The 72,089-nt window shown below is 46.3% G+C and overlaps 1 protein-coding gene across 1 annotated transcript; it reads left to right on the plus strand.

Annotated features, from left to right (window-relative positions):
• Positions 1-1,016: 1,016 nt before the first annotated feature.
• Positions 1,017-29,375, plus strand: LOC142898746 (chemokine-like protein TAFA-2). Its single transcript, XM_076041918.1, has 4 exons — positions 1,017-1,116; positions 22,202-22,351; positions 24,353-24,477; positions 28,486-29,375. Exons 1-4 carry the CDS (start codon positions 1,017-1,019, stop codon positions 28,495-28,497), a joined length of 387 nt encoding a protein of 128 aa, XP_075898033.1. The 3' UTR covers positions 28,498-29,375.
• Positions 29,376-72,089: the final 42,714 nt, after the last annotated feature.

Below are 72,089 nucleotides of genomic sequence, written 5' to 3' on the forward strand. Positions count from 1 at the left end.
CCACCGAGCAAATAGCAGATGTAATTTTATCCTGCTCGACAGAAACACAGAGGAATTCTGGAAGCTTGTCGTTGTGGCTTTCAAGCCCAGATGTTACATTTGTGACGACTTTGTCATACAAAGTCAGATTTTGTCATCTGTGTGTGTGTGTGTGTGTGTGTGTGTGTGTGTGTGTGTTTGTGTTTGCCCTTTTCCACATGCTTTGCACACTCAGGATGCACCAATGCTTCAAGTCTGTGTGGGAAATTGAAAGGTTATAACTGCAGCTGCTGAGCCGACTGATATTTCCATCACCTGTGACTCTCGTCTATCGCTGCCCTCCCTCATGCTTCAGGGAAAGCAGCTGTGTATGTGAACAGCCAGTCCTGAGAGGAGAGAGTGGTCTGACTGTCGCAGTGGATTCATCTATTAAAAGTGGCCTGGTACACACTGCAGACGCACACTGGGAGGGGATATTACGCGGTGAATCAAGAGATTTCTCTGGAGGGAATAATGAGGCTTGAGAAAAGTGAAGTCAAAAAGAAGCCAGAGTGCTTTCAACTTTCATCAGCGTGTCAGATGAAAAGTGGCGCAGGGCGGCGCCACCTACTGCCAGTGCAATCTGGTCGCCATCATCCTGGAAACCATTCCCCTCACGCTTTTCACTTTGTCCCCCCCCCCCCCCCCCATGTTGTTGCATCAACGTGACTTTGCAGCGCTGCTTAAGCAAAGTCTGCCATTTTTAAGGCCTGCATGCGTCAACAGAGTCAATGTGAGCGACAGTAGACGTGTGCAAGCTCGGCAGGGTGTCGGATGCATCATTTATCATGAAGTTGTGTAATGGCTGAAGAAAAAGACAGAGAGAGAAAAAAGTGGAGATGCACTGCGCTGCATCTGTGAGCGAGTGGGAGTGCAGCTCTGCTCTCACTTAATACATTTAGTTTTATGTTTGCTTTTATATAAGCTTTTAAGAATGTATTTGCCTTAAACATGACGTTTGTTTTTTGTTTTTTGTTTTTACTTTCCTTTTTCACAGAATGCGAGATCGGGGTCCTTGCATTTGTGGAGTAGGTGTGTGGAGTCTACTGCTGTCCCTCTGTCTGGCCTCCCTCACACACGCACACAGGAGCCACACAGGTAGGTGGATGTGTATTTGTGTTTGTGTGTGTGTGTGTGTGTGTGTGTGTGTGTGTGTGTGTGTGTGTGTGTGTGTGTGTGTGTGTGTGAGAGAGAGACAGAGTTGTAAGCTGCGGGCGGCGTGTGCAGCCAATTTCTTTTCAAACGCTGGAGAGTCGGAGCAAGCAGGACGCTGCCGCCGCGCCACCTGAGGGAATGCGGAGGCTGAATGAGCGGCGAGTTGCATGAAGACCACCTGCCAAGAACACGCACACACACGCACACACGCACACACGCATTAAACAAAGCCTTTAATAAACACGAGAGAAGCACCGGTAATCCAGGCAGAGAGGTCTCCTCAGTTCAGGGAGCTTTTCAACAATGTGTCGGTGTGTGGGCAGGACCGACTGACCGACTGACCGACACATTGTCCAGACGGTCGCGAGCAGAGAGGCCTCTTGGGTCAGAACCGCTGGCACCTCCTGGGCCAAGTGGCTTAGTTATCAGCACGATTTAGGCTCCTCAAGTGAAGGTGCGTCAGTGTCAGCACAACAAGAGCCTCATGTGGGGGGTAATTAAGCACCACTACTACTACTAATAATAATACTACTACTACTAATAATAATAATAATCTTTTAATATTGATTTCCTTCCTGTTCTGGTGTTAACAGTTCTTCAACAACTCGTCTAAGTGTCTGAACTGCTGAGCTGCTGTCGTGTGATTGGCCGATCGGCTTTCTGTTTTACATTTTGCCTGATAAAGTGGCCCCCCGGTGAGCGTGTATTTGTGATACTTGTACAGCTCCATGATGAGAGGTGTAAATAAATATATGTGAGAGTCGAATAGGGCTGATTGAAGAGCTCGGTGGCGTCTCGCAGCAGCTTTCGAAATCTCAGTCCGGTGTTTATCGTTGTTGTTGCTGCCACAGTCTGATATCACTGACACCAAAGAGATGCTACAGGCCTCGGTGTGCTCCATGTCTAGACATTCATCTCCTGCTGATGTTCCATTAGTAGATTAGTGTGAGGGAAACAATGATTGATTAGTCTTTGGTGGAATTGTCTACTATCTGCAGTCATTTAAAAAAAACAAAAAACAACTGGGTGCTGTGGGTGGGTGCGTGCGTGCGTGTGTGCATCCGTGTGTGCGCGCACGTGTTTGTGTGTGCATGTATGAGAGAGAGAGGAAGAGACGATATTTGCATTTTTTGGTATTTTTTTGGTATTTTTTCCCCTCTTTGTGCGTTGGGCTGACATTGCCCTGCTTTGGCTGCCAGCCATTCTTCCAAAGGCAAGGACAAACATTTTCATAAACACAGGAATGATGAAAAGCAATGGACAAAGGGCCAGATGCTCTCCAGCATCACTCCGCTGCCTTTGAATGCTCAAGCGTGCCAAAACAATAAATATTAAAACGACCCTTTTGAACAAATGAATAGAAAATTTTACGACATTCATTCTCATTTTTTTTTTTTAAATGTGACGTTTCTAATGATAATTTCATTATAGTGCCACGAAAGAAAGAAAGAAAGAAAAAAGAACAGTTTGGGTGGTAAGTGTTTGCATTTTAGCAAGGCAGGGTGGTATGAAGGTGTGTGTGTGCGTGTGTGTGTGTGTGAGAGAGAGAGAGAGAGAGAGAGAGAGAGAGAGAGAGAGAGAGAGAGAGAGTGGACGTGTGCTCCGGCTAATGGGTGATTGATTGTGGACTAAGTTGTAATCAGGGAATTAAAGCGTTATCCAGTTGCGGGCTGTCTGAGTGTGGAAGAACAGCCCAGAAACAGATAATTAGTGAATACAATCACCAGGGTCACTGCAAGGTTGTCACCCTGGAGCTGCTGTTACTGCCGGCGCTGCACACACACGTGCACTCACAGGCGAGCAAAAATAAATAAAAATCAAATCTGATTTTATGCATGCATGACAGAAGCTGCACAAACGTGCCTCCTCTTTGGCCAGTATATTATGACACAGTATTATACTGTAAAGAAATCCACCCATTTGTCTCCTCTGCAGCAGCATCAGGCCAGAAGAGAGCTTCTGGAAATGAGCCGCAAACTGGGAGATGATGATAAAAGCAACAAAGGTTGCACCTCCTGCCCTCACTCTTCAACAGAAAGGACATTGATCGTAACTCTGTTTGCGATTGTTCCCCGGGTGTTATCTTACATTGCAGGAGGTTCAGCAGTTGAGGTTCACAACGGAGCCCTCAGACTCCACCTCAGGAGGAGTCATCCTCCCGGCATCCAGCAGGAAAGAAAATAGCCAACCAACAGTGTGCAATGGTCCGGCTGGCTAACATTGAGAACATATTGCAGCGGTGTAAAATGTTTTTCTCAAGAGTCAAATGAAAAGCAAAAGGTGCACTTGTATTGGAACTTTAGAATAAATTGCCAAAGGTGTGTATCAGTTCTCATCCGGCAGTGTCGGTTTTTGTTTTTCCTCCTTTTCATCTTTTCCTGACACGATGAAACCGAGACGCTTCCACGCGTCACATTTAAAAGCCGCTGGAGCGTCTGCAATTCCACACGCTTTGTCACTCGGTTCTCCCAGAGCCGGCGTGTTCGCTCCTCTAGATCTGCCGAGGAGCAAAGGATCGTGGGCAGACACAGGCTGATGGGGAACACGCGCTAGTTCCTTTTGACAGTCAACACTTGGAGGCTGGAGGAGAGCTTCCGCTTGGAGAAGCCTGGTGTGTGTGAAGACACTCAGGTCGGCCCGCTGGACTTGATACGACTGGACCGGTCGCAATATCCAGCGGCTCCCAGTTTTCCCTCATGCTCCTGTTGTCAGGCCAACCAACACTGAACCTGAGGAACATAAGGAACCTCCAGTTGATGCAGGGCAGTTTGCTATACTTCTCATGTTTTTCTGCTTAATAGCTTTAATCGTTACTCAGTTTAGAGTTACTGAGTATCCATTTGTCTATTTACTATTTATTGATTTTTGGTATCGGACTAGATCATCAGTACACCTGTGTCTAGTCAGAGAGACTATTTTATGATGTCACATCCTGTATGGTCATACACACTGAGGAATACTTTCTCATTTGTTTTTTATCCTGATGGCGTTCTAGTGAGATTCATTCGTATATATTTATTTTTTTTTTATTTTTAAATGATAAATAAATGATGATTGAAAATAAGTGACCTATTCAAAAAGGAGGGAGAAGAAGCATAGCAGTGAATTTGTGGACATTTAAGTGGTTTTTTTTTTGCAAATGTAGACCCTCCCCAATGAACAAGGCCTCCTGAGCAAACAAACCAAGCAGGCCTGCTGTGAATGCACCCTGCCTGAGACACTTTTGGAACCACATTACCACCAAATTGGCAAAACTATCACTTTAATTTAACCCTATTCATTAAAAAAAAGAGATCCACGTATGCCTCTCTTTTCTTCCACACAATAGAGACACTCCCGTTAACAGGAAGCTGCAGGGTTTATGCTGATAACCGCAGGCCTCAGCGCCTTTAGCGGCCCATGGATTTCCTTTTGCTGAAGAGATCTTACATGCGAGACAACGTCGACGCCTGCGTGGCTTTCGCAAACATTCCCGTCTGAGCGGGCCAGCTGGGAGGTGAAGGCGGAGCGCTGACTTCGCCCATCACTTGGCCACAAGCTGTCGAGTCATTGATCCCCATTCCAGTCGCCGCAATCACCATGCATCCTGGCCCATTAGGGGGCGCTAAGAATTTAAGTGGCTTTGAAAGGCCTTAGCCACACGTGCTAAGTCTCTCTCTCTCTCTCTCTCTCTCTCTCTCTCTCTCTCTCTCTCTCTCTCTCTCTCTCTAACAGTCATTCAGTCGGGCATGCAAAACAAGCCTCCAGTAAATGCAGGAAGATGCGCACAAACATCTGCGACACACACACACACACACACACACACACACCTACATGCATGCACACTCAAAAAGGCTGTGCACGGTTATGTGCGGAGACAGGCTGTCTGCCCTCTTTAGAGGCCGCTGCTCTCCGCCACTGGTCCTCAGCTTGGCTCCATATGGCTTGTGAAAAATTCAAGCCAAGATATAAAAAAAAAAAAAAAAATACAAGACAAAACATGAAATGCGTAATATTTAATGCAGACAAACATCCAAACATTCTCGCGAGCGTGATTCACCTTCAGTGCACTTATGTTTGGGACGAAGAGGCTAATTGCACCACAGGCAGGAGGATCTATTTGTTTTTGTGGGTTTTTTGCTTGTGCCTTCATGGAGGACAGTCACCAAGCTGTGTGATATGGGAGCGGAATTTAGGTCTTTCTTTGTAGACATGCAGAAATGTGCAGTGCAATCCAATTTAAAACAGTATGATGCTAAGGGGGGGGGGGGAAGTTTTCCAAAAAAATACACGAAAATAAAAATCAAACAAATTTCACTTTGTATTAAAACAAATCTTCTCATCTTCCTCACCATCATAACGTTAACGTAACGTAACTGTCATCCATCCATAGGTGCACAGGCAAAAACAAAAACAACTGGGATGCAGTTAGAACAGTAACAGAAACTATCACATTTGCCCAGTGGGAGGACTCCACTACCAAACGTGTTTGGAGTCACTGGGTCAAAAAAGGATTGGGAGCCACTTAGAGAAGAACAACAACAACAACAACAAGGGCCTCGATCCTTGAATAAAAAGGCTTTACTGCTTCGCCTCAGTCATATGTGCTGCGCTGGGTTTGAATGTCACAAGACCTGGAAGCCAGACTGACATCAAATACAAAATAGTTTATTCATCCTGTGCAGATGAACGCATTGAATGTGGATTTGGAATGGACGGATCACGTCACATCGAGTCAGTCGGTGGAAAAGGTTTAAATTTACACATAAACAGAAGCAGCGCTGAAGTCTAGTCAAAGGAAGTGTGTGACAGGCCGTGGTCGACGCCGCTGCAAGAAACACACACAGCGCCGTGTTAATTATGGGCTGTCCATTTGTTCATCTTGCGCGGCTGCAGCTGCCTGCGACTCTGCTTGCTTTCCCTCTTCGGCTTGATTCAGTCTCGACAAATTCCCAAAGAACAGTGTAAATTAGCATATTGTGACCTTCGTCCATCAGCGTGTCCTTGGCAACGCATGTGTTGTGTTGTTTGATCCGTGGTGTTGCGGTTATTAAGGCGCCGGGAGTGGATTTGATAAAAGTCCCCACAGTCGCTGACCTTTTGTCCACATACGCAGCAGGAAAACTTTCCTTCCATTTAGAAGGGAATCCCTTGGCTGGTGTAAAGAGGAAGAAATTGTTCTTATTTTCCCCCATGTGGCACTGGGCAGGCTGCACATACTTTGAACATTTGAAGCCCAGGCAGTTTGCTTCTTTTTCTAAGAAAAAAAAAAAAAAAGATATTTCCCACCAAGTGCAGGAAATAAATATCTATAAAAGGGAAGGTGACGGCGGACAGCGAGGTGCTGAGAGGCAGAGTGATTCATGACCCGAGCCCCAAGAGCTGGCTCAGAACAAAGATGGAACAATGGAAGCAGTGAGGACGTGAGGCTGCTCGCCACCAGGCATGTGCGAGAAAAATGTGCAGCAAACATTCATTTATTTGCAAATTTATCACAATTTTATTTTTGTTTTATGTTTTTTGCCGCAGCCTGTGCTCTTCCGCCACGGCTGCACCCTGATTGCGCCCCATTTACATGGTGCGAGTTTCGCATCAGAGGATTTATTTATTTATTTATTTTTGGCTTTCTGGCCCTTTTGATTACGTGACAACTGCTGGCGCCCCCGAAACCACTAACTGGCAGAGCGCACCGCCTGAGGACGTCATGGCCCACTTTGCCCGTGTATGTTGCCTTTTTTTTTTTCTTATTTCTCTCATCTTTTTTTTTCTTCCCCCCCATCAATCTGTACATATTTTGCGGCCTCGCTGTGATCAGCGGAAGCTCTCGTCTTGTTTGTTTGCACTCACGCCGACCGCGGCGAGATGTCGTATGTTTGCCTTCCCATCCCCATCCTGCCATGTGTCATCAACGCTTGCTGCGTTTCCATTGCATTCCCAAGCGATAGTTCTAAAAATTTCGATTACAATTGCGATTTGCAGGTGTTTCCATTGAATGGTGTGAAGCGCGTACGTCGCAATTCTCGCAAAATCTCGTCACGCGGGAATTAAGTTTGTTTTTTGTTTTTTTGTTTGCAGTCAGCTGGGAGAGGCTCCAGCAGACCCCCGTGACCCTGAATAGGAATAAGCGGGTATAGAAGATGAATGAATGAATGATCAATGTCAAGAATGGTTTTTATATTTTTCTCTTTGATTACTTGTAAAAAAATAAAAAATATTCTGTCTCCTCCTCCGTCCAAACACATCGCGGCATTTTCACTCGAAGTGAACTGGTCATGTGACCCCCACATGTCTCGTCCGGTGATGCATACATGCGGGAAAAAAAAGTGTTTCCATTCCATACTTCTGCCATATACCTCTATATCGATAGAGTTAGGTGAGAAAGCCAACGCACGTGTCGCAATAAAAAGAAAGTATTCCGTTGGGAATGAAACGTCCTCAACGTTCGCAACGACGTTACGATATCCGACCGTCTAGCTCGCAAACTGCGGCAGGGTTGCCAGATTTGTGCTCCTGACTCGTCAGGTGCCTTCCTGAGCGTTGGTGTGCCTGCGTATCGTTAGCGCCAAAAACCCTTGTGGAAGCGACGCAAAGACGGCGTTCTTAGCTGTGGAGCTGCTACTTCTGTAACTATACCGCGCTCCAGATGGTTCTCTTCTTCCGCCTTCAGGGAGTGAACCCACAGCGCCACATAAGGCCTGGCGTAGGTACTGTCCAGCGTTTCCGTGTGCGCATGCAGAGACTTTTGGAGGCTTTGTAGAATCTCTTTTTTTCCAAACGCTTTTCTTAACATGCTCGGTTAAAAAAAAAAATTAAAAAAAAATTTAAAAAGGCCATAAAAATGTCTAAAATGTATTTCCATGTTATTACGGTTGTAGTTTATATTTTTTCTAAAGCTAGAGGGAGCAACTGCAGAGCCGCAGGTTGCCGACCCCTGTTTTAAGAGGTCCCATCTAAACGTGCGAGGCTGATATTCGAATTAACCCAAACTACCAGTTTAACTTAATGTTGACAATGTAATATCAACAAAACTGTCTGGAACTACTGCCATGGAAGCATTTTCCCTGGCAATTTTACGTTATAGATGTTGACTTACGGGCTAATAATAATAATAATAATAATAATAATAATGAAACGTGTCTCTGAAGGTTCAGTTCACGGATAAACTTCATCTTGCAAAAAGGCAACACAGATGAGTCCGAGACTGGCCAGAGGTGGAGATATCAGCAGCCCAGGCTCAAGTGGTGGAATGAGCATTAGAAGAGCATCGACCACGGGCGCTGTCACTTCAGTTGAAAATGTCTTGTTCTCAAATGAAGAGCTGCCCCGCCTTTAGAGAGACGAACAAATAAACAAACACACTAAAAATCCTCACCCACCCAAACACCTCAAGCGAGACCGCCAGTTAATGGCAGAGTGTCGATGTCCGACTGTGTTTCGCCCTAATTGCCGTGAATGGAAAGTGTCCTGCAGCAGCACGCTGAGATGGTCGCTGGCTCTTTTTCTATCGAATTCATTAGCGCCTATCGTTAGCCGTTAGCTGGGCAGCCGACCCCACTGTGACCCAGCCGGGTCGGTCCCTGCAGGACTACACACTGCCGACTCCTCCGGCTCAGCTGCTGTTTGGAACCGAGGCCTTTAACAGATGTGCAAATTAACTTTGGTGCGAGAGGCCTCATGGGAGACGAGTGTAAGAAAAAAAATAGAAATGGTAATGCCCAATTAGCTTTGATTGCAGTTATTACATGTAATTCTCTCCCCGATAAAATCCAACGTCCAGCAGACTCTTTGCCGACACTCTGCAGCTTCTTCCCTCCTCAGTTCTTCCCTCCGATTCTTATTCCCTCCCTGCTCCGCCGCCCAACTTTTACTTTATTTCACAGCTATTAAAGCAGGAAATTTCAATCAGGTAGCACAGCGTGAATTTCTGCAGGGCCAGAAGAGGAGTGAACTTTTATTTAATGCAGCCGTTTCTTTTTTTCCCCCTCCTTTTCTTTCCTTCCCTCTTCTCTTTTCTCGCCGCTGAACTCAACCTTGGCTCTTTATAGTTTATGATTCAATTTCCAATTTGTCCTCCAGGAATGTTTTCTTGGTGGGCAGTGCACTGCTTTTGTTCCCATTTGTTTGCGCAACAGTCGCCCTGGGTATTCATGTCCGTCCCTGTGACTCTCGCATTTCCATTTCCAATTCTGCGTCGGCTCGAATCCGCGTCTGAAAAAGTGACATTGACTCGACAGTCGCTCTCGCATGTCTGGATCACAGCAAGTTGAGGAGAGACGTGTTGAAATATGTATCATCAACACATACTTTTCTTTGTGAGAGCGCAGGACGACCAGGGCGGCCGTCTTTGACAATTGAAAGTTACTGACTAATGGAAGCCCTACGCGGCAAACTGTCGAGGAATACAGACCAGTAGTAAAGAAATATAAGAATATAGAACAATTACATTACAAATAAGTCAACAAGTGGGACACATTGTATTTTGCAATTAAGATAATTAATTGTAATTAAGACAGACAGACAGATAGACAGATAGACAGATAGACAGATAGATAGAAAGATAGATGCTTTTAGCAGAGGCGAGTGATGGAGTCAAAGCTTTAGTTTTCATGGCCGTGTGGATTAGATTCTTCACACTCTTTATAATAATCCAACAATGACATTTCTCTTTAGCAGTTCTTCCTTTCTTTTCTTTGTGTTTGTGGTTCCGGGGGTGATGCGAGGTAGTTAAGTATTCTCTTCTTTTTTTTTTCTCTCAAACATTTTCCCTGTAGAGCTGTCGGGCTTAAAGCTATGTGAATAATGAAGGGAACATATTTATTCTATGCAGGAACTGTGTACATGCGAGCAGGAAGAATTTTGAGCCGAGTCTTGTTGTTTCGCTCTTGCAGGAATGATGGATGAGCGGCGGTGTGGCAGGCAGGCAGGCACAGACACGGACAATATCAGCGTGCAGGAGGTGTCTGGCTGTTTTTTGCGGATAATCAAACAAAGCCGTGAAAATTAGATAATTTAACAATCCAATAACAACCACAGCTGGATGTGGCCCCCGAGCAGGATTGGCTTGAGTTCAGGAAACGAGCACAGGTTCCTCAGGTATGTAACATCCAAATGTTCTGCCAAGTAAGTCCACAGCAGATTCTCTCTGGTGGTGTCGCAGAAACGTGAGTCTCTCTCTCTCGAACCTGAGAGAATGCTGCGGGTGATCATGTGAATTCCAACTTTCCTGGATCAAAACACCCCCCCCACACACACACACACACACACACACTTTAAGGCAGGAACTCCTACAGTAAATCACTGCTTGTTGTGCTGCACTTCTTATCTTATCTGAGCAATCCTACACATGCTGATGCAGATTCCATTTTATTCATTTTTTTTTTTTTATAACTCTTATCAAAAGGCCACGCTTGTGTTTGTAGATTAAATGAGATCGGTATCTTTGAGAATAAGAGGTGTCACAATGAGCAACAGTCACCTCACAGCAAGAAGGTCACGGCTTTGTTTTAGAATCTCCCGCTTTTCCGTGTGGAGTTTTGCTGGTTTTCCTGCAAAACCTGCACAGGTTTTTTTCTTCTGTCTTTCTTTCAACACTTTGAATGAATTGGTGACTCCAAGTCGTCCTTGAGAGTGAGAGTGATCGTCTCAATGCAACGGCTGTCTGGCCAACTGTCCTGTATCGGCCGAAAACGGCCTCCAGTTTGGGAAGAGTGGCTGAAGACACGCAGCTTGGAACGCTCCAAGTCGGCAGAGCAGTTCCGGGTCCTCCAGCCGACTCTCGGCGTGCGAGCGCCCTGAGTTGTGAGCGTGAGGAAGTGCGTCAGTGAATGAATGACTGACTTACTGCAGCTTAAGTATTCTTTCCAGCAGCAGCTGCGGGCCTTCGCAGCTGATTGATGGGCTGCTCTTTACTTCACTGATGTACTGTGATCAATGCTGATGCAAGGGGGGAGGAGGGGAGGGGGGAGGGGAGGTGGCAGGGATGGGCGGGGGGCGGTTAGAGAGAGGGAGAGGGAGAGGGAGAGGGAGCGATATGCTGCTGCCGCTGCAAATCTGGCATCCTCGCAGTGGCAGCGCTCCTCTCGCCCGTCTCCTGCATTAATCCTCTCCTCTCTCTGCGAATTTCCTGCTCTGTTGATCCTGCCCGTATCTGCATATGCTGCACTCTCACCGACATCATCGCCTTAACAGATATGACACAGTCTCTCCTCGCGCTGCATATGCTGCGCCGGACAACTTTCAGCAGATTACTAGATTATAGATTAACTACAATAAATTGAAAGTGCGAGAGCGTGTTTATTCATAGTGAGTGTGTGTGTGTGTGTGTGTGTGTGTGTGTGTGTGTACACGCCGAGCTCCTCCAATGCAAGGTTTGTAAAGAGGAAACAAACATGTTTTCTCTCAACGTCCGTGCTGGCCTCTCATGTTGACTAAATGTGGTTAAGAGGCTTTTATTTTTAGTCTTTGGCTGTTGTTAGTTAAATAAAACAGCAGTAATGCAGCATCACTAATCCTCTCACACAACTAATCCTTGCAGAACACCACTGTAAATACTCTGCGGGCTGCATTAAAGCCCAAATCACTCAATCCCCCGCTGAGTGTTTATGCTTATTTTGGTTTAGATTAATAGAATTTTTGGCTAGTGTTCCATCTATCAAGGATGTCCAGGACACAAATAGACTTCCTCTCGGAGTTTTTAGATTTCCAGTCTGTTTGTTTTTGGAGATATTTCTGTCTGCGAGGGGCACAAACAGTCCCTGCTCTGACAACCAATAAAACCTTGTGCATACCTGAGACACAGTCAAAGAAAGATTTATTTTTATTTTAACACACTTTTCTGTAGAACTGCTACTTTACACTCAATTTAGGGCCCTGCAAGTTTTTCCAAAGTTGTGTGGGTTAATTTAACGGGCTGCGTGGTCTGAGCTAAACGATCTTATCGTTTCTTGTGTTTCTTAACTCGATCAAATAACCCCAATGTCATTTTACCTCCTTCGAATGTTTCTCAATGTCTCCTCTCCCTACCGTCAAGTTTCCCCTTTGTCGTCCTCGTCACAACACAAATAAACAACAAGCTTTTACTTAATTGGCTTTTTGCAATCTGTTTACAAGAATGTGTCCGTTAAATCTAGTTAATTAAGAAAAAAACTCAGAAAAAAAAAAAATCCTGCTCCAAAACAATTCAATCAAAAACGACAAAGAAAAGAGAGATGTGAGAAAAAAAAAAAAAATCTTTAGCTTTGTTGCTTTTTGCTTCAGCAGCTTTATCACAACACACATCATGGAGCGCGTTTTATGTATAAATTAGGGATTATGGGGGAGGAGGAAGTAGAGAATTTATACACTCATTGCAGCCGACAGTTGTTACAGCATCTCCTGAGGCGACACGCACAGATTTGTATCTAACCGAAAAATATTATCGCTCTTATTAAGAAAATCTTTCATTTATCAAATGAACGAGTGTTTTTGCATTTTTTTTTTTTCCCTCCTAAAATGAAAATCTGCCACAAAGTTCTTTAATATCTCCCCCGGTGGGTCTAAAGTGAATTATACAAACTGCCTTAAGCAAATATGGAATATCTGCTGCACAGACACAACTGTAATGTGATTTTCTTCAACAAAAAACAAAACTATTTCCATCCCCCTCTGCCTTTCCTCCTAAGCACAAATAAAACAATCATAGTTTTCAAAAAGATGAATTGACTCCCATCATCACTCAATGGAGTCGCCACCACCTTCTTCTCCTGTTGGCTGAGCAAATGCGATACCTCGAGTCAACTGTTGCAATTGCGTGCAAGTGTGTGTAAAAAAAATGAAATACAGAATTAAGAAAATGAGTCCGACCGCAAAGTGCAAATGTCAATTATCTAATGAGCATCCAGCAAAGTTGCGGCTCTGAATCCTGCGTGCTGGAGAAGCTCCTGGTTCCTCAGCTTCTCCTCTCGACTCAACACCTTCAGTCAGGTTCCACAACTGAGAGTCTCAAATCAAGTTCCCGCTGCGTCCAAACAGCCCAGCCCAGCCCAGCCCTCCACACACACACACACACACACACACACACACACACACACACACACACACACACACACACACACACACACACACACACACACACACACACACACACACACACACACACACACACACACACACACCCTACACCCTACCCCTCCCACAATGCTCCCAACAGGAAAACCAGTGGCGCTGCAGAACGCTAAAAAAAACTCCTTTTCTTCCACCACTTACAGTCAAAGCAGGCTGGGCTTTGTTCCCGCTAGCGGCTAGCCCCCCCCCCCTTTCACACACACACACACACGCTCACACTCTCCTCCGCCTCCAACGGCTCGTCTCATCTTTCCACCTCTGGCGCTGCTGCCAGTCAGCCTGGGAGACACCGGGGTTTCCCTTTCATTTGGAAGAGAGGGGCGAGATGAGAGGCAAGGCGGGGTCGCAACGATCCGTCCTGATGAATAGCGAGCAGCTTTGGCGAGCAAGTGCTGACACACGGGGACGAGCGGCCGGGCGCCAGGATGCAGGTGTCTGCAGCTGCGAGGCCGCTCTTATCAAAGGCGTTGCGGTAATTACGCGAACACACAAGAGGGCTGAGCATTGTGTCGGCATTCAGCTTCTAACGTGGGCTGTAAACATTAGAGTCTTAAGAACTTATCTGCTAAAGAGGATTACAGAGCGATGCTGTGCTGTTTGTCAACAGAGCTCAAATCGGTCGTATTAATGCTGCCGTCATCAAACACATTCACTCTGCCTGCCGCCGCTTTATAGCGAGAGAAATCAATAGAAACCTCATTGTGTTGTGATTCATTTCATATATAAATATATTCTCCAATTAATGTGCTTCTTTGTAGAGACTGAATCCGCCGTTACTTGATGACAACTTTGGGCAGCACCACCACCTCATCTTAACCAGTCCACTGGTGGGTGATTGGTAACTTCCTTATAGTGAGAGAGGCACACTGAAACACAATTGTTCCGGACATCAGCCCTGTTGGCAGGTATCACACCAGGACTCTTCAGCTCTTTACCTTAGATTCAACTACTTTTCATATCACGACACAACATAGAGCCGAGAAATCGGTTTTGGCGTCACACCACAAGATGGTGTGAGGAGTTCTCCCTACTGGTCCACTCTGTGCACATGAAATCTTGGAGGCCATCATGTCCACTGCCATTTATCGTTGAAGCCAAAAACAGGATGGAGGGCGAGGCTGTAATTTCACTCATCGATCGTTCATCAGTCGCTGTGTTTCCCTAATTGCGCGTGCTTTGAGATCGAGGGCCCACTTGAAATCAGAGTGAGATACAGATCTTACATCACAATGGTTGCAGAAGGTCAACGCAGCGAAGAGGTTGATAGGACTAAGGACGCATAGCAAACTCCATCATCGAAAATTAAAGAGAAAAAAAAAAATCACAGAGTCGAAAACGGTGTTTAAGAGCAAGATACTCAGCTGGCATACAACAAGGAAATAGAATGGACATGAGACGTTTGAGGAGAGTGCAACAGTCACGCAACCCCTCGGAAGGATTGTTGAGTAGAATCTCAACAACAGGTCTAAAAAGTCAGCCTGGGTCACTTGAGCGCCTGGTCCTCCAATGACCCAAGGATCTCCAGCTGCCCTTGGGCAAGACACTGAACCCGAAATTGCTCCCAGTGGGCCTTGCTGCACCGTGCAAGGCTACAGCCGCCCAATAGTGTGTGAGCTGGAGTGGACGAATGAGAAGCTGTGTGAAGGACTTTAAGGGGCCAAACGCCATTCATCACTGTCCAAAAGGAATAAAACCCAAAATAAAGCCCTGCATGGCAGAGTTCTCGACCTCTGACTATCTTCTCACACAATGTTGAAGTTCACGACACTGAGGATGGGGGAAATCCCCACGCTGCTGCTCCTCACCCAGCCTTTCACACAGACAGCGGCTCGTTTATCCAGATCGGGCAGACGACGCCTTCGCCACATCAACAACGGTGAGCATAAGTCACACGTGCGGGCCAAAGAAGCCGATGGTGTGAGACGCGTTAGAATGAAATACGACGCTCGACGTTTACGAGCGTCCGTCCTCGTTCCTTTGACGGGAGTTGGGTGGGGGGGCTTCCTCAGAACACAATCACTGTGTTTCCGCCACCAGGGACGGTCGCGGGCAAAGAGACACAAAGGAGAAGAAGGGGAAACAAAAGACAGAGACGTGCCTCCCCTCGCTTGGCGAAATTAAAAAAAGCGCCTGTCGCGGTGGCAACACTTGCGCACTAGGAACGGCGGGAGGAAGGGACTGACGCAGGAAGGGAAAGAAAACCACTGGCTGCTCGTCGGATTGCTCTGCGACTTCAGAGCGGAAGCAGACGCAAATGCGGGCGAGGGAGGAGAGACCTGGACCCTTTTTTTTTTCCCCCGGAGCTCTGAGTGGAGTCACCTCCAGTCAGCAGCAGCAGCCAATTAGCACCGGGTTTAAAACAGGAAGCAAGACACACACACACACACACACACACACACACACACACACACACACACACACACACACACACACACACACACACACACACACACACACACACACACACACACACACACACACAAAGCCAAGGGTTAATGGCTGAGTGGTAATGCTATGTTAATACATCAGAGCGTATTAACAATTTATAACCAATTTGCTGCGCTGCTATCTTGCCTAAAGTGCAAATTAGTGGCGGATCATCTGCTGCTGGGAGGGAAGCAAGCGGCTGCAGCCCAGCGTGTCAGGACACAACGTGCATGCGTAGTCCCACCCCCCACTGCCCCACCCCCCCTCCTCCCTGCCCACACACACACACACAACCCATTGCAAAACTGCAGCATGCTACATCCTCCCCCTCCCCGCCCCCTTTCTTTCTCTTTCCCTTTTTTCTCTCATGTTTTTTGAGGCGGAGGGAAGCAGGAAACAACATGTGGCACAAGCTGTTCCAACATTCGCAGCGGCGACGGGCTGGTGGGCGTCGGAGTGAGATAGTTGCAGATGGTGGCTTCAGCAGGCAGCTCATTACACCCTTAATGACACAATTGTCACCTCGTTAGGGCGACAGAGAGTCGCGTGCGCGACGGAAGCGAAGGGCCGTGTCGTGCGTTCTGAGATTTTGCTCTTTTTTTATTTTGGTGGAGGAGGTGCTGGTGGTGGTGGGGGGGGGGGGTCCCATCACACTTTTTTTTTTTTTTTTTTTCTGACGGGGATAATCTCACCCTGTGTGGCTCCTGAGTGAGGTTTTGTTTTCCCTCTCAGATCTGAATTCCAATAAAGCAGATCGCACGGCTTCTTCAGCTGCTTCTCTTCATATTTTAGTCATAGCACAAGTGAAAGCAGTGGCTGTGACCATGTCCGGATTGTGTGTGTGTGTGTGTGTGTGCGTGCGTGTGCGTGTGTGTTTGGTGTCCCTCGATCAGCGTTTGGAAGCTGGCGGTTGACGTGACTCGAGATTTAGTTCTTTATTTTTGTCCCCTGCATCACAAAGAAACTTAATTTAAACCTCCCCTTTATTATATGTATGAATTAAATGGAAAAAACCCCTCAAATTTAAGCACTTTTGTCCATAAATAAGGATGACAAAAATAACTGTTTTTGATTCATTTCAGTTGAAAGATGGATTTTTACCTGCTATACTGGAGTTTCACATCAACGCTGTTTGTTGTACTCTCATCACAATGCAACATGCGCGCGCGCACACACACACACACACACACAATAAACTTCTTAGCTTGGAGTTTCACTGTCTTTATCCAAGGTTCAGGAAGAGAAAAAGTTAAAGGAGAGACAGTGGGCCAGTAAATGAGACGACAAGGTGTTGCAGAAGTTTGCAGAAAGCGCTCAGGCATGGCCATGAATAGAGAACAGTGCCGCGGAGAGGGGAGACAGTCGTGGTTGACTGCGCGTGCCTTCCTTTCCTCTCCATGCTAATTTTCTTGGCAGCCTCTTAAAGAGAATTTTAATTTGTGGCGTGTTTACGATTCGGTAGCGAACGGTGCCATCTCAGAGGCCAATGTAATCTAATTATTAACACAATCGCATGGGCGTACATGCAGATGGGCGCGCGCACACGCACAGAGAAACGTACATTGTAATCTAATTAACTCGGCAAGCGTTGTGAACCCCCCCCCCCCCCACACCCATTTTATTCTTCCCTATTTTAGAATATGCAAACAGAACACCACAGGTCTGTGGGAACCTCTGAAATATTTATATTTGCTTCACAGTTTAGACCCAAATCTCTGATTAATGCAGCCCATCATATGGGCTATATTTAGCTGTCTGAAGCATTGTTTCCCAGTTGTTTAGTGGCGCCGAGGCTGTAGCCAGACTTGAGAAGAAATTAAGAGAGGGTAATTATGTGTCATTTTCAGCATTTCATAGTCTTGTTGTTTGGCCTCATTGAAGACAAACAACAGGAAACAACAGTGGTCATGCTTCTGTGGCAGTGCTGCGTGATGATGTTGGTGGAAGCCATTTAACTGATTTATGCTGCAGACTGTATTAAAGCAACCAGCTGTAATTTAACCCTGAGGACCAATAGATCAGCGTTGGGAGGAGGGAGGGTGTGGACCAACACCTGGAGGCCAGTGCTCAACCTCCACACTCGTAGATCAGTCCATGCAAGTTGTCACTGGTGTGAAAAAACACTGACGGGTTTTTTTTTTTTTTAAAGGTCCATCCGTTTTTCTGAAATCTATTTCTCATCCTGGATCCTAGTGATGCCGCCTCCCACAACAAATCCGCTGCATAACGCGATAGATCTGCTGAGGTCAACTAACTAACTAAGCCCTCTGTTTGCAGCCAGGAGCCAAAGTTACACTCTAAACGTGCCTAACTAAGAGTCGTACCTTGTTGAACCTTCCACACATTCAAAAGGGATGAGAACCAGGCAGTCGAGAGGTGATCTCAGCGCAGCACAGCCACCAACCTGAATGTGAGAGAGGTATCAGTGCACAGAGTATAGAAATATATACATATATACATATATATACATATATATACATATACATATATATATATACATATATATACATATATATACATATATATATATACATATATATATATATACATATATATATATATATATATATACATATACATATATACATATATATATATATACATATATATATATATATATACATATACATATATATATATATATATATACATATATATATATATACATATACATATATATATATATATATATATATATATATATATATATATACATATATATACATATATATATATATATATATACATATATATACATATATATATATATATATATATACATATATATACATATATATATATATACATATATATACATATATATATATATATATATATATATATATATATATATATATATATATATATATATATATATATATATATATATATATATATATATACATATATGTATTTCATTGAGTCTTACTTGAAGACCAGTGCATGCACTCTAAAATACTTTGATACTTTCTTTTTTGCCAATGTAGTATTTTCGCTGAGAAACACACGCATGAGAGAATCCAACTTTCTCCCTCCTTCTTATTCTAATCACTCCTTCCAGCCTCCAGTGTGATTTCGTCTCACCCACTTGTTTCAATCTCAGCCTCAACTCCCTTCACTCCTCTTTGTCCCCGTCCTCGCCATGTTCTTTATCCGTCTCTGGCATCCCGCTGCTATTTCATAAATGATCCCCTCCTTTTCTCCATCTCTCTTAGCCACTTCAGCACCCCATCTTTTTTTTTTTTTTTTGCCCCCACCTCCCTCTTTCCCTCCCCCGCCGCTGCCTCTCTCGCTGTTAGCTTTGCACAGCGGAGTCAGCAGGGCAGCGAACCATTATCCTCAATCACAGGCACCAAATCTGTTCATTTTTTACACTCTCACCCTCTCTCTCAAAACCTCCCTTTCCTTTTTTCCCTCCTCTCCTTTTTCCTCCTGCTCCCGGCTCGCCTCGTGCCATGAGGACCTGTTAACCAAGCCATTTTACCGGCGCAGTGCCTGTTAACCCTGAATACGGCGGATGGCGGGCTGCTGACAGACTAATAAATGTGCAGATTGTTTCGCCATGCTCAACGGAAAGGGACACGTGTGCCTAATTGCCTTTAAATTTATCCACGTTCACCTTGAAATAGTGACAAGCACAATAGCAGTGGAGCTGTACTTATTCAGGAGGGTCCGCACTCGCTTCGCATCGTGCGATTCGGTGTTGTGTCGTCATGTGCACGCCGCCTGGTGTCTGCGTGTGTGTGTAATGGGAGTTAATTGACAGACAGACTCGGCAGCAGACTGGCAATCAACTCATGTCGGCATCAAGCTGCTGACACCTCCAGCTGCAGTGGAGGCTAATGACAGCAAACAAGTGTGGCGTCGCCTGCTGGTTCTTAGCGTTTCAACGCTGGATCTCAGGAAGGCGCCTGATTGGCTGCTGCTGCAGTTGTCTCAAAACTGAGATGGCTTGAAACCGCTATTGCTGCAGCTGCCTACATTATTTTTATTTGATTTTTTTCACTCCTGTACACTGGCCATGGCTAAAATGAAAAAGCCCGGTTGAAGCGGAAGGGAAAACCTGCATTTTGTCTGACTCCCCAGAGCCTCGGCGCACAAAATGAATGGCGTAGCACAGAAGTCGGAAAATAAGAAACAATGGAGCAAGTTGTCCAGCGTCGTGTACAACGTGGATGCGTGCGAATTGGACTTAAAACCCCAATGAGAAGAATTTAAACCGCTCAGCGTGCGGCGCAATGGATTTTTAAAATACTTAAAACATGTTTTTAGTAGAATAAAAATCAGTTTGAAACGTTTCCATCAATTGATAAGTATTTATGCTAAAGTAAAGGGCAGAACCATATTTCCCAGAGTTCAGTCATTGTGGCATCACGGCTGGTGTAAGAGAGGCGCCAGATCAGACTGATATCAGGAAACGGGGATGAACACCAAATGCAGTGAGATGTCTCACCATTGGACGCTGACACACCTTCTACCTCTAATTAAAAAACAAAGCCTAAAAATAACTTGGATGCATTTTTTTTTCTATTTCTTCCTCTGTGCGTAGACCAAGAGACTCAAATTTAACCACAAGTTTTCTGGCGCTCGCACAATGACAATAGAGGTCTTGAATCTTGAAGCTAATTATATTTTACCAAATGGCAGTGGTTTGCTGCTGTACCTGGCTACTCTTGCTTCACCTCACCTCACAGGGAATCAGCGTCCATGGTGTTGGAATTATAGAGGCACAAAGCAGCTGCCCAACATAACATCCCCTGCCACAATGCTCATGCAGCCAGGAAAAAATAACTAAGAGTCGCTGAAAGGAGGACGGGAAGCCAGAGAGCCGCAGGGGGAGATATTAGAACAATCTTTTCACACTCATATTAATTGGACTGGGCTTTGCAGGATTGGTCGCATTGTCTCGTCTCATTATCAAAGCAAATTAAGAACTTTTCACATCTCTTCAACTCTGCTCGACTCACTAATTTGCCTCGCTTTCAGCGCCGCCTGCTCTCACTTTTTAAACACTCCTCAGACGGAGTCAAGTCATTGTTTGCCGCTTTGGTTGCCGCTGGGGCTCAGTGCTGCATGCTTTTGTCTTGGAAATGGAGGCAACTTCCAAGTCGCGTTCAAGGAAGCCAAACGTTCATTCAGGCGACTTCTGGCGGGAGGGGAAGTTTTTTTTTTTAAGGTTTTTTTTTTTTTTTTTTTTTTTTTTTTCGCATGGCGTAATGGGCGCACACACACAGGCACGCGACGACGCCCCTGACAGGCCTCATTGTTTGTCCTTGACATTAACTGTGTTTGATGAAAGGCTGCTTTGAAGGCACCACGGGGTTGACATCACACATCTTCAAGTGCGCAGTGATTTCTTTGTTCCTGCTCTCCCGGCTCACTCGGGGGACTTCCGTGCTCGGGTGGACTTGTTGTTAATTAAGCTACGGCTGTGTGATTGAAGTGGGTATAGATCGGAGCGAGCCGAGCGGCAGCCATAAAATAAAAAAAAAAAGGAAAAATGAACCGGTTGTCCCACATCCGACCGTCATTAGCGCCAGAGCCGACGCATTGCGTGAGATTCTACACTTTGTGATCATATTTGTGCAAAGACTTTAATGTCTTGTTTTATTTATTTATTCATCTATTCATTTATTTGTTTGTTTGTTTGTTTATGTGTTTATCTATTTTAAATACAGATCTTGTTCGTTCAGGGGAAACAACAAGAAAAACCAACATCAGCTGGTGTGCCCCCAAAACTAGGACTCGCAGATCTTCCATTAATGAGTCTCTGCGTTCGTGTCTCTGAGCCAAACATGTATTTTTTAGTGTGTTGTGTTTGTGCACACATCAGTGCAGGAAGAGACTGAGAATTCCTGGAGTGTCTCAGTCTTGTGCCTCGGTCTTATAATCACCCCCTTGAAAGTTTTCATCATCGGTGTCAGTTATTTCATCTAACAACATTATTAATGCAGTGTTTGTTCCCCACCAGAGGGGTGAGACTTTGGTCACGTCGTCCTCACTGATGTCCCAAAATCCTCTGGACTGTCTGCAATGTGTGCAGGGTCGTATTACAGAGTGACACGACCTCTGACAGGGGGTTGTTGTCCCAAACCTGGAAGAGGCACGAGTGGCCTTTCATGAAGCGGAAGAAGAAGAGTGTCAACTTTTCTCACACGCTGCACACACACACACACACACACACACACATTAGAAACAAACAGTATCGTGAATTCTGCATTAAATGGGATTTTGAGTTTTAAGCTCCATGAAAGACAGAAATTGTTGAGTTGATTTGCTGTTGTTTTTCCTTTCTGTTTCTGAGTAAATTGCGGATTAGCAGTAATTGCACTAATGAACTTCGGAATGTTTCAGTTGTGTTCCACAGGGAACGCGGCCTCATTCAGCCGGTCTGGAAAAATGGCTGCTGCAGTTACAAATAAAATGCCACTATTTATATGCGCTTGTTGACGTTAAAACGATTAAAATACTTGCCAGACCGTGACCGTAGCCTGTTTCTGTGTCTCTCCTTGTTTCTCAGTGCACGTGAAGGCAGGCACGTGTGAGGTGATCGCCGCCCATCGCTGCTGCAACAAGAACAAGATTGAGGAAAGATCTCAAACAGTCAAATGTTCCTGTTTCCCGGGACAAGTAGCGGGCACCACCCGGGCCATGCCCTCCTGTGTGGACGGTGCGTTTCCGTACATTGTTCTTATGCTTTACGGTTGCAATAAATACCCAATATGTTTCATTGTAAAGTAAAAAACAAAACAAAAACAAACAAAAAAAATCAATGCATTCAAGACTGGTACCTCAAATTGATCAAATTAGCTGCAAGTGTTCACATGAGTCACAAGTTCACAGCAAAGCCATGAATTTTAGAGTTAAAAATATTTCACAAAACTGTAGACAAGTCACTTATACAAAACAACGTCAGTCTCATTTTGCCGGTTTCAGCAATGAAATTCTGCAAGCCCAAATCTGAAAATAAAAGAATAGGAACAAGCAGTCACTGTGCAGTGCAGTGGCAACTGCTGCTGCAGTTAGCGTTGACACAATGCTTAAGCTCGTTCTTGACAGAACTCCACGTCTCACTTTGAGCCGCCTTCATCTCTCATCATTTCTTAAATTGACGTCTTTTCATCCAAATGGCAGAAAGCAAATGTTGCTTGTTGATTGCCGCTGCAGAGCAGGAGGGAACGTTTCAGTTCTTTCTGTCACATTTGCATGTAATATTTGGAAACACAGAGGAAAAAGAAAAATGAAATTGAATTCTTGATGATAACAAGACAAACGCTCAGATTTTCCTAATTTGCAACCCTTAATTATTTGCGGCGATGAGGCACCACACTCATTTTAATTTTAGATACAAGCCGTGCATTAAGCATGGGTGCCATTTTTTCTTTTTTTTTTTTTTTAACTAGGAACAAGCTAAACATGTCATTAATGAAATTACAGGCTTATTAAAATAAGCCATTAGAAGGCCTGATAAAGAACGGGTGATTATAAAAACACTGACAGTTATGTTTATGCGTGTCTCACACACAAATCGCCATCTAGTGCTAAATGTGAATATAGAGTTTTAAGCTGGTTCATCGTTTGTGTTATTTTTTTCATATTGTTTTTACAATTACTTTGTTTCAAACAAACTGATAAACAATCATGAACCTCTTTGTGTCTGACGGCTTCCCGGCTGTCGCTGCATTTCTTTTTATTTTATATTTCAATTTACGTTGAAAATGTAAATATCATCTTGGCTGATTAGATTCAGATGACCCGTGAACCGTGGCAGCCACCACCAGTCCACACTGAAGAGAACTGCACACAAACATAGCGTGAACAAGTCTTTACTGCTCCGGATTGTCACAAAATAATCTTCGGGGAAATAATTATTTTCCATCATTTCCCTCAGAGGTTAATCGAGGTGGAACATATGGGCATCTTTTAATAAACTAGCAGAAATCCCTTGGTGCCACAGTAAGACTTGTTTATTTCAAAAGATTTTTCAGCCAGGAAAACAAAATCTTGGCGCATAAAGTGGGACAGACATTTTTTTTTTCCTGCTTTGAGTACAACGGAAGCTTTAATTAAGGAGTGACTGTTCAAGTTTAACATCAGAGATAATTAGTCCGGTTCATCAAACTGCAGTGCAAACGTTTGTCTTCCGAGTGTGGATTCTGTAAGTTCCTGGATATGTTGTAAATATGTTCCTTGTAGTTTAATGTGAGTTTAATGAGTTTTCATCTCCTTCACGGACTTCTTTCGACAAAGCCTTGATGGAAATTTAAAAATTCATTTCAATCATCAATATGAAGTCGTAAAGCATACCAATCGTGTTCACGTCTTCACAGATGGCGTTCACATCTTCGCACTGTAGGTGACAAAGAATTTGTGTTTTTTTTGTGTGTTTAGTTGCTCCCCTTGGACTTCCTTCATCCCTCTTTGTTTACATTCCGTCATTTGTTTGTTTTATGTGCATCTGTTGATGCTGTTCATTGCACAGCGTGGCGTACTTTCCTCTGCTGCCGCTACAGGAAGCTGAAGAACAAGAGTAAATCATTTGCTTGTCTGAAAACGAAAAAAAATAAATGACTTGAAAAGCATCAAACGCACATTGTAACAGTCTCAGCTCTCGCACTGGAGTGATGCCTCTGCCAATCTAACGCTCCTCCCCACCTCCTGCCTCCTGCAGCCTCCATAGTGGCCCAGAAGTGGTGGTGTCAGATGCAGCCATGCATGGACGGGGAGGAGTGTAAGGTTCTACCAGACCTCACGGGATGGAGCTGCAGCACCGGCAACAAAGTCAAGACCACCAAGGTTGGTTTCTGCCCCACACACACACACGGCCCACTTCCAACTCTGCTAAGTTGCATCCCCCTCTCCGCCTCTCCCTCCACCCCTCCGCCTCCCTCCTCTTCTCCGTCTTTGTGTCTTCCTTGTTCCTCTTTACTCGCCCAATATTCTCCCTCTGACACCCATCTTGGCTGCAACATCAAATAGTCCCGAAAGGAAAACAAGGCCGACAGGAAGAAACCAAACAGTGCGCACGCACACATGCAGACACACACACACACACACACACACACACACGAGGAAGAGAGGTAAAGCGCTGCAACGCTGGTCCTGTTCCCCTGCGTGACTGATGTCCTGTCTGACTTGATGGAAAAAACAACTCAGCGTGTCGGATCGAGGAAGAGTTGGAAGAGTTGTCCTTCAATAGCGAAGACTAGGGCGGTGGGGTGGGGGGGTGATTGGGAGGGTGGGTGGGGAGTATGTTGGCGGAATATCGACAGCATCAACCCCACCGGTACGATACCAGATGGATACTAGCGAGATGGCAGTAATGCTTTCACATCTCACATTGGCTCCTCCTCCTCCTCCTCCTCCCCCTCCTCCCCCTCCTATCGACTGTGATTTCTCATTAAATATGCACCGGACTTATTTGTGCGTGAAGTTGAGCAGCAGACCCCCTCCAGGTGGCCGCTGCCTGGCGGCTCTCCTGCGGCCGGCCGGGCGCAGCAGCTCGGTGGCCCATCCATCATTACAGGGAGACTCGGTGCTGGACTGTAACACCTCAGCGTCTCAACCTCCATCCTTTGCTGTGCCTTCTCACCCTCCATTATTCATGGGTGGGAACAGACCTTTGTTTTCTGCCTAAATAATTGATTGAAGGCACGGTCAGGGGAGAGCGACAGAGTGATGGAAAGATAGATAGAGAGTGATAAGAGAGGGAGGGAGCATCTGCTTGGGCAAAAAAAAGAGGGAGGAATGAGAAATGTTTGAGAGCAACACCCCTTCCTTACACCACCACCCCCCCCCCCGAGGTGGTGATTAAACACCCCCCCCCCAATCACCTCTCGACCTCGCATCAATCTACGTCCCTCCATTCTTTTTCTGAACTTTTGATGCCTCGTTTTGTCTCGCTGACAATTCCATTTCCCCTGGTCCTCTCGGGCCCAGCTTCACGCTCGCTAATTGAGCCGCCGACGTCACGGAAAGCGAGAGTCTTGGAAGGTGTGGCAAGAGAGAGAGAGAGAGAGAGAGACTTGCAGGGGGACAAAATAAAATCTGCAGATGTTCGTCAGGTGTTGTGAACTTCGCTCCGTCGTCAGATCCTGCACATTTGGTTCCTTATCAGCCTCAAAGCACCTTATTACTTCCTGCACGAGATCAAAGCTGGAGCAGCTCCAGCCAGAACCTGCTTCATTATTGACGGTGTCACAGTGTGAAAGTTTGCAAATATTTTCCATCTCGAGGCGTTCAGCCTCTTTGATCAACAGCTTGTGCGAGTGTCTCTCCTGCGAGTGTGCGCGTTTGTGTGTACAACGCATCAGCTCGCTTGCTGATGATGCTAAGAGGGATTTTATTCCCCCCCCTCCTCCCCCGTCCCCTCCCGCTCCCTACGCGTGGTACACCTCGGGTCAAGATGTGCTGGTATTCAAGATCAATAGCAATGAACGTCCTCTTATAGTCCCATTAAGACTGCCTGTAAATTGAAATTGACAACGGAAAAATAGAGAGAGAGGATGAGGGTGTGTGTGTGTGTGTGTGTGTGTGTGTGAGAGAGGGAGAGAGAGAAAGCGGTAAAGAGGAAGAGGCCACGAGGAAAGAAAAGGAGCAAACAGCGTTGAGCGTTGAGAGAGAGGAAGACCTCTTGGTGATGCTGGAGAAGAGAGGAAGAGCAGCGGCGAGGAGCTGACAAGCAGCGCACTGGGATGGGGGGGGGGGGGGAGAAGGGGGTGCCGGCGTCAGAGGACTTGATCAATGCTAGATAATACCACACGGACAAGCAGACAGACAGCGAGCAAGCGTCCCCACGTTGGTTTTGATGCTCGCATGTCAACAAAGAATTTAGGAGGGTTGTTTTTTTTATTCCTTCAGTTTTCTGGGTTATTTGCAGCTGCAATGAACCAGATGGTAATAATGATAATAATGATAATAATAATTTAGCACCCTTGCAATGGAATTAATTCAATATTTTGCAGAAGTTGCTATGCAACTTATCAGATAAAAAGAGGCCCGTCCATAATCGCCTCATTTTATAATTAAATATGTCAGGCGGCAGCTGGGTAACGACGAGTTGAGTCCATCTCTGCCTCGCGGCAGAGCGAGCAGCGTCAACAGCTAATGTCGATAATTGTGTAATGGCCCAGAAATGACACTTGGCCGCTGATGTAACTGCGAACCAACAACTCAATCCACTTTCTTAATTGGCCAACGGATCTTACACCTGCAGGCGCATTTAAACAGACACGATGGGGGTTGGGGGCGGGGGGGTCGGAGGAGTGTGTGTGTGTGTGTGAGGGGGGGGGGCTGAAGGAATTGCCGAGCAGCATAAATCCGAGCAGTGGCTGGCGGAGCGCTGGCGTGACAACAAACAGCTGCCTGCAGGATCTTTGATCAGGCGCAGGGAGAGGAGTTTGGAGGGGTCTGGAGGCGGGGGGGAGGGGTCTGGAGGCGGGGGGGAGGAGTTAGGAGGCAGTGGGAGGAGCCTGGAGGCAGTTGGAGGAGTCAGGAGGCAGTGGGAGGAATCAGAAGGTAGTGGGAGGAGCCTGGAGGCAGTGGGAGGAGGCAGTGGGAGGAGCCTGGAGGCAGTGGGAGGAGGCAGTGGGGGGAGTCAGTAGGGGGAGTCAGGAGGCAGTGGGAGGAGTCAGTAGGGGGAGTCAGGAGGCAGTGGGAGGAGTCAGTAGGGGGAGTCAGGAGGCAGTGGGAGGAGTCAGTAGGGGGAGTCAGGAGGCAGTGGGAGGAGTCAGTAGGAGGAGTCAGGAGGCAGTGGGAGGAGTCAGTAGGGGGAGTCAGGAGGCAGTGGGAGGAGTCAGTAGGAGGAGTCAGGAGGCAGTGGGAGGAGTCAGTAGGAGGAGTCAGGAGGCAGTGGGAGGTGCCACAGGGCTGTTTCTGAGCCCCAGAGGAAGTTCTTTTTCCTCTGTTACTGCCGTTTTTGTTCAAGTGGCTCTGACAAAAGTTCTACACCCTTCAGAGGAAATCTGGAGAAAGGGGGATGGGGAGGGTCGAGGGTGAGGGAGGGGGAGGTGGGAGGTGGGATGTATCGAAGCCAGAGTGGAACACCAACAGAAGGCGTGATGGTTAAGAACAGGAGCACAAACACCACGAGTCTTGCTGAAAAGTTCTCGCTGTTGATTGCTGAGCCATTACTGCAGCATCGTGTAGGTCGGTAGTTTGTTGGTGGAAAAAAAACGTATCGAATATTCGCATGACCGTTTTTAGTGCGTCTCTAACCCGAAAATCCTCGCAGATGAGAAGGGTCCGCCGTTAATGTCCCATTTGCCTGAGTGATGTCACAAAGGGCAACAATCAAATGTTCACTCCACCCTCTGAGAGCAGCACAAGTCGATGGCGTCAGTGCCACTAAACACGTCGAAGGTCCAACAAAGCAGCTCAACAAAGAGATGAGCGAAGACAAGGACAGTGATTCCACTGGAGGCTGTAAACAGAGGGCTAAATATGCTGTTTTCTGGTCCTCTGTTGTTCTTTCTTGTCGTTTGTGAACAATTAACCCATGAATTCTCCTCCAGGCCTAGTATTGTAGTAATGCATGTATTTTCCAAAAGTGTGCACGCAGCCCAGCCCAGCCGGCACTGTTCACCTGGAGGTGCGTGCAGATTGAGCGTTTGCTGTACAATTAATTGCGCGAGGCTGCTTGGCGACGCAACCTTTAAAGTTCAAAAAGTTGCTGCGTCATTTGAAATAAAAAAAAAAAATACACAACAAAAAAAATCTGCACTGTGAGTGCCATTTGTCTTGACAGTTTTCCGTGACCCACTTCTTTTTTTTTTTCCCCCCTTCTGTTTTTTTTTTGTGTCGCAGGTGACCCGATAATCCCGCCCGCCTCAGGAGGAGCTGCCGCTGCTCCTCGCACAGCACAATGAGCCGAGTGGCGGTGGTGGCGGCGGCGGTGGCGGCGGCGGCGGCGGCGAGGGAACAAACGGATTTCAGCGGGGAACCACTCATTCTTTTCATTATTCCGAGGATCCGGTGGAGGAAGAGACGGAACTCTGCGCTGTCCTCCTTCACCGTCAGAACAAGCTATGGTCCTTCGCACGCAGAGGGCCGAGCCCACCCGGACCCCCCGCCTCCCCCTCCTCGCCCCCCCGCTACCACACGGTGCTAGATCGGACCGACTTTCTTCGTATCAAACCGTGTTCTTCATCTCTCTTCGATGGCTTCATTGTGTTCTCCACTCGTGCTGCTGGGAATCACTGGGATCCGGATCCTTCATTGAAAAATGCTTGTTATGAAAAACTTCAGAATTACACCTTTAAATTTAACCGTTGCCACATTGTACCAACTCGACGCCGTCCACGCAGGAAACCTCCTTTTTTTTTGTGATGCATTTCAGATTTCACATCCCTGCAAATGTTTTACTTTGAACAGTTCCTTAAATTAGTCTTGACTTTTCTTTTTTTTTTTTTTGCCAAAAGAGGGAAAATGTTAATGACTACTTTCTTTTTCCCTTTGGGACAGGACAAAATACTTTCAGGGGGTGAGGTTAGACTAATACCAAGTAGATGTTACGGTATATTGAAACATGTAAATGTGTTTAAAAAAAAAAAATAATAATAAAAGGTCCATGAAGTCAGTGGGGCTAAAAAGAAATCAACGCTCTAATGGTTTTAATATCTGTGTTTTTAAACGCCTGTTAACCACTGCTGAGTACATGTGTCAGTATAATATGAAATGAATAAAACCTTTCAAAAGAAAAAGGAAACTCTCTGCATTCTGCTTCCCAGCCTCAGCGCTCCAGAACACGTTGGGGCTGAGCTGAAAATGACAACAAAAACAACAACAATGATATTAATAACGACCAATACAGTTTGTTTTGCGGCGCAGACGCCGTTGTTCACAACGTGCGTTTGAATCAATTTCTGGAGAAACAAAACAACCCCGGGACACTCAACCTAAGGAACTACTGGCGTTAGATCCCAGGAACGCTGCTAATAGCTGGTAATTGCATCCCGGTTTTCTTTTCTTTTCTTTTCTTCAGTTTCTAGCTTCAAGCAAACTGCAGTGATCACTGTCAGCTTTTTTCAGTTCATTTTTTTTTTCTTTTCTTCCCGCAAAGAGAAGTGGGTTATGAATGATTTGGTTTAAGCTCCACACTCACAGGAGAATTCTCTTCATGGACTTGTGAGAGCTGGAGACAGGAGGAGGGTGAACTCAGCAGGAGGAGGATGATCGTTAAAACAGAAAGTCACCAGTATATTGTGATGCTTTGTCTCTTCTCTGGCTTTAAACAAAGACACTTCATATGAAATGTTGTTTAGCCATTGAGAACGTTGGGCTGTTTAGTTCAGTTTTTAGTTTTTTTGAATAGGGAACAAACCACTGGCATGCCATCAGGACCAGCAAGGCCTTCTCTGCTGGCCTAAACGTACTCAGGAAGCTATGATGTCCTCTAAATAGGATAATAAGGTTATTTTCCATAGCCACCTCATATAATAACTACTTGGTTGTTGTTGCTTCCATTGTTGTTTATTGCTGTAGAGGTTTTATCCAGTCACGTTTCAGCTGGCTTGTAGTGTTAGATTCTATGAAACCTGCCTGAGGCCTTCGCAATTAACATTGCAGGCTCCTGTCCGCTGTCAGAGAACGCACCACAGTCGGTCCATCAGATCTCAAGTAAAGCTGGCTCTATGCCGAACTTCACACGCACGCGTTCTGTGATTGGACGAGCACTCAGAACCTTCCAGACTTGAGCTCAACCCGGCGATCCGGTTACCACCACGGCAAACCCATCACAGCTGAAGGAGAACATGAAGGTTTAGTTGCTGAATCATTTGCAATTTGAAATGTAAATATCTTACCCCTTTGGTGCTGCAGCTGCGCCAACATGTTCAATTGTTTAGTGACTCAATAGTTCAATAGTTTGTTTTGTTATATGGTTTGTCTCGCATACGAACCGGACAACGAGCAGTTTGTTAGTTGGCGTCAGAGCGACTCTCTCCACCCTGACGAGCTGATGAGGTGTGTGCATACAGAAAATATTAACATTACTAAACATTAATAAGTCACAAGTTCACTTGCGCTTGAAACCAGCGCTTACTCGATCAGATCAGCCACGAAACGGCACAAAAAAAATATAACTATAGTGACGCGCCTTGACTGGCCAATGATCACGACGACGGCCTTGATTCCCGGAGCGCACAGGAGCGCCAGGGTTTCTCGTTCTTGCCGTACAATCAGCCTCACTCATATTTATATTGTAACATTCCTTACAGTTGTTCAGTTTGGTACGGTTCCACTCTTTACGAATGTTCGTGTTGCTGTTAGCGTGGGGCAAACATGGTATACTGCCCCACAGACCACCCCCAGACAGGTGTGTGCGCAGGGCTGTGGGAATGTTCGGAGAGACGTGTGCGACTGCCTCTTTCTGGGGCGTGAGTTTCGGGAGAAAGCCAACGTGCACGATATTTGACATCAAAAAGAAAGCATTCCGTCAGATGTTCAACTTGTGGTGATTGAGGTGCGCGCTGCACGTCACGATATCGGACCATCTATCGCGCGGTCAGGTTGACCGCAGGTGCCGCATCTCTGGGCGTGTTTGGCGTCTGCATATCATTAGCGAAGAAATCTTTCTGGATACGACGCAAAAGTGGCAGAGACTGCGGCCGCAACCATTTGTGGGTGTGGCCCAAAGTGATTCTCGCCCAGGTCACCTATAGGGATGGTGATGCAATGTGCAAGTGTCATTCTGTATGGATTCTCGAGCTGTAATGTCATATTGAGGATATTATGAGGTGTATTCATTGAGGGTGGACCAAATGTGATGTCACTGATGGCGCAGGCGTCAAATGCACTGCGCGAGCACTGCCAGTCGATTCTTTCAGACGTCAACGGGGCTGGCGGCAGGAAGGAACGAGGCAGTAACTGTCAAAGTCGCTGGAAGAATTCATCTCAGCGCAGCGTTAATTTAATGGAATGCATAAATGTAATTGCTGTTGGATCTGCTAGTGTTCTTGTGATTGGGCGGTGATGGTTTAAGCCAGCCACTGCTTTATTATGCCAGCTGTCCTTTCATCCACTTGGCAGCTGGATGTGTGGTGCTTTTAAACTGGATTATGTGTCATGAGACGTTAAAGTCTGTTGTGTGCGGTGTGAACGCGTCAGTCGGCTTCAAGTAGACGTGCGTTTGTGTTTTGTTTCGTCCGGAAGGGCTTCTGTGTCGTGGTGACCAGTTTAGACCAAAGCTGCACTCGACCTCATGACAACGACCCTTATTGTGAAAAGTGTGGTACTTATTTCACAAATTCCCGTGGAAAACCACTGAGAATTTGGACATGTATTGGTCCTCGTCCCCTGCCCATCATTTGTCTCCTGCCAAATGCTCAAAATCTATATTTTTGTGCATGTTAAAGGTCCAGTGGGTAAAATTTGGCTTAATTTATTTATTTTTACAAAAATAGATAATTAGAAGTATATACACTCACAGTACAATAAAAATAATTTGGTTTTCCTACTATACATAAATCAAGGGTCTTGATCCCAGTTAGCTGCCATCTTGCACCACCATATTTCTAAGGAAGCCTGGTGTGGACAATCCAGCTGCCTGACAGCATGTTTCGTATTTAGGGTGAACGCTCATGTCCTCAAAGAAACCAACAAAGAAGAAGGTGGACGAGGTATCAAGGTTTGTGCTCGCAGGCCACCGTAGTTCACTGGCTAGCTCAAAGAGGGAAGGTACGTAGTCCCTAAGGGGGTTTCAGTGAAAGAGCGCTGTAATACGCTGTAATACACTTAACCTTTTATTTATTTATTCATTTTTAAAAAGGTTAAGTGTGTAATACGACAGTGTGTGTAAAAGTAGGTTCCCTGCATCCCAGGCTGTGAAAGCAAACCAGTGAGGAAGAACCCAGATGCCCTCTTTAAAGGTGCAGCAGGGGGTTGACTTGGTCACTTTTAATGAGTCAAGGTAGAGGCAGGTGAAGCACACGTCCAAGCAGGGACGACACAAAGTCTCAGGAGAACATAAAGTATCGTTTTAAAATATGCACCGCCATCTGACCTCAGTCTCGTCTTGCCCGAGGTTCAGAATGTGGAGCCGCGGATCGATCGAAGCTCCCAGGTGATGTTGGGAGCTGTGAGACAGAAGCTCCCCGACTGGGTCACTTTAAAACACAGGAATATGGCGGCCCTGTCACGCCGGAAATTGGCATCCGTCCCTTAAAGTCTTGGTCACGGGCGTCAGCGTGACGGATTCGCCATCAGAAGCAGCGGAGAAACACGAGCGGCGTGCTCAACATGAAGGCGGGCCGAGTCGGCCGCACCATAAATATCCCATTCCTCCGCTCCAGAAGCCCTGGTGCGTGTGCCAGCCGTCAAATCGGACAAGAAACTCGACCCAGTAAGTAGATCCCAGGAGAGCCAAGCAGAACGTGTCATGTTTAGAAGCCCAGGAGTCACATGGTCCTTCCTGGAAGAGGAGCGCCAGTAGGTGGGGAGTTGTCCTGTTAAGATCAGTTCTGCCAGAAAAAAAAACCAAGCCCACTGGTCGACTGATCTTGAGCCTTTCTGAGTTGTCGTAAGATACAATTTCATCCGGATCAACATCCAGTTGGATCATTCAAAGTTTCAGTGACGAATGAAAACGGAAGGAATAGGAAGATTCTAGGTCATCCGATGTCTTGTGATGTTGCGATGAGAATGACGGTGAGCACACACGCACGCACACACGCACACACACAGGCATCTGTGTTGTATTGCATTAAAGCTGCCTCTCCCTAAAGCGCTTTTCTGATTTGGCTAATCTCCCAGCGGCCTTCTACCGTGCCTCAGTCACACTGTCTGTGTGTGGGGGCGTGTGCGCGTGCGTGTGTGCCTGCGTGCGTGCGTCCATGACCCAGGCAGTGCCTGAGCCTCGACGCATCGTTAGCGCATGTCATTAAAAGATTACACAGAGTAAACTCAGAGATAGATTCACACACATGCGTTATTTCACCAGAGGTGCGAGCAAAAAAGCAAAAAGCAGCTCAGTATGACATCGGCAGGCAGGCAGGGTGTCTAGAAACTGATGTTTTGTTTTGTTTTTAAACCACGCATGGTAAATGGTTTAAAATATTCCCGTGTAGCTGTTTTGCAATGTTTTTACGATATTCTGAAATCACCGCTGAAAATCTTCCCGCCACCGTCCAGCCACTCGGAATGTCTGCGTCGCTGCCAGTGCAGCGCTAACCGCGAGCAGGGGCAACTTTATTTTTTTTTATCATTTTATTTTTTATTTTATTTTAATAAAACGAAGCCACTAAAGCCTTAATCTGGTCATTTTTGCGAGCTTGCACCGGATCTGGATAACCAGCTGATGGGGAGATTAGTCAGCGTGCTCGCCGAGTGGCGGCAGCTGCCGGAGCAGCTGATGAGACGGGCGACCCCGGTCCATCAGCGCCTCCACCAGCCGCGGCTGAAGGTTAAATGAATAAACAGGCTTAGCGGCTCATGCAGGGGGGCCGTGGTGAAGCCCCACCCACCACCCCAACACACCAGGACAAAGCGAAACATCACCACGTGTGTTCCATGTGTTTATGTAATAATTAGGTTGCCCCCCCGACCCCCTCGTCGCCCCACAGGCAGTTTTGTTTTGTTGGTTTTGTTTTTTTTCTTGCCAAATACACCCTGCTGTGCTGTGCTTGGCTGGTCATGTTGGGGAATACTGCTGCATGAAAGAAGAATAATGTACATGTAAAAGAAAAATAATAAATAATAAAAACACATAAAAGCTGCTCTTGCACGAAATTAACTTTGTGATGTCACAAAGTGTACAAACCCTGGATTTTTCTTTTTTCTTGGTATTTAAGCTCCGTTGAAGTCTCAAATAAAAAAAAAAATGAAAGATGAAAATGTTTGGAGCACGCGTCAGATACTCAGCAACAGTATCCATTATATATGAAGGGTAGACACTGGGAATCTTTTTGGACCGTTACAGCATCGTGCTTCACCCAGACAAGTGATGTCAGGACTTTCTGTGCTATTTGATTCTCTTATTCCCGTTCTTTAGGGTAGCTTGCTGCTGTGTGTTTTATGTTAAACTCATCTTCTGTGGGATTAGTTGCTTCTCTTTCAAACCCTGAACTTTTCACTTTTGGAAGCAAAATCCAAGCACTTTTTCAATATTTTTATGTGTGTGTGTGTGTGTGTGTGTGTGTGTGTGTATTTGAGAGAAGTTAGATTTAGGTGTAATCTTCAGCAAACAAGATTTAGATTTTTATTTATTTTTTTAACCTTTTTATCTGAAGCATTAAAAAAAAAAACATTACATAAACAAACTCATGATGGTACGATGAGAACAATAGCTTAATCATGTGTAATGTATTATTAATAGTTGTAAGGACTATAATTACCAGACATCCACAGGATGCTGACAATTAAGATGACAAGCATGTAATTTCATAAACGTGAAAATATGGTCATAATTCCACGTGGCTGACAAGCGTGATTATTAGCCAGGATTTATTTCCAGAGCGATGCATCATCTTCCAACAGTGTATCCAGCATGTTGCCAGGTGACAGTTAGGAAAACCAACAGCTGCCTGTCTTTCTTAATTGTTCCCTTGAGCAACGCAAATCAAGTCGTCTTTTTTTAAATGTCTCACAACAATCTGCTTTGCTTTTCTCGAGAAGCCGCGCCGAGAAAAAAAAAAACTCCGGAAAGTTTTATTTACAAACTATGGATGTTGTTTAATGCCATCTGTATATACACGATGTGAATTCTGGACAGGTTACAATGTATCAACTCTGATGTGGTGAACTTGGGTATGACACAGAATTAGCAAAGATTTGTCAAATAAATAAATAAATAAATAAATAAATAAAACTCAGACTAAACCTTTGCCTTGACGTTCGTGATTTTGGGAAATACAAAACGCTGTTGACTCCTTCAGATGTAGGACCATCGCTACAGAACCAAGACCAAAGATATTGGCCGACCCGTTTTGTCCGATAGGGCCAAACAATGTTTGTGTAGCCGCAGTGTGTAGTCGGTCTGCGTTGTCAGCGGCTGGAGAAAACATTGCACAAGAAAAGAGAGTCTTGATCTGCGACTTGTTGAGAGAAGACACATTTACTCTCTTTTTTTGATGATTTAGAGTTTATCTGGGGTGGAAACCTCACCTACCCGAACTTCAAATTTATTATTAAAGTGGACGAGGACTGAAATCCCCTGAACTAAAAATCCACTGTGTCTGCACAGACTCAGCATTTTCCTTTTATGAAGTATTGAAGGACAAAAACATGAGGTCTGTCAACTGACACATACCACTGCGTCGCCAGCACCGACTACTAGCATCAAGTGTACTGCAGTCAAGTGTACTATCGAGTACCCTTCATTTTATCCACTAGGACGTCCCAATTGAAAATAAACACGACCCCACCCAACGCATTCTCCGATGTCATTCACGCACAAGTTCCTCTTTCACCTCGCGTGCCGGTGGCCGCCTGATTCCTGCAACTAAGCACACGCGTGTTGCACTGGGCAGAGGGAGAACCGGGTGTGGGCCGAGAGCTGCCGGTGATCCGAGGTGCGAAGGTGTTGGGGAAGAAGTGAGGATCTGATTGAACCGATCTGAGCAGGCTACAGAGCAACTCGAAGGCGTGTTGCAGCATCTAAAGCACACGTGTGTGTAGTGTGTGTGTGTGTGTGTGTGTGAGCATGAAGTGGACAACGCCGGGGGGGGGGGGGGGGGGGGAGAGACTCTGTGTCAGACTGATAAGTGGCGCGGGAGCAGAGATGATCCCAAGCTGTCACTTTCCTGAAGCACACGCCCTGATATCCACACACACACACACACACACACACACACACACACACAGGTCAACAGCCTCCTCCCCCCCCCCCCCTCCCCCCATGGTGTTGCTCTTATGAAAAGGCAGCAGCCTGAAAGCAGGTGTGCGTCTCCGCTGATGTGAGTCACGGTGATGAAGCTGCTCGTGCCAGTGACTCACACGGGCAGGCTGACCTCTGCTAATCTGCCCACGGGGGTGAGGGTGGGGGTAGGGGTGGCTGGTCATTTCTCGTCATTTCCATGACATCTAGAGCGGCTGGCGGGCCGTCAAGACGTAAACACAGCGCCGCAGAGAGAAAGCAAACCAAAAGAAACCCACACATGGTTGTTTGTTTGTTTGTTTGTTTGTTTGTCGAGGCTGCAGAGAGGTAAATGTCATCCGAGGCACGGTGATGGGAAAAAAGCAAAACAGGAGCATCGCACCTGCATCGTGAACTTCCAGCTGGGTCGAACACAACCACCGTGTTATTTTCTTCTCCTCGTCTCTTTCCTCCCTCGTCTCTGCAGCCGTGGATGTTGTTCTTGAGGAAAGCGCAGCTGGGACGCTGCCGCAGCTGCTGAGTCACACCAGCAGCAGCCAGCAGCATTTCCACAGCGGCTGGTGGCGAGGAGAGAAGGCGAAGTGCAGTCCAAAGCGAGTTCCTCCAACGCACACAATGGGCCAAAACAAAGAGGAGATATCGTATCTATGACTGCGTTTGTTCTGCTTATGTACTTATTGATCTAGTTTTAATGTTTCTTTTAGCGTCATGGCCATGCACTGACTGTCTGTCTGTTAAATGTTACATGTTAAAGTGACAATAAAATCCATTCTATTCCAGGAGGAATCAGACTGGAAGCTCCAGGTGCCACTTTGGTTTCTCGGTGCAGCACAAATGTTTTATTTCTGCTTTTTTTTTTTTTAGCATTTTAACATCTCAATAAAATACATTCAGCGCGTGACATTCTAATCAGCCTGTTTAACTGAGACAAAGTGCTACTCACGGAACGGTGGGGAGGGGACGGTGTGGCTATCAATCCACACATTACAGCAGGCAGCGTTCAAGCATTAGCTCCAGCAGTTCGCTTCCAATAAGTGTCTGTTGTCTGAGGCAGCCGTGGTGTCATTCATACCTAGGAAAAAAAAAAAAAAAAAAAAAAAAAAAAACAGACGTGGAAGATACAGCCCAGGGCCCGCGGTAATGGGCCGCCGACGTGCGCTCCACGTGCCAATAATTATCACTCGTAAATTTTAAAGCCGACTTCAATCTGTCACATCGCCTCGTCTTTCTCCACCAGTGGAGGGTTGAAATGTTCCAGTAGGACCATTTCCAATTCCCTTCTGCCTGTGACTGATGGGCACGTTCAACAAAGTCAGCGTACTGGAGCCATTATTTTCAGTTGGTTTTCAGGGTTGTTGTTTTTCTTTTTTTTAATATATGGCAAATGTTCATGAGAAATGATGGCAGTTGGCTAATTAGCTGCTCAGATAGGGTTTACATTTGTTTTCCCCAGGCACAAATGGTCTTTGATCAACCCCCACATTGGCCGCCTTGTTCCCATTAGCTCTGACTGACAGTGTCCAAACCATCTCTGTCTGGCATCTACACACCTGACAAAAAAAAGAATGGATTGACGTCAATAGTCAGAGTTCTTGAATGGAGCAAGACCTGGATGGAATGTTCTCACCTTAACCCTCCGGTGGTGTTCACCTCCTGCCCCTTCCTTTAGTGTTCCTGGTCAGAATTGACCGGTCTGTTTTAACTGCTCTTGAATTAGCACAAAAAAAAAAAAAAACATTGTTCACCACCAAATTTCTTTTTTCCAACATTCTTTAGCTGTGAACAATGTCTCAAAGTAGTGTTTAGCATGAATTTATAGAATTAGGCATAAAGTAACTGCAGTGAAAATACAAATAGGCACTGAAAATGTATTACAACATGAACATGTAATGTAACATAAATGGAAAACCAAAGACCATAAAGTTGTGCGTGTGTGTGTGTGCGCGCACACATGAGTGGCATGTGACACTCAGGTCAGAGGCGTCACATTTGCAGCATCTCAGGCTTGTTTTGTTGTCTCTCGTGGCACAGAGCTCACATGTCCTTGTTGGGGGGGGGAGCAGCCGGGGCAGAGGCTGGTTTGCGGGGAATGTGCTGGCAACGTTGAATAAGAGGAGTCACCAAAGCTTTCCCCAGCCCTGCGAGGGAAGGTCTCCTCTTGAAAGCCTTCCCCTGAGTCCAGGTTGGCTCGATGGCTGTTCCACACCACATATGCATTGAAAGCAGACACACCAAGGGTGTTGTGGAACAGTGCCACAGGCCAGGCTGTCATTCACTTGCAGGTGTATGGGTTCACATAACAGACACCTGTCTAGCATGTGTGAAGATATGATATGAAGATTTAATGATAAGGAGTCGGAGTCGATTGCAGACCTGGGGCCTCTCTGTGTGGAGTTTGCATGTTCTCCCTGCTCACTTGCTTCAACTACAGAACAGTAGAACAGGACAGAACTTCCTTTGATGGTGAAATACGATGGTGGGATTTTTCCTTGGCCAGTGTCAATATTGAATACAGATATGGTTCTGTAACTCACCAGGAAATGCACACTACATTATTATTATTCATTATTTGGGAAACAAGTGTCAACAATGCTGAAAAGTGCAGAAAAGTTGTTGCGCTCACCTGGAATTTCTCGGCACTCGGGGAAGTAGAGGAACCTGTAGAGGAAACTGCTTTGAGCCCTTTGAAGCACCCAGAGGGCGGAGCAGCGTAATGCAGCAGAGAAACCACTGTTCTAATATTGGGATTTGGAAATATTCAAATCTTCTGCTAATCGGTCTGTGGTGGCAGAGAGAGAGACCCCCCCCACCCCCCCCAAAAAAAAAAATCTGCAGTCTGAGATGAGATTTGGAGAGACAGGGGAGGAGGAGGGGAGGGGGTGTCAGCGCTGTGATGAATATTCAGTTGTTGACATTTAGCGTGAAGCCTGTGAGGGAGCGACGATGCCAAGTTAAATAAGAGCATCGCAGAACATGGAAGAGATAGACGGGCGAACACACACACACACACACACACACACACACACACACACACACACACACACACACACACACACACACACACACACACACACACACACACACACACACACACACACACACACACACACACTTCGGAAGTGTCGCCAATGATTGCCATTGTCAGTTTGTTTGTTTTCGTCTTTGCGGGTGGCTCAGAGAGTCTAGAAAAACTAGATCTGGGGCACGCCGCCACCGTCGACTCATTAGAAGCGTTCAGCTTTCATGCTGCTGTGCCATCAGCGGTTTATTCGGCTACACTGCGGTTGTTTTCTCCTCTCCACTTCAGACACCTGCCCGTGAGTCGTGCAGTCGCTAATTCGCGAACAGACACCCCCCTCCCTCCTCCGGCTGCACCACCACCACCACCACATGGAGTTGAGCAGAGGAGAAGAAGAAGAAAGGGAAGAAGAGAGGGAAGATGAGCAAACGAGGGAAGTTTGTCTTTGTTGCCGTTGTTTACGCACTCTGTTTATTAAGTTAATGACCTCGTTTGCATAATTCGAGCTACACCCAACACAAAACTCATTGGGGCGTGGTGGGTGGATCTACTCCGAGCGCAGGACGAGCACAAACAAGCCGAGTCGGTGCTTGTCACTGAGTGAGACAGGAGCCACGCAGACAAAAGGTTCAGATGTGAGTGTTTGGAGGTGAAGCTCCACAAAACCGCCTCAAAACGCAGAGGCCTGGGGGGGAAAAAAAAAAGTCAGGGGTACAAATTTAAAGTCCGTTCTACTTCCTCAAGCACCCTGCTAACAGTTCACAAGCACTTCCTGTTGTGTCTTTTTGTCTCATCACTTGAGCCAGTCCCTGTTCATGTAAGCTACATTTCTGTGAGCAGGCTGGAGGTGGATGGGATATTTTCTCAGACTTAAAGATTGATCTCATGCAGCTTCCTGCTAAAGAGCCCATAGGCAGGATAGTGAAGGGGAGGCAAAACCCTGGAAGGTGACTGGTCAAATTTTCTGTCTAACAGCCTCTGAGTGTCGGTCTGTGTTCCACTGATTCTGAGTGAAAACAAACAAAGAAACTGATGTTTCAGCTGGGTTTTTCTTCATCTTGTTCAGGGAAAAATATGACGGCCAATCCCAATGATATCGTCATAACTGAACGGACGTCAGATGGAGGCACTTTATAAAAGGGTCAGAGTCGAAAAACTATCGAACTATACATATTGGGTGAATTAGGACGATTTGAAAATGCTTTCAGTTGGAGTTTTGTCAAGGCGGATGAGGTTTCTGTGCTTCTGTCCACGTGGTTTGATCGTTGCAGCGAAGCATCTCTGTGTTCTTCCTGTGATCCTGACATAAAAAAAATAAAAAAAAACACACACCAGGCCGTGGCGTAGAAAAGGGTGGGAGTGGGATCAGGAAGAAAAAAAAACACTTCATCCTTGAGCCGCTTCTCAATGAGTGGAAACCCCCCCGCAGCTCCGCCGTCACCACTAATGAACACATTCCACTCCACTTTATAGCCACTGCGGATAATGAAGTCTGTTTCAATAATGAGATGGAATGAATCAAGAGGTAATTTACGGTATCCTCTTGTCGTCCACTCACAAAAAAAAAAAAAAAAAAAAACTGAGAGCAGGAGAAACAGCGAGTCAGCAGGGGGATCTCTGAAGAGATGCCAGAAAGGTGCGTTTCTCACACACACACACACACACACACACACACACACGGCAAAGTGGTTTTGACGTGCTTAAATAAAAGGCTTCTTCCGCGTGCAGCCTGTCTCGGCCGGTCCAATCAGGGCCCGCAGACGTTCTGCTGCACCGCGGCTTCTATTTCTGACCGCCGCCGTCGTTCTCCGCTGTTGCTCTCTTCGCTTGACATGCATCCGAGCTGACTCTTTCCATTTGTTTTGTGGAAAACATGAAAACAGAAGCTCATCCAACTCATCCGGTCCGTCCGAGGGGAGGTGGAGGTGGAGGTGGAGAGGAGGGAAGGCGGGGGGGGGGGATGGACAGTGAGGGAGACGGAAAGCGAGCGGCGTGACAGGCGGAGCAGGAAATGCTTAAAAGCAGGAAACGGCGCTAAAAAGTGCCTCGGCCGTCAGAGCCCCCACACCATCATCTCCAACGTCACTCACTGGCCTCCCCACGCACGCTCTGAAACATTTATAGCGCCATGCCTGTCTGCTGATGGCTCTGCCCCTGAATTATTCACCAGTGGGAATGCAGGAACAATCTAATTGAGGAGAGGGGAAATTTATTGGAGATGAAACTCTCTCGCTCTCTCTCTCTCTGTGTGTCTCCCTCCCTCTCTCTCTCTCCCCCCCGCTCTCTCTCCTGCAGGATGAAAGTTTTCCAGTTGACCTGCTCACTCTTTTGTTTCTTACCCAGCAAAGTTGCTCTGTGTCTTGTTGCTGCTGATGCATTGTTCGCAAGTTCACCTCAATCAAGTGTAAAAACTGTGCTTAAAAATGCTTTGCTTCTTACCAGCTCTTTGGTCTACACTGAAACCAAAGTGATCTACACTGTGTTTTTACTTTTACTGAGCAAAGAGAAGAATGAAGTCACTGAAAAGAGCGCCAGACAGGTTGCGTTCTCATGCCATTGTGTCAACGGCCATCATGCAGTTGATAATGTACAATGTGCGGCTGGAAAAGGCCAGCGCAGCCTCTTCCTTTAAATAATAATCTCACAATTGAAACGCAGGGTGGTGTGAACCCAAATGCAGCGCAAACAGCGTAGTAGAGATTGCAATGAGGGGGAAGGTGTTGGATCAGGAGCAGGCCCGAACCAACAAGGACCAGGGAACAGGCAGACAGACACCAGAGACGCAGAGGCTGTAGACGTGGTCGGGGGCAGAAGGCTGGTCGGGTTGCTGGGGGGCAGGACGTCAGGGATAAACGGGGTCGGAACCAAGAAGGCAGGAGGCGGACGACCAAGAGCGGAAGCGGGCAGGTCAGAACACCGGGGAAATGCAAGCAGGATCGGGTCAGGGACCGGCTCGGTCGGCACCGGGTGATCAGGCAGAGACCCGCTGGAAGGTCTGGCATGAGGACAAAGAACAATCTGGCAAAGAACGGGTGTGGAGCAGGAGCATATATACTGAGCTGATTGGAGATGAAGAGCAGCTGTGAGCACAGGTGAGTGGAGTGGCTGATGAAGAGGGAGTGGCTGGCATGCCGAGTGGAAAAGTACTGTGACCCCAATTGCCAACAATTAAGTGGAAATACTCTTTTTTTGTACGTAATCTGTATGTTAGGAATTTGGACTTAAAAACACATTCACCTGTGAATATCAGCACCTGGTTCTGTCACCTTCAACACACTAAAACAAGCAAAGCCAAGAACCCACAATTTGGAGTCGAGAAAAAAAAAAAGTTTATCTCAAATCATATCAAACTTGTAGATCACAGAAGAAGGAAGGAATAAAAAACAAAACAAGGCCCAGTTTGCTCACAGTGCAAGATAAAGTGCAAGACTGTCCAGGGACGCCGTCCTGTCACTGTGGCTGATGACCACATTCCTGCACGTGGCTAGCTAAATAGCTAAATGAATTGCTCATACGCAGTGTATCACACACAAACACACGCGCACGTGCACACGCGCACCCACAGACTCACACACACACACACACACACGTGCAGCTCGCCCTCCTTTAAAGTGCTGCATCACCAGACCGTAATGGAATTCTATAGCTGACTGCTGACTGGAGGCTTCGGGAGGGGGAAGGGGGACGAGGGTGGAGGCGGAGGGGGTTTTGGAGTGAGGTGGGTGGATGCGGATCTGGGAGGCTGCAGGTGGAGACGGAAAGACAGGACAGCGGAAAGGTGAAAAAAATGGGCTGAAGGGGTAAAAAAAAATAAATGTATTTGTCGGCTGTTTATAGACAAACAGTGGCGCCAGTGTGTGTGTGTGTGTGTGGTTTTACTCCTCAGGCTGTGGGCTCGGAGGGGATTTCTCTCACTTTGCCCTTCGTGAGGCCTCCACCATGCGTCCCCCCCCCTCCTCCTCTCGTGGTCCCACCTTTCACCTTTGTTTACACTCTCCGTCTGTTGGAAACTGGACCGTGAAGCTTCTCCCCCGCCACCGCCGCCGCTGCTATCTCTCATGCCGACGCCCTCGGAGGCTAAACGCAGCTTTAAGAAGCCGGAAAATCGCTGCGCCGCGAATGTCTTTGTTGTTTCTTTTCCCCGGCAAAGCAAATCATTACATGCAGGGCTGTTTTGAATACGCTCCTCAGTCTGCACAGTGAGGAACTTCTGCTTAAGGCAAACAGCTCGGGGCTACGCTGCAACGCAGCGACGCGTTTGCGAGTCCTCGCTCGGCGCTGAGATTTTTCAGGAAGAGGTGATTCCCGCAGGTGATATTACATTAGATAACGGCCCGTGATGCAGCACCATTGCATGCAGTGGGAAGATGCGTGAGAAAAAAGAAAATCCTTCATGTGGACGTGAATAAGCAAAAAAAAAAACGAAGTCACTCAAAACAAAAAAAATGAGTGATGACTTAAAAAATAAATATTCATCAAGGCAACTGCACGGTGATTTTTTTTTTTTTTTTTTTTTCAAAAAGAAAAAAAAAATCAACCTTGGTGCTTGTGTGAAAAAGTCATTCAAAACAGAAACTTTTTATTTTCAAAAAAACCCCAAAAATGATAAAAGACCTTCAAACACACACACTCAAAAGGCACCAGTACGTCCAGGCGAGAGCAGCATGGTAATGGTGAGAATGGCATGAACACAACTGTCCTCATACACTGTGATGGTGCTATTTTAGTTGGTATTGACTTTGTTCCCAAACACTATCAATCTCTTGGGTCTGCAGCCTGATTGGCACCTGCCTGGCGCCGGCTTGTTTCAGACGCAGCTATTTGTTTCAGCTGTCAACGGCAGCAGGCACGGGGACAAGACGCAGAGGGAGAGGAATTAGAAAAGAAATTGAAAAGCAAGAGGGAAAATGAAGGAGCATTCTCACAAAAGTGGGGAAGGTTGACCGAAAAGTCGCTGCAAAAAGAAAAAAAAAAAGAAGGAAAAAAATTCAACTTTGCTCACTGCTTAATCCCCTTAAAGATAAAAGGGTCTACGAGTGATCTGCGCTTAAATAATTAAAGTTAAGCCAAACTGAGCGTAGCGGGGCACTTAGCAGCAGCATTTAGAGTCTGTAACATGCACAGGTTGGTTCACAGCTGCAAACATTAGTTGGTTTGTTGCTCTCATTAGCCTCAAGTGCGGCAAGGAGCCACCTCTGTGGAAGAAAATGGGAAAATCTCAAGAATGAAAACTACAAAAAAAAATTAGCCAATTATATCATTTGAAATGATTGCCCGGCCGTAATATGACTTTAAAAGGTCCAGTGTGTACAATTTGGCTTGATTCATGATTTGATTTTGATATTGTTAAAAGGTATAACATACTGCCCATACAGTAATAAAAGTGTACACTCGCAGTACAATAAGAGTCCTTTGGTTTTCCCCACCCTTGGAACTGTTTTTAAATATATATATAGGAATATACATAAAACAATAAGGGTCTTGCTCCTCGTTAGCTGCCATCTTGCACCACCGTTTTTTAAGGAAGCCTGTCTGACGTGCGCTGCCAGGCGGCTCACATTAAACGCTGGGCTTCCTTAAAAAAAAAAAAGAAGTTTTCCCGCTGGACCCGTAACTGTGAAAGTTTGAAGACATATCAAATCAAAGGTGTGAAACCCCCCCCCCCCCCCCCCCCCCCACCCTCCCTCTCATCGCCTCCGACGTTTTAATTATTTTCTCCTGCAGGATGAAGTCAAAGAAACCCTCCTCATCCTCCTCAGGCATTGTCTGGCCCCTGCACGCCGCTGCTGCTGCCGTCTGTCCTCGTCGTCCTCGTACCCACTTCGTCCTCGTCTTATTGACACCTCATTTTCCACACATCAGGCTTTTTTTTCCCCCCCGCCCCCCCCGCCTTTCCTCCAGCTGACAGAATGCAGCAGAAACATTTGTCCCTGGCGTGTCGCCCACATGAGGAACAGCAACCTTGAGGTTGGTTTTTGGAAAGAAAAATAAAATTCCGTGCCACGTCGCTGACAGTGGGACCCAGTTTGCGACCTTGCGCATTGTGCCAAGTGTGTTTGGCTTCGTCCGCTGTCTGACCCAACCCGCGACTCTTCTCGACCCGGATCCCTCCGACCGCAGCCACTGCCTGCCGGGTGCCGGTGGCGCGCAGACGCACACGGACTGTAATGTAACAATGTGCTGCTGCATTGTCTGAGGCGTCGTGTTTGACTCGGACCATTCCAGAACAAAATCTGCTGGACCGTCGGTATGTGTTTTGTTTTTTTTTGCAGACACATTTTCAAGTAATTTCACTCGCTGCATCACGGCAGACAACCGTCAATGACCACTCTGATTAAAAGGACGAGTTGTCACATGCCTGTCAGTCTGGCCCGCTGGGTTCTGTGTGCCCTTGGCTGGCTCGCAGCTGAGGCACGTTTCAAGTGATTCACACACCTGTTTTCTCTCTGCCATCACTGCTGCATAAAAGCCCTGGTCCCCACACACACTCTTGTTTTCCAGATTGTCCGCTAACCCTGTTCCCTGTTCTGCCTGCCCGGTCTCGACCCGGTTCTGCCCCTGACCTGAATTAAATAAATCCTCTTGCCTCGCTCATCTGGTGTTGCATTTGGATCCTTACCTGACATGTTACACGAGTAGAAGTAACGTCATTCTAAACGCATCACTTGCATTCTCTTGTATACTGGAATAACGAGCACAGTTGTTCTGAATGGCTGAATTCTGATCCAGGAATGACCAGCGAGTCGACCCAGACCCAGTTTCGCGTGTCGGGTTAGAAAAGGAGGTGTTTTTAGTTTGCTAGATTCAAAGGAATTAGTTTGAGACAACTTTGAATACTGAAATTTGCTCTAAGCTCATTTGCTTCAGAGGATTGGATCATATCCAGTTGTTTGAGATCTTTGACCTGATCCGGAAACCAGATTAAGAGCTTTTTTTTTTTTTTTAAAGAACCTTTATGTTTTATATCCTTTACACTTAACGTTTAACTGGAGAGTCCCTGACTTCGAAAAAAAACAAGTCTGTCTCCTTCTTAAGGCCGTCACCGCTGGTGTGCAGGGTGGATGATCACCTTGCCTTGCACTTCACTGTTTTAGATTCTCTCATTCTCGTCAGTAGAATTATTGTGCGGTGCACCGTTGAGAAACTAGGAGCCGTCCAAGAAATGCAGACGTTCATAAAAAAAAATCATTTCAAGACGTTGACGAAAAACATTTTTATCATACAAATGAAGTAAAACCGAGACCCGTAAGGGCATCTGGACACATGGACCACCTGGTTTGATGATGTCCCTACCAAGTGTTGGAGGTGTTGAGACACGTGCACGTGCAGCTCTCAGAACCTTCCTCATTTACAAACCAAGCACAGCTGGCACGGCTCCACTCTTTGCCAACACAGGCTAAACTGGAGGCAACGTTTCAGGAAATTAGTTTCATTCAGATTTTCTTTTTTTTTTTTTTTTTCATGGGAACTGATTGTGCCGCTCTGCCGGGCCCTGTCGGCAGGCACGCTCTGCCGGGCCCTGGGATGCTGAGAGCGCTGGAAGGAGGCGGCAGTCAGGTGAACCCTGAGACATGGCCGCTGCAAAGCCTTCCACAAATGGGCATCGCTGATGAATAACTCCATGTTTCACGGTGAGGTCGCGGTGGATCCCTCAGATTAACCACCGTGATTGGTTCAGTAGACCCTGCCAGCCACGAGCGCCATGACTAGAGTTCGATAAACGGCCTCATAACTTGCCTAAAGTTGCCGCTTCTCTCCCTCCCCACTCGGAGCCCCCCTTCCACCACCACCCACCCCCTCCTCCCCGCCTTCATTTGTATGCAGAGTCCGATCCCCGAGGCTCCCTTTCCCTTCTCTTTAATTTCCAGCCATCTTTTTTTAATCAATTTTCTTTTATCTCGGGGAAGTTATTTTAATACTCCTACATCTTATTTCATTCTCAGCAAGACTGTGTGGAGATATCAATTATTCAATGTAGAGGGAGCCGAGGAATATGTTAATATTGATTAAGCTTTTGCCACACCTAAGACGATTACACTTTCTTATCAGTGCGCGGGAGAGCCGCATTAGCCCGGCGAATGAGAGGACGCACGGCTCCGCCGCCGCGCTGGATGTACAGTGATGTAATAACGCATGTGAGTCTTCCGTGTTTGGATGGGAGATTAAGAGCCTATTTACACTAACGTGACGAGCGACGGGGGGAGTGGGAGGGGGACGACATGCTCCGCATTAGGAATGATTTATAAGGGGGGCTTTGAAGCTTAACCACCTAATTGCAGCCAACGAAATTAAGTTACAGATTAGCCCGGGGGATGGGGGGGGGGCTGGAAACATTGCACCAGGTTAAACGGGAGACTCGGAATAAACGCTGGGCACCCGTATGTTTTTAAGAATATTATATCTTCATGTTCTCACCACCACAACCACCCTCCCCAAGCATTGCAGCCATTCTGCTGTTTTACTGCTGGGGGGGGGGGAAGTGTGTGTGTGTGTGTGTGTGTGTGTGTGTGTGTGTGTGTGTGTGTGTGTGTGTGGGGGGGGGGGAGGGGGGAGGTGGTAGCTGCAGATACTGTGGCATTTGTATCTCATTTCCCCCGAGACCTGTGGGCCGGCCAAGAGCTGTATATCTGTCGGGGTACAAAGCAGCCAGTCAGAGGCTCCCGGGGAGACGGCGCTGGAACAGAGGTGGGCGTTGAGGGGACAGGATGTCACTGTGGGCTCCGCCACGGCTCTCGGACGTGCAAGTGTTCCAAACACAGTCAAAGGCGAAGGGATCGAGGCCTCGGAAGTCCGACGCTGGTGGAGAAGCCGTCGCGTATTTACCAAAAGGCACACAGCTGCCAGATTTCCGTCCGCAATAAAACAAAACTAAATAAATAAACACACACTGTGTGTATCTTTGCATTCACGCAGCACAGCACAGAGTGAGTCCAGGGCACCGTTCACCCCTGCAGCTCCTCTCCCACTTGCTCCCTCTTCATTCTGAACCGATTTGTTCGACCTGAGCTATTATTTATTTAGCCATACGTGCTCTTTTTCCTTTTTTCCCCCTCCCTTTCGCTTGTCGTTCGTCTCTGGAGCGCGTGCGCTCGCATAAACACGGTGCTGCAGAGGCAGATGGAAACCTGCAGAGTGAATACTCCGCCACTCTGCAGCTGCAGGGGAGACTCTGCTGTGTGCCTCCTCGACTCTGCTTATTCAGTCTTATGTGTGTGTGTGCGTGTGTGTGTGTGGATGTAACCCCCCCACCCCACCCCACCCCAGTTATTACAGAAGGCTCGGGAGGTGGTTGTTATTTCCTGAAATATATAGAAGATAATCCGGGGCAACGTGAGCCAAGACCATTAGCCTGCAGGTTGCCTTTGCCGGCCGTTCTTTCCCGCCTGTGTGTGTGTGTGTGTGCAGATGCATGTGTGTGTCTCTCTGCACAGGCAAGCACGCATGTGTGTTGGAGTTTGTGGATGTGTGGACATATAGGTGTATATACTGCAATTTGCACTGCTGGATCTAAAAGAAGGTTCTGCGTTTCTAAGTAAAGCTTCAAAATGCAAAAAGAAGAAGAAATGGGAGCAAGAGAGCAAAAGTCTTGACCAGGCAATTTATTGAAAACAACATTTTCACTGAAATAGGCGTTCATCAGCTGATAAAAGGTTTAAGACCATGGCACAACAAAAAGCCTAAAATCCCCTCTAAACAGAAATTCAAGGGTTAAAAAAAAAAAACCACTCAGTTAATGAGTAGCTCCTCCATTCTTGTTTATCACTTCAAAAATTTGTTTCGGCATGCTTGATGCAAGTGTGTGTAGAAGGCTATTGGGGAGTTTGTGCCAAGTGGTGAAAATGGCTTCACTTTGGTCATCCGCTGTCTGGAACTGAGGTCCATTTTTATTAAGCTTCCCTTGCCATCCATGCCCGGACATTGTGAATTGCAGCGTTGTCCTGTGGAAAAAAACCCAGTCATCAGCACACAGACGAGGGCCCTCAGTCATGAGGGATGCCCGCTGCAACATCTCCACATGGCCAGCTGCTGTTTGATGCCCCTGCACAACCTGGAGCTTGATTGTTGTATTAAAAGAAAAAGCACCCCAGATTGTGATGGTGCCCCCCGTCCATTGTGCCGTGAACATCTCAGGTGGCATCTCCCTTGTCATGCCAGTAAAGTTGGAAGCCATCAGGACCATCAAGGTTACATTTTCTCCCTTACAAAGTCCAAACGGGCAAGTTTGTGTTGCTGTAGGAGACGTGGCCTTTGAAGACGCTTTCTGTTTTTGAAGCCCTTCCCTGGCAGACCCCGTCTGATGGTTATTGGGCTGCAGTCAGCACCAGTAATCGTCTTAATGTGGGTTGAGGATCCTCCTGTGTCTTGACGGACAGCCATTCAGGTCCTCGGGCTCAGATGAAAATTTTTGGGGGTCTACCACTTGATTTTTTTTTTTTTTTTTGTTCCATAACCCTCAGGATATCTTTGAAAAATTCAAAATGGCTGTCTTACTGTCCAACCTCAGCAGCGATGGCACATTGTGAGAGTGAGCTTGTTGATGCAGCTCAACAATCCTGCCATGTTCAAAGGCCGTGTGCCTTTGCCATCAGGAGATCTGGACTTGGAATCGAAATTTTTGCACAGATTTTTACGCTTTTAAAGACTTGGTCTTGAACTTTTGATCAGCTGACGAGCAGCCTATTTCAGTTAAATTGTTGTTTTTTTTTCTCTTGCTCCTGTTTCTTCTTTTTTTGCATTCTGAAGTTTCTACTTAGAACCTTCTTTAGATGCAAATTCTTGCAATTTCTTAACTGGTCTTCAGATTTTGATCAGCAGTGTATATCTGCGTGTATATAACACACACACACACACACACACACACACACACACACACACACACACACACACACACTCCCTAGTGAGATCAGTCTGATTTCCTAGTGATGCTGGAGATCATCAATGATTAATTTCCTATCGTGCTACAAACCTTCTGCAACAGGTACCTGTGGGGCGACTCACATGTGTCAGACGACGTCTGCGAGTGTGAAACAACATGAATATCAGCCCCTGACGTGGTGCTTCCGCTCGTTGTTGACGTTGTAAGACTGTCTGCAAGCGCGTGTCATGACAGCTGCGGGTCTCTGGCGGGCCGAGTTCCGGTTCCAGCCGGTTTACGCTCACAGCTGTCGACGGAGCCGACAGACGTCAAGGCTCCACACCAACTGTGCTCACCTCTGACATCAGGAAAGGTGCACATCGCTGAGCTGAGCTGAACCGGGATCAGTGGACAGTGGGGTCACGTGGTTGCTGATGAGGTCACACAGACCACTGGCCAATGACAGGACACCAGCAGTGTGGACAAGGAAACAGTTCAGATCCAGAAGTGGACACATACAATTCACCCTGAAAACAGATGGCACAGAGGACAACTGGATTCACATGGACATGATCACATCATGTCATGGATAACACTAGATATAAACTGCTGACTTGTCCAGGGTGTCACCCTGCCTTCACCCTGTGACAGCAGGGAGTTGACCGGGTATAGATGATGGATGGATGGATGGATGGATGGAGTTTAGTGATGGTCGGATCTGGACTCCCACCTTGTTTACATTAACCATACAAATCAAACCATCAAGCATTCACCAGGACCTGCAAAACTAGTTTAACCAGCAACTCCTCACAGAAAAACACAGCAGCGGCCAACACAAAGAAGGAGCTGCACTGCAACAACAGAACGTCATACATGGCTGGTAAACAGTTTATTCACATCTGGAAACCAGTGAGTCATGATTTAGGACTGGATGGAAGGTTTTGATGAACTGACTCGTCAGATCTGGATCTGTGAACTGACTTATCCAGAGGGAACTGCTCACTGTCATCTCTGAAATAAAAACAAAAAAAAAGTCAAATGCAAAAACCTACAGTATACAAAACTGACCTTTCTTAAAGTTAAACTTCAGCGCATTAATTTCTCCTTTCAGTTTTTTGAGAGTTTAAATGAAAAGTTTATTAACTACTTAAGCACTTTTAAATGCATATTCGCTGCGCGCATAAGCACGCCTGTCAGTGGTGACTGATAGCCTGGCGGTTCTGCTGGGTTGCCAGTCCATTCATCAACCTCACAGACATTATAGATGCGAGCGACACCGGTTCTAACTGCTACACTACGAAAATTAAACTTGTAAAAGACTGCAGCGATGTGATTTATAAGGGTTTGGGGTTTGGCTCGTTGCAGAGACTAAAAATAGACCTTTATGTTTGTCCAATGGGGGGGGGGGGAGCACAATTTTATACTCCATAAAGCATTTAGTTGCGTCTGTGAGCACCGTGTATGCGTTGGGCCCCATTGATAGAGACGCCAGCGGTAGATAAGGTAACTATGGGAAGCAGAGTCTGTGAAGCCGAGCAAAGAGGATCAATACAAAATGTACTTTGTAAAGACAGAGTGGAGAAACTCTGCAGCCAATTAAATAGAAAGATCAGGGAGGCAGAGGAGGGAGAGAGAGGGCGAGCGAGAGAGGGCGAGCGAACGTGAAATCTGGAGCTAAGCAGACACAACCTGTTTTTAACAGTTGTGTGAGGATTTCTTAGCCGGGTTTTGGCGGGTCAAATATTGCAAATTGCCCGAGGGGTCTTCCTCACTTTTCAGCAACACACACAGATCTGTGCAGTTTCACTTTTCCGTCCATTAGGTTTTCATCTAAATGGCCTAATTTGCACTCGGTTTCCTAAAGACGTCAAATCAAAGAAGCGCACTGGCAGTCACACTGAATGCGGCGGCTACTGTGCTGTCGCGTGAGCAGGCGGGGAGTGCCGCCACGGCAGTTGTTCCTGGAGCCGTGACTGGAGTCGAGGCGCCCTGTCACTTTCATCATCAGAGAGCATCTCGCAAAACGACCAACTTCTCTCTCTTCAACTTCTGCTCTTTTCGGCAGACGCATTTATTTTTCAGAGCCAGCCATGAATATTTCAGGGCTGAGTGACAGATCTAGTGAAGAATGAAAAGACAGAGGCGTGGAGGAGGAGGAGGGGGGGGGGGAGTAGGGGGAGGGGGAGGGGAAGAGGTCCGGAGTGGTATACGGGTAATCAAATTTGTTTTTTGCGCGGATCTCATAAGGGTCCCTCTGATTTCAATCAGGCCGCCTCACTCTTGGCCCTCTTTATTGATTTCATCGGCGGTCGCTCCAACTGCGTTCTGTCTCCCTGTGTTTCCGTGTGTTATCTTACAAGCCTATGATTAACACCACCACCTTCATTTTTTTCCTCTTTCTTCACCCCGCAGCATCGGAACTCGAATCAGCACTTTGAGACTTGCTGCGGAAAAAAAAAATGGCAAATATGCAAAACTTGGCCGATGTCGGTCCGTTCTTGGAGAATGGAAGAGTCCATTTGACCCCAATAATTTAACTGTACCAATGAAAACAATTACATTACGACTGCAAACAATCCTTTGCTGTCGTTGATTAGCTCTAACCCAATCCTGGGAGAAAGAACGTGCAACATCGTTGTTTCGTTCAGTTTTTTTTTTCATTTTGAAACAAATGTCAGGCATATTTTTTCCACTATAACTGATCTATTTTTCCTCCCATTAGGAACACCATCGGTGATGGGGGCTGTGTGCACCGGTGGCTGGAAGATGGGAGATCTGGGAAGCTGTAACGTATCGTTGAGCTTTTCCAAACGCTGGAGATAAGAAGTAAACCCCCCCCCGCTCCCCCCCCTTTTGCATTCTGGGAAGCGGAGGTTTGATTTACAAACACACAGGTGATATAAAATCCATTTCCCTGGAAATAGAGAAAATAATCTCTTGCCTTTTATGCTGCAATGAAGGAAGCTGTATCTGGGGGAAGGCAAATAAAATTGTTTGCAGGCTGCGGTGTAACGGCGGTGTCTGAAAGTGCATTTGCGGATACAGTAGTTGGACCCCGGGGAGTTTTACAGATATTTGGCCTCAGAGATTCAGCCTGCAATAAACCCGCTGTGAGAGCGAGGTACACATCCAGTATCGCCGAGATATACATTCTAACAACCCTTTAAAGCCATTTGTTAAAGCTTTTAGGTCCATGTTAACCACAGGAAGTGCCAGTACTCAGGTTAGCTTGATGCGGAAGCAGCGCGAGTGGTGGAAAGCTCCTGGAAAGACGTTGTCATTGACCTCTGCGAGACTAATAACTGCTTGGCAGCTACGCATGCAACCTGGCTGTAAGGGTGACGGCCTTGAAGGACAGAAGGCTTGAAGAATGCAAGGTTGCAGGTGGATGCCTTGGTCTGGGGCTGCAACAAATGACTCATCGTGCAAAGTAAAGCTGATCATCTACACACAGAACCACCAGCTGCACTGGACATTCAGTTTTTACTGTAATCACCCACTGAGTGAGTGAAGAAAATATGACATTTGAAATGTATAATGCGTGCGAAGCCACATTTTGCATTCAGGGTTACACTCTGCAAAGTTTTCACCATTGTTAGCATTCATTTGGAGCGTTTTCTGAAGCATAACAGTGGTAGGACAACCGTGCTGATTGGTGGGAGGAGGTCGACATTCACATGCACCAACATAGACATAAAGTTAATAGACGGCACGGAAAACTAACAATCATCTTACAAGTAAGGCAGAAGTCATTCACACACCCCCTCTGCCTGTGATTTACTGGCCGGCCAACCATGCAGTCGCATTAACACATGTTGACCTCTGACCCACCTCCCTCACCTTTCCAGACTCGGTGTCAGTCAAGCAAACACGCCTCTCACACTGACAATAACGTACCAAAACAGCAGCCGGAAGTGTAATTTACAGCAGAACACAAGAATACGAAAGAAACACCAAGAGGAACAACGTCCACCAGCAATAATATGGACTGTGTTTTATCCATCACTTAACAGTGCTGCTGCGTTGTGTCTATTATATCCCTGTTTGCTCGCCACAATTTAATATCAAACACTTATTTTGAAGTCTAGACTCAGAATTGATTAAGTGACTATTGCCAAAACATGTGGGCTGACTGTGTTGAATACTGGACCAGAGTTGATGTGAGGTCAAAAATGAGCCTCAGTCGGGCTCTTGACTCATCTTTTCCAATCACACTCAAAAAAAAAAAAATCCCCATTTTTGGCCAAATAAAAAAGGAGAAAACATTATTGTTGCATGAGACTGCAGACACATCACTCTTCACATTAAAGCTTTAAAAACCACCTGCAGGATAAAAGAGCAGCACTCAAGGAGGGTGTCACAGCCAACACAGTGGAGTGGAGGCCAAACTGAGAAGCAGCCAGAGCCTGAAACACAAGCACCCAGTGACCATTTGAGCAAGAGACTCAGGAGGAAGAGAAAACACCGATGCAATTGTGCTCTGAAGAATCACTTGAATGTCTTGTCGATATCTAGTATACACAAATGACATGATATATTCCCAACTGCAAGAAAACACACAATCAAAGCAACAGGATCAGCCTGTGAAAGTAGAACAAAGAAGAGCGAGAGCGACGGAAGGAGTCAGTTTTAGAGTCAGCACTGACTCCCACCCGTTCATCTTGCCTGATAGAAATTAGAGATCCAAGCAAAGGGATCAACTCACCAATAAAATGAAATGTGATATCAGATTAAAGGTGCTGACTTTGTCATTTCACAGTGTCAGTATCTAAAAGCAAGCTCTGCTCGCTGAGGTTTCAGAGCTTCAATTCAGATAACAAAATGTACTTTCTGTGGTTTTGATAGCATTTCCCCCCCCCCCCCCCAAAGAGCGTAACTTCCAAAGTCCATGGAAGTCCTTTTTTTTGTGAAGCAATTTTGAGAACATGAGTCTTTTTTGTTCGGCTGAAAAATAAAAGTGTGCTTGGTCCAGGCTTTGAAAGTGACTGATTTGCCGTGTTTACCCATATGCTTGACTAAAGCTTGGCCTCACAATTAGACGGTGGCTAAGTTAAAAAAAAAACTAAAACTAAAACAAAGTGGGACATGTTAAGCAGGAGAGTGTGGTCGCCATGGCAACTGCTGAATGGGGGGGGGGAGGTACCAAAAAAAAAAACCCCGCCTGTGACACCGTGGCCTGCGTATTTAACCTGTGATCGGAGGAACACACGTGGAGCCACGTTCAGATGTGTGTGTCACTCACACACTGCACTCACTGAGGAGGCCGATCTAACTGCCAGCCATCATTAAGCCCCTGACATGAAGCAGCAGCACTGTGGTTTCCCCCAGGGGGGCCGACTGAGGTTAACCAGGCTTTTCACGCTCAGAGACACCAAGGCTGCAGAAAACGCTGCTGCTGCTGCCGCTGCTGCTGCTGCTGCCGCTGCAGACGGACGTGCTTTGATGGTCGATACGACCAAATTCAAAGTAGAGGTTAGGAGGTCCGGGGGGTGGGGGGGAGGGAGGGAGGGAGAAGGGGGACCTTTGATTGGACGATTTCCTTTGACGGGAAAATTGAACTTGGCCTGTTAACTCAAACGCTCATGGGTATAAGACGGGATACGAGTCGGTCTTTGCCGTCTCTGGAGGTTTCTCTCACGTCTGTATATTAGGAGGGCATGCTTGGGGGGAAAAAAAAGAGTGGAAAATGATGCCTGCATAGCGGGCCACGACCACGACGTCACGTCTCCCTCTGAAAATACACTTCCATCATCAGCAGAGGAGTTTCACCTCCAGTTTGTTTTTGGGTTGTTGTTTTGTTTTTTTCTTGAGTGGCTCCAGCAAAGCTCATTGGCTGAGAGCGCCGCCTGAATCCAAAGTGGATTAGCGCACGTTGCCGCCCGCTCAGGGATCCTGCAGAAGAGTTCCATTTTTGCAGAGGCTTCAGCGAAGCGTTCCGAAGTGATTTGCAGCGACATTAAGCATTTTTACGGCTGTTTTCTTGCTGACAGTGACATTTAAATATCAAGGCTGTGTGATGAGACTTTCCAGAGCGGGTAAATAACTCCAGCAGACTCGGAGTCTTTGTCTGCCGCAGCAGCCGTTTGTTCATCCGACTTTAAAGCGGTGCAACGTTGCATGCGCACTAAGTAAGACGCACTGACGAGACCTGTCTGACTTTTCGGGTTTAGGGTCACTGATCCATTTCTGTGTTGAATTCCATTATTGTCAGCTGCATGAAATGGCAATGCTCTAAGAAAATCACTACAGTCCAGGGAAATCAAAAGTGCTGAGCACATTATGGGATGGCTTTGACAGTTGTTGCCTTGACTGTCTTTGTGATTTTGGAGAATGAATGTGCTTGAATAGTGTGCAATATGCCACCATTATTACAGAAGTTGCATGCTTTATAATTGCTAAATAAATAATTATCACACAAAATTGGTTTATTTATTTGTGTGTTGTCCTCAACCATAAAAGATACAAAGTGTCACGGTTTATATTTCAGGCTCTTTAAAACGGCAGACTGTTAATGTGTTCACACTAACAATTTTGCACACTTGAAACTCTCTCAATCACTTTTAATTAGACGGTGGAATTGGCTTTCATTCAGCACTAAAATTGCAGTTAAGCATGTCTTGGCTGATTTTGGTGGACTCGTAATGATGGCAGAGCTCTAAAGATCATTATTTCATCAAACTGGTTCTCAGGGAGTTTGATGCAGGAAGGAGCAGGTCACACAAAACTTTTTAAATGGCGGTGAGTGTGGAGAGGCAACTTTTTGTTTCTCAAAGCTGCTTAAATCCTGTTAAATCACACCGTGCGACAACATGCAAAACTCAGGCAAAAGTCCAAAAACCAAAACACAAAGGTCCAACTATTCTGCCTCTGCATCTTTCTCCTATTCAGACACGCTGTGAGGGAAGACTTGAGTCAAAGAGCCCCCAAAGAAACCCAAGATGTTACCAGAATGATGACTTCATCTAGTAATACCCGAAGAAAGCCGTGCTAGCTGTGCGTCTCGGTAGCTCACTGAGGTAGACCGCTCGGAGATATTTTGCTGAGTGTTTTATTAGGGTGAAACCAAGTTCAAATTTGCGGACGTTCCATTTCCTCTTTTTTTTCAAATGTCAATAGAGAAGATTCGCTGCGGTAGACGTGGGCTTCGACGGTGGAATTGCCAGTGATCTGTTGCGTACGTGTACATTTCCGACCAATCCGCTGACGGTGGAGCGGCACATCTGCAGGTGTTCTGTGAGGAAGCTCGTTAAATGGAAGACCAGTACGGACATTACACCGGTGTTGTATCGCGCTCCAGTCGTTTTGTTATTGTGCGACGAAAGAGGTTAACCGGAAGTTAGCGCGCTGAAAAGACTCACGTTGCCCCCTGGTGTCGGGGAGGAGGACGCGTTCCCATCAATAATTTGATTTTCTCAGCTGCATGTAAACTGGGACAAGGAGAGAAAGTCCGACTAGACCAGAAAACCAAATTATGCAAAGTCAGCGTCTCTGTAAACGTAGTTAGTAGACGTAGTCAGTGACTAAAAAAAGAAAGCTGAAAGCTTCGGAGGTCGAAGTGACTCTGTTGCCACTATATTGTGATGCAGCAGCTGTATGCTTTTTTTTGGGGGGGGTGGGGATTCCTCCCAGGGATTCCTGGGAGAATTTTTCTGGCACAGCTCAGGGACTCAAGTGAAGCAAGTAAAGTGCCTCTAACTCCCAGCATCCCTTGAGGCAACCCCAGGAGTATATAAGCAGAGCTCCTCTTCCACTCATTCATTAATCTGCATTCGCAGGAGGGTCAGACGTACAGAGAAGAGCCCACCTCATTACGCGGCCAATCGCGAAGCAGCTCACGAATTTACTGGACGCTATCATTAACGTGGCACTGCAAAACGATGCCAATAATGACATCGTGACTCCAAAGAAATGCTGTAAGAAGCGACACCAAAGACTGGCACTGCTGGAATAACTGCTGAATCAGTCCAATCGTCATTTAGTGAAGGGGTGGAGCCGTGTGATTGGTCATTTTAACCTACTGCTCAGTCTGAGGAGCACACGTCTTCCGCCCTGTAAACGTCCACAGGCAGCAGGGAGATAAACAGGGAGGTCACAAGACAAATGCAGGTGTGTTTTGTTTTTTTTTCACCTCATTGTGAAAATGAGAGTGAAAATGTCGATCATGAAGGGCACCAGTTACTGGACCTGTGCCGTTTGGTTGTCTCAGCGGAGCTTATTGAACCATGCAAATAAACCAAACACAATAATGAGAGGATAAATGTCATGCGATTTACACCTGTCAGTCCAAGGCTTCATGACAACAAAGGGAAAAGTCACAGCGGACAAATTTAGCATAGCACAATCTCCCGGGAAAGTCGTGCATTACTGGACCGGAGCCCAAAGATTCCCAAGACGCCTTCTTATTGTAGTGCGTTCCTTTAAAAACCCCTTTAGAGCAGCGGGGATCAGACTAGCGGTGGGTACACACACACACACACACACACACACACACACACACACACACACTCTCACTGAAACAAACACATAAGGAGAAAGACGCCGCGGTGCGGATGTTAGCATGACAAATATGATGAGTTCATTACAGCAGCAGGACGCAATGGAGTGAGGAGAACACGTTGTTGCTACACACACACACACACACACACACACACACACACACACACAAAACAAGATTACGTCTATGCTTGCTTGCATGGACGTAATCTTGTTTTCCTCCTGGTTGTTTGCATTGTTCCTGCAGGTCCTCTGTTGGCCTCAGATAAGTGAGGTTATCAGCTCCACTTTAGTGGTTTTAATGTTTCAATGGTGAAAGAAAAGGAAAACGTTCTGGACTAGCACCTGCCTATGTGTGTTCTTTTCCTTCTTTGCAAGTTTTCGGACTCCCTTAAGGTTTGATACCATCATAAATATTATCATGGAATACTTATTAACACAACACAAAGAGAATAATACATATTCTCTTTGTGTTTGTGAGGGTATAGCTTCTTTGGAATAAAATTATATTTAGGTTATTATTAACAAGAAAGTCTTGAACTTTAAACTTCAGAGACTTAATGTATCACAAAAACCCTGTGTAAAAACCCTTCTCCTGCACTGCAATAGCAATATTTTCGGACCAATCACAAGCATATGTCCTTCCCCTGGTGGAGAAGAATGTGGTGGGTTAATGGAAACAGCAGAGACAACTTGGCATCTCTTTCCAACAAAGTATTGTAAAAACAGACCAACAGTACAAGTCCAGCATCATTGTCAGCATTTGTTGTATTTTTCTCCGTACGGTTATTTTATGGCCTCTGATTGAATTCTTTGTGTGATGTTCCCAGTTAAACATTTTGACATCAGGACTGAAAACACCAGCTTGCAGCTGGCCGACTCTCAGCTTTGCAGCCCCGGTGCTGGTGTGTCGATATGGTTCGCGGGGAAAGTGTCACTCGGCTGTCGGTCATTTGATCCGTGCGATGCACGGGCGACTTCGGAGGAGACGACCTGGCGCGCGCGCGCTAGCGCATCGACCGAAGCACAAACCCCCTCAGATTAAAACTGCACAGCGGGTTCGTTTGGACGGTCGGAAATCGTGTCTGTGTTCACTGGGGCTTGATGGGAATTCCAGCGGGAGCGAGACGGGGGTAAAGTGATAAAGCAAACGTCGGGGTGGAGGCGACACGCGCCGCCGAGTAGCAGCGCATGGCACAGATTTGAAAGATCAGCAGGAGCTGGGACGAGTTGAGGAAAACAAACTGGACCGGACGGGAAGAGTTCTGTGCAAATCTGATGCCGAAGTCTGTAAAGGAAGGCGAGGAAAGGAGGAAGCCGGGAAATGTCGGGGGTGCAAGATTCCCACGCTTGTGTCTCCCAGCGGTGGGAAGTAACAAAGTACAAATACCTTGTTCCTGTATTTGAGTAGGTTTTTCAGGTGTCTGTACTTCAATTGAGTTTTTACTTCTGCTCTCTACATTTGTTCACACGTGTGTGTACAAGAAAAACATGCTAGTTACTTTTGTGTGTAAAAAGTGTAAACGATACAAATTATTTTTAGAACGTATTTATTTTAACTTAATGACTGCAGTTGTTGCGTGAAGTGGAGCTATTTGAACTCTATCCTTGTGTTGTTAAATACAAATCTGGATCATTTTTCAGAGGGAGATTATTTTATAGCGCCTCAGCTTATCAACAATCGTATTGTTTTCATGAATTGCAAATAAAAAGCATTTTTACTTTTTGTTTAAGAAATTTTAGAACAAGTACTCTCACTTTTGCTTGGATAAAGAAGTTAAATCAGTGATTTTCTTTTTTTTTACCATAGTATCCATACTTTTACCTCAGCACAGAATGTGAATACTTTTTGCCACCTCGTGTGTCGATCGATGTTTAGGATTGAAAACCACTCCGTCATTTTTCGGGCCTCGTCACAGATGTTGCTGCTGAGTCCAGTTGAAAACTCCTCCCCGCTTCCAACAGTGCGTCCGACTGTTTCAGCCGCTTTTCCGAGGCACCCCCCCCACCCCCCTCCCTGGCTCACCATGTGCGTTAAAACGCAGGATGGGCTATTTACTGCATGATGAGGCTGCACAAAGGGGCACCAGCCACCGCAACGATTATGTCAGGAGCCTTCGACTTGATAAGCACATTGACGGGGTTTGTAATTACACCCACTGCTGGAGGGTGACACAAGTCACCGTCTCCAGACAAAAAGGCTAAATTATGCTGCGCGCACACAAAAACACGGCGGAGAGTGAGGAAGTTGAAATTTTTGTGAGGGTGAAAATTCAAATTCAACGCGTTTTGCTGCAGCTGCTTTGGAGCGCAGTCTTTTTACAACATGAGAAGTTGCAACAAATTTCAAGTCGCTGCAGTTCTGTGCTCCTTTTGTTGTTGTTGCTGTTGTTTTACATAAAGGCTCATGAAAAGGAAGCAGGTTTTTGTACCATCCATTCCAATTTCCCCAGGCTGAAATGGATCTGACCGAAACAGAATTTTATTAATAAAAAACGAGAGGTTTGTGCCCAGCAGTCTGCTGGTAATAATATAATCATTATAATAATAATAAACTTTTATTTGTACAGCGCTAAATCACAACCAAAGGCATCTCAAAGCGCTTTATACGCTGGTACTGTCACATTAAAACCTTAACAGCCTCTGTTTGGAGTTTCCAAGAGAATCAGCAGTGTACTCAGACACAGCCGATCATGTCTGGTTGTAGGCATTAGCATTTTTACCAAGACTTTTCTTCTGTTCCGTGTGTGAGACACCTGAGAAATTGTCTTTTTTCTCACATCCAAAGCAAAGAAATTAGTATTTAAATGGATTCCAGGACGATGATTCAACATTTGGATATTTATGGTGTTAATTGCTGATCTTGATACAATTGAAGGAAGACCAATTAAGAGGAACATAAGCTCATTTAAATACACCACAGGGGGATTCCCTGAGTTAACAAAGTGTAGCGCTCTTTCGTTCGTTTGTTAGTGTTGGCTTTTTTCTATTCATTTTATTACATCCCCATAGTGCATTTTCCTTTAATCATGAAAAATGGACCGAACACAGAAACCGTATCCACAATGCTCGGTTGCACCATTGTTGTTTTCCCGGTCAGGAATTTTTCCAGCCTTGTGATTGGCTAAAATGTTCTACTTATGAGGACATGACCCACTCCTCATAAGTAGACCATAAGTGATCGGATCTTATCTGAATAATTGAACTGTTGAACAGTTCAAGTGTACGACAACACAACACAAGAGATTCTACAGTAAACGGGAAAATGACCCAAACTCTCTGATTCATCAATAGCTATTAATCCCCCCCCCTACTTTCTCAAATCAATTATCCAGTTGTCTTGAAACATTTGGCACGCCAAGACCGTCAGAAACATATTGTGAAAAAAAAAAAAAAAAAACAGAAAAACAAATGTATGGCGACTTCACAGATAAGCAATTACTACTGTGTATTATGACTGTGTAGACACCACACACACACACATGTATGGTTAAACAACACAATATGAGGAGCTCAAGAGTCCCTTGTCATCCTCTTGGTAATCTCATTTCCGACGCTCCGCCCCCAATATCTGGTTATTGTGAAGAGAAAAAAAACACATCATCATCTTCCCAAACTCTACGTTGTTTTACGGCCACCCTTTGTCAGGGAAGTTATTTTGTTTTTTGTTTTTTTTCGAGGGTGAGTCATGTGTTTAACGCGGCGTCCGTGTCACAGCGTCTGAGCTCCTCCATATCGGTGAGGAGCCGAGAGGTTAGGCAAAGATAGACAGCCATGTTGGGGGGGGAAATATTTCCATACTCGTGTATAAAAAGCCCAGCAGGACGAAAATAAAAATGGCATGTTGAGGATGGAGTAATCACCCTGGTATAATTTGAGGTGCTGGGATGTGACCAACCCACCCACCCACCCGCTGAAACTCCGAGAGAGAGAGGGGCGTGCAAAGAGGACAAGGCTGACCTTTTTTTCCCCCCCTTTCTGTTTCTCCTGCCGTGTGTGCATGTGTCGCGCGTGTTGTTTGGCTAGCTCGGCCTTTTAGCGACCGTTAGCCGCCTACTGCTGACAGGGGATCTGGGAGCTGCTCTGACATTTTCAACTTGACTCATTAATTTCCGGCTGGCAGGCCGGTGACCAACGCTGGCTGCGCTGCAGCACAACGTCGGCTGTTGGAAAGATTCCGGGATGGAAAACGGAGGAGGCAGACGCAGACGCGGTTCATGAAAATCAGATGCTATTTTTGTCATTTTTAATGCATTCACTTGGTTCCAAGCTTGACTGTCATCTGCTGAGCATAAAGACAACAACATTCCACTTTCCATTTACAGATTTTCATTTTTCATCTCTGACTCGAGTGAAACGGTCCTCTGCGGTGCGCCGATACCGATAGCAGTACCAGTACCGGGTACCGGTGCCAAAACTGGAGTTGAATACTTTACTCCATGGGTGGTCAAACTATGTTTCAATCAGGCCCGCCTACCTTTGAGGAAGTTAAATTAGTAGTGAGTAATGAAGGAGCAGTATTTCACCCCTTTCTTCAGTTTTTTAAGAGTGATTGAGGACTGAAAACCTTTTTTAGCAAAGCTTTTCCTGCCTGATTTTTCTCTCATTGTATTTGTTGACTGTTTTTATTGGGGTTTTTTTATTGCTTGTGTTTGGTTTATTGTTTGTCTGACTTGCTCTTATTGTCACTGTGCACTTTGAGATTTGACCATAAATGTAAAGTGTGTTACAAATAAAATCTATTATTATTCTATTATGATTCCAATAAAGAGCTAAATGACATGGCCCACCCGTGGTCTAGACGGTCCAGGGGTGGTTCCAGGTGGTTGTAGGGTGATTCTGGCGTGATTCTAGGAGGTTCTAAGTGGTTCGGGGGTGGTTCTGGGGTGGTTCTGGGCGGTTCTCCATCCATCTGCTCCGGTCCTCCTGTCAAACTTTAGAACCCATTGTGGCCCACCAGCCAAAAGGTATGCACACCCCTTGTCTACTCACACTCAGACAATACGTGCCAATACCACAACACCAATGCATGTGCATATACAGTATATATGCGTTTGTCACTAGTTTCAGTGCAATACAAACACAAATTTAGCACAATGAAATCAGTCACCCATGTTGTAGAAAGACACACAGATTAACAGAACGTCTGTGGAAAAATCCAACACAAATCAAAGTAATTCCACAATGTGTAATTGCCTTGTCAAGTATTCAGTATCAATATCGGTTAGCACTGAATTGCAAGAAGTCATGCTCTACTCCCTTAGCCCCCTGTTTCCAGGCAAAAACAAACCAAAGAAAATGCTGGCTTTCAGTTTCCTGTCTGAACTTGCACTCGTTGAGCCATGTTGGTGAGGCAAAAATAATTTGATCTAAAAGGAAAGAAAAAGACACGAGGCTTGACGTGTTGCCACCAGGCCGCTCAGAGACACACGATGGTTGGAAAGAGCTGGTGAAGGGACTTTTTCATAATATGGGGCCTTTAAAGTTGGGTCCACACAGGGAATTGATTTTCTTGGGACCACTTTAATGAGACACTCCTGCTCCTACTCCTACTTAAGTAAAACCAGGTTCCTCCTGTGCCGGTCAACTGGCCACTGGGCCTTTTTAAAACATTCAATCTATATTTTCCTCCGGGGAAACTTGGATTGCTGCAGCAGTGAGTCCTAAGCACTGAAGACACTGTTTACAAACCAGGATCAATCTTTGCAGAGCGAAGATGACACATTTACAAACTTGACTGTTTTTGAATGGAATTTTCAGGAGGAGGATTTGAAAAAAAACATGTAGAAATTCTAAATAAGTGAGCCAGCATTTGTGTTTGGCTGCTTGAATTAAGGTGGGAAAAAAAAGTCTTCATTCACTTGAACTTCCTCCAGTGTGTTTGTCCATTTCAGTGACGGTCAAAGCATTTATGCACCTGAGTATCCAGACACACTTGCTGTCCTCGTTTGTTCTTTCTTTCGTTTCTTTAAATGTATTTAAAATGTGTAAATGAAAAAATAATAAATGCATATTTTCACACATCTACGCTCAGCTTGAAAAATATAGAGCTGGTGTCAGACACCTCTGGATGCACAAGGGAAATGAGTGTGTGGGGAAAAAAAAAAAAAAACGGTGACAGCATGTGTTAATGGAGGTGTGAATGATACAGAATTACATTTTCCAAGTGAGGTGAGGATATTTACAATGTGGCAGCGCATGGCTGGTGCACCGCAGCTCATCCCCTCCCGCTCGACTCGCTAATTGACACAGAGTGTAGCCGCGATGTAGTCGGACGTCACCTCGGAGCCGCTCGCCATCCCATCAAGTGTAGGAAGCAATTAAGCAATGTTCTCTCCCACCATTAGCCCATTACTCCGTTGGCAGTCCATCTTCAGGATGTTCCCCCTGCAGCTGTAGGCACTTGGAAAGGGGAGAGCGCCATCAGCGATAATGTACGCAGGGCTGCAAGATGAAAAGCTTGCACGGTGCAAATAACAGCTGGGTGATGATGAAGCGAAGCCTGTTGGAATCTGACACGGTCTTTCTGCTGCTGCCGCCTCAGCACGCAAATCAATCCGCACAATCCTCATACCAAAGAAAACTGTGCTTTTAAAAGAACAAAAAATAAATAAATAAATAAAAATCTTCCCTTTTCGAAAAAAAAATTCTTCCCCTTCTGGCAATTGTGAGAACTACAGCGTGGAAATAATTTTTTGAGGCGCTCGACTGACTGAGCGTGAGTGCGTGTCAGAGGAGTTCCCACTTCTCCAGGGAGCAGCATCTAATCAGCGCAATCCAATTTCTAGGTTTGTCATCTCAGCGACCTGACCTCCGGGGCTCTTCTTCATTCCGACTTGGCAGTGGAAAAGACAAAAAAGAAAAGAAAAAGAAAAAAAAAAAGAAATGAAGGCTTTTTCCATTTTATGCCATTGGCAGTGCGGAGAAGGAGGGACATTTTAATAATCTCAGGCCTTTTCATTACGCTGCCACTGGGAGGTGGTGGGGGAGGGGCACTCCTGCCCTTTCGTACAGTATGTTCATTTTGCAGGATGGAGGGAACCAATCAGTTTGGAGGCTGAGCCGGCCGACGCGCTCAAGCTAACAGCGGAGCCGAGCTGGCGTAAATCCATGGACAGTGACGGCGAGTCGTAAAGCCTTTTTAAAAGGAATGGCCCACAAAAGGCAATGATGCAATAAGTGAGCACATGCACACACACACACAGACACACACACACACACACACACAGACGCGCGCCTGCACACACACAAAAACTCGGTCAAAACCACCCGGAGTAGAAATATCCGTCCATGCAAATATAAACATGTCTAGTTTGGCAATGTCCTCTATGAGGTAATTACTGTGCATGCACACACAAACACACAAAAAAAATAAGCGGCAATTTTGTCCTTCAAGTCGTGTGAAAAACGGGGCGATGAAGGAAAAAGCTGGCACCTGGTTTATAGCAGCTAATAGTTTCGCTCTAATGGCTTAAATTAGAGAGCTGCGCCTCCCGTCTTACCACAGGAGGAGGAGAAGCAGGAGTAGAGAGATGAGGGGAGTTCTTAGTACAGCTCTCAGTTGCCTGTTAGCTCCTGTATTAATTCCACGTGGCCGAGTGTGAAGGAGGGAGAGGGGAGCACAGAAGGACGGCCGGCCGACCGCGGCAGGGCCGATGGATCTGAGCAGACCAAAGAAAAGAAAAAAAGGAGCGCTCTTTAATTGCACATGTGGTAGTTGATGCACCCCCCCCACACACACACACACACACACACACCCTCATCCTCCTCACGCACCCCTCCATCCCCTGCCAGAACATTGCCATAAATCCAGATAAAGGTTTTGGTGACAAGCGCCGCTGACCTTTTCTTTCATTTAGTCCACACATCTCAGTGGAATACTGAGAGGAGCCTGCAGACATGTGGAGGGACAGAGAGTTCCAGGCAGACGTGGTGGATGGATCTTTTCTTTTCTTTTTTGACTGTTGATTGAGTCACATGCTTTCCAGTGTTGGATTTGCTTCTTTTTTTTTTTCTTTTTTTTTCTTGGCCAGTCACTGGGTGACCTGTGAGCCGGTGAAGATGAAACACTGGTGCTTTGACATGTTGTGACCCACGTCATGATATGTAGGCTGGATGGATTTACACATGGGCTTTCAAACGACCCATTGCCAGGTTGTGTTTTTTTTTTTTTTTGAGGGGGTGGGGGAAGAAAAGGCACATTAATGTCGATATTAACAAATAAGATTCACGCCTCCCTCATCACATGTTGGCATTAACTGGATGTGAATCAAAATAGAGCAACAACATGTGCCAGCAAGGCAGACTGCAGAGTCCCTGGAACTGAGTCATGGCTCAGTGAACACTCAGATCACTGGTGCACCGGGCAGGTTTTTAATAGGAACTTGCTTCATTCTCCTTTGAATGAATTGTTTTATTCAGCCCGGCCTCTCTAAGTGCTACGAAGTGCATGATGAACAACGCACTCATCCAGTTTCACACCCTGATCTGTCGCCTCCATTTAGCTTGTGTCGTACTTTGTCGGTGTCCCTCTCTAGCCCGGGACAACAATTCTACATATGATAATCTGTGCAACCCCATAAAACCCCCCCGGGGGAAACTTTTAAACGACATCGCAAATGATTTCCTTCTCATCTGCGTCCATCAATGCAGATGCAGCCGTCGATGGGCTGCCCCCTGCCTGCAGCTGCATGCCACTCACATCCATTGCAAAGTGTTGGTTGCTTCCATTTTTCTGTGTTGCCCGCCCCCCCCCCCACCACCACCACCACCATTTTCGGGGGTGTCAAATAGCCAAATAAGTTGTGCACATAGGATTTTCTTTGAGGGTGTAAATGCTTTCACCCTTAAAAAAAATAGATGGAAGCTAACAAACAAAAAATGAAGGAAGGCAACATATGGAAATGAGGTCGTTGGTGCTTATTTGAGTCACTATTGCCTTTCATGGTCTCCGACCAGTCTGCCCATTCTGACATCTGACATCAACAGAGATTGTTTTGTTTTTCTTTGTTGGACATTTTCCCGTTTTGGGACCTTTGACTGGAAAGCCTTGGCGGGTGGGATGTGGTGAAACTCCCAGGAGGTCACAGCAGTTGAAAGTTGAAACACTCAAACCAGCAGAAAGTCTGGCGCCAACAGTCAGGTTCACCGCGTTCAAAGTCACTAGCAATCACCCTTCTTCCCCGGTCTGATGCCCACGTTGACCTTCAGTAAGCCGTCTCGGCCAAGTCAAGTTGCTGCCATCTGACTGAGTGTGTGAACAGGGTGTGTGTGTGTGTGTGTGTGTGTGTGTGTGTGGTTTTTTTGGAGATTGCAACAACATGCATGAGCACAGACACCGCCGGCATCCTCAGTCAACACTGTGTTTTTGTTTCTCTTCTTTTAAAAAAAAAAAAAAGTACACTCAATAAGAAACGGGGGGTTTAAATGAAATACTCAGTGCTGCACACAAACGCCATTATTCTTCTCTCACACGCACACAAGTCGGGGAGGCGGCGGGTGTGAATGTGAGTAGACAGAGAATGAGCGAAAGTATCGATCCGGTCACACAGATGGAGTCGTGTTTACCTTCACAATGGCTGACGCAGATATGCATATACACAGGAGATGAGATGAGATACTGAGGCAAAGAGCCACATATCCTCCCCACTGTGCTCTCCGAATCAATACCCTGTGTGTGTGTGTGTGTGCGCGTGTGCGTGTGCCACCAGTAGAGAGAGCAGTGCAGAGAAGGGAAGAGCTGGCAGGGAGCATCTGGCGCAGGTTTCCCCGCCTCCAAATTAATATGATTTCATGGCACCTCATTACACTGCCTATCACTGTTAATCACAACCAGCCTGACGGTTTACACACACGCACACACACTCGCTGGCACACGCATGAACGCATGTGCGGCCAGCAGCGGAGGCGGACTTGGAGAGCTCATCAAATTAGAAAAAAAGAGAGAGATTTTAGTCACAATGAAACACCTGTATGGCCTCACAGTTGGCCACAGCATTCCTGCAGTAGGTGTGTGTGTGTGTGTGTGTGTGTGTGTGTGTGTGTGTGTGTGTGTGTGTGTGTGTGTGTGTGTGTGTGTGTGTGTGTGTGTGTCCAGTCCCAGATGCTGCTGGTGCCATTGCTGAGTCCCATCAGTGGCTGAATGCCTCCCAATATCCCATCTAGATTCTCTGCATAGTAATAATATTCAAAACATGCATTATTCCATCTATCTGCTGCTCCCAAAGGATCATCTCTCACCCCCTGCCATCAACACACACACACACACACACACAACTCACTCACACTAATATCTCGCTCAAAGCATTAAGCAGGAAAGGTAATAACACATTTGCCAGAGTTATGGGGGCACCTGTGTGAAGTTATGGGACCCACAGGCTGATGATAACACCGTCACACTGTGTGCGATGCATTTAGGACACAAAAAAATAAAAAAATAAAAAAATAAAAATAGTGGACGCACACACACACACACACACACACGCAAACAAACAAACAGGTCCATTAGCCCTTCCTGCATCACCTGACAAAGAGCGGAAAGAAACGATGGACCATTAAGAGTTTCATCACAAGGCTACAGTGGAAGGTGGAGTGAAGGCTGACGGAGGTGAGAAAGACGGACGGACGGATTGGCGGGAACATAACCGTATGTGTGTGTGTGTGTGTGTGTGTGTGTGTGTGGCTGTAGTACAAGAGAGACAGCAGGAGCAGGAGGGCAGTGAGAGGATGGAGCGCTGGTTAATATGGCAGCAGGTCTGAAGATATGAGAGCTGCTGCCCGTGACCTCCTCCCCTTGTTTGCAGAGCAACAGTCAATGCAATTGCCTCGGGCTGCTTTAATATGGCCCACCTGTTCACACACACACACACACACACACACACACACAGTATCTCTGACTGAGCTCATCTATTCAGTTTATCCGTTTGTCTTTCTGCATCCTTCTCACACACACACACACAGTGAGAGAGGGAGGGGCATCAGTTAAAGACACGAGCGTCTCTCACTTTTCTCTGAATCATGCTCTTTTTCTCGTGCACGCGCACACACAGACACACACAGGCATACACAAACACACACACACAAACAATGGGAGAGACACAGACACACACACGCAAAGCTCCAAGGTTAATAGCGGCTGTCATGGACAGGGTGAGCAGTAATGGAACACACAAGCGCCCCGTGGGGAGGGTTGGGGGGGGCGGGGGGGAGGGGGGGGGGGAGTGTCAGGATAGACAGAATGTGGCAATGACGAGGAGAGGGGCAAGGAGGTGCAGAAGAGGGAAGAGGGGCGTTGGTGGGCGGGGACACCCCCCACCCCCAATACACATTTGTCTTTCCATTCGCAATGAATTATTCACACACGTCCACATTTTTGTGTGTGTTTGTGGGCTTTCGGGCCACTGCTGATGAAAGTGGGGAGGAGACATTCTGGACCTGTGCAACAAACGGAGGGTCGTCAGCAAATTGAGCGAGAAGCTATTTACATCTCTCACCAGCCGCACTCGCTCCTCATTAGTTAACACTTTGAAATCAAGACCCCCCCCACCCCCCCCCCACCCCCCCCCCCCACCCCCCAGCTCCCCCCCCACTCACTCACCGCACACACGTCTCCATCTTGTTTCACATCTCTATTTTTAGCCGACTGCGAGTGTTGGTGTGAAATTGTGTCGTTGTTCTGCAGCCACCGCTGTAATTAGCTCCCACCGACAGCCCCCCCCCACCGCAGCTACGCAGATGACAGGTGACTGCAGCCGGGTCGCCCTCTCCATTGTGATGGAAATTCTGCAGTTACCAAAGTTGATGAGCAAATAAATTAATTGAAACATTTTATGGTATTTCAGTTCATCATGAAGGAACTTATAAAATGGCGGACATTGCCAGATGAAAAAGGCTGTAGCTCTCAATAAGACTTGTTCCGACTGATTATATGCTGTGGGGGGTTGGTCTTGGGCACAACCCTCGTCCTGTTTTTCCTCAGCCTACAAATGAATGTTCCTTTTGAATGAGGCCACAATTAAAAGCAAAACAAACAGACTTGCCTGCAGTGTGATATTGACTGAGGGAAATAATTTAGCAAAAACAAGCACTGGCGGCGCTGCAGCGAGGCTGCCTTGACTTTAGTCGTGTCTCTCAGACTGAATTCAACCGGATGGAAAATAGGAAGGACGTGAGTTTAACATTAAACTGCCCTCAGCCTGCAGGGCAGAGCGGCCTCGATTTAGTGCTCATGTTAAACAACACACGTGGCAAACGCAAGGTGCATGCAACAACGTGCAGGAATGAGAATTATTTATCACATGTGCACAAATTAGATGAACCAGGATTCTGTTGTATACGTGTGAACGCCTCATCCCAAACCCAATCTACGCCGGGAAGATGCTCAAAAGAAAGGTTTCGCATTTTTTGGCTTTACTTTCTTTGGTTTTACTTTGAGCTAAAGTGGTGCAAAGAAGTGTTTTGGAAACATAAAACGACACTAACTAAGAAAGCCAACAAACAGGAACCTAGAGCAATAAAAAGGGGGATGAGAACCCAGATATTCCAACGAGCGGAGGGGAAGCAGCTGAGTCAAGAGGGATCGTCTTCCACAGCCATCACAGGTAAATATTTTACCATTTCCTCAACATCAGCCTCTTTTGCCTTTGATGTGCAAAGTGCAAAACATGTCTTTCAACCCAAATAGAAAAAGGCTTCGAGGAAAAAAGAAAATGCAGACTTGAACGAGCATCAAAACCCAGGAACGACTTTCATCAATCTCTGAAATTTATTGGCAGAAAAAGCGCACTGGGCTTCAAAACACGTCTCCCGTTTTTACGGCTGTTTGAATATTAACAACGCACCTCCAGATGAGATGAAATGCTAGCGTGGTCTTGTGTAGCTATAGACTACATTGTGCAAAAACACACACACACACACACATATACACACACACACACACACACACAATGTTGAGTGATCAGTCTCCACATTTGCAAAAATAAAAGAGTTCCTGAACCCGAAAAACTGACTGGCCTACGCCCTCCTGATGACCAGACTGGCATCCTGAAGGGAGGAACAACCAGCAGCAGCAGCAGTAGCAGCAGCAGCAGCAGTAGTAGCAGCAGCAGCAGCAGCAGCGGTAGCAGCAGCAGCAGCAGCAGCAGCAGCGGCAGCGGTAGCAGCAGCAGCAGCGGTAGCAGCAGCGGCAGCAGCAGCAGCAGCAGCGGTAGTAGCAGCAGCAGCAGCAGCGGTAG

Source organism: Nelusetta ayraudi, unplaced genomic scaffold, assembly GCF_046127955.1.
Source record: "Nelusetta ayraudi isolate G7.1 ecotype Tasmania unplaced genomic scaffold, CSIRO-AGI_Nayr_v1 ptg000070l, whole genome shotgun sequence".
NCBI classification, from domain to species: domain Eukaryota; kingdom Metazoa; phylum Chordata; class Actinopteri; order Tetraodontiformes; family Monacanthidae; genus Nelusetta; species Nelusetta ayraudi.

Bases quoted from the DNA above. Each gene is read 5' to 3' on its own strand.
- LOC142898746 (XM_076041918.1), top strand. From the start codon at position 1,017: ATGCGAGATCGGGGTCCTTGCATTTGTGGAGTAGGTGTGTGGAGTCTA. The intron at 1,117-22,201 runs GTAGGTGGATGT...CTTGTTTCTCAG, and splicing joins CGCACACAGGAGCCACACAG to TGCACGTGAAGGCAGGCACG. The intron at 22,352-24,352 runs GTGCGTTTCCGT...TGCCTCCTGCAG, and splicing joins CATGCCCTCCTGTGTGGACG to CCTCCATAGTGGCCCAGAAG.